Source organism: Solanum dulcamara, chromosome 7, assembly GCF_947179165.1.
Source record: "Solanum dulcamara chromosome 7, daSolDulc1.2, whole genome shotgun sequence".
In the NCBI taxonomy this organism is placed as follows: Eukaryota; Viridiplantae; Streptophyta; class Magnoliopsida; order Solanales; family Solanaceae; genus Solanum; species Solanum dulcamara.
The window spans coordinates 77331969-77403194 of record NC_077243.1 but is presented as its reverse complement, the minus strand read 5'-3'; the positions used below and the strand labels follow the sequence as shown (position 1 = coordinate 77403194).

The following is a 71226-nucleotide window of genomic DNA, read 5'->3' as shown; positions in this document are numbered from 1 at the left end:
TTGCAGAACTAAGTCCCACACTTGAGTCTTGGGGTGTTTTGCTAGAGCCCCGCCCCAGGGCTAGCCCCGAGGCGTGTTCCAATAGAGTTTTTTAAAATACTAATTAGAATATAAATTTATGTGTAAAAATTGATTAGATGAATAGATAAAAATATATAATGTTAAATATTTTACGGGGTTAATGCTAAAAATTTTAAAAATTGAATTCATAAAGTTTAATTTTAAATTCACCTTCAGATTCAAATTAGAAATAATTCTAACTCAAATTCATAAATTTAAATATATAATGTGGTAAATGCTAAGGCACTTAAAAGGTTAAGATAAATAATATGTTATAACAAGTCAAATTATGTTAATAGTGTAAAAACTTCTTTTTTATCATCTTTTTTTAAAACGGGTCATATTTCATTATCTAGAAATAATTTGGGTTTAAATTCCTTGGTTTCAAGTGTATTTAGAATAAATGAAGGGTAGTTATGAAAATAACATTGTGCAGAGCTACAGGATAAAATTGCATACAATTGATTTTTTGTGTCCCGCTCTTTTTTAGACTCGTCGCATAATGGAAACTTAATGTGTCATCCGCTGCTGCCGAGTCGACTTCTATGCCTAGTTTGGTCCGACACGATGGAGGATTTGTAACATGTTATGAGCATCGGGCTAAGAAGCGGTTGAACAACTCAAGAGAATCATCTCACCTTATTCCATGAGAATCATCTCACCTTATTCCATTATAAGGACAAAAGGGAAGGTTGTGAAGGTGGCCTCATCATTCATATCTTCGATCGGGTGAATGAAATTCTGACCAATCTGAATTTTCACGAGTATTAGCGGGTTTCTACGAGATCTCGAAATCACCAGCCACCTCAAGCTAATTCGTGATAAATCCATCAATTTCTTTGCAAAATGTCCATGATTAAAAATTACTGAATATTTTTTTAAAGTGTATTTAGAATAATAGAAACTATTTACGGTATATATTTTGAGTCTTGACTTATCACATGGTGCCTATGTTGCTTCTACGCTTACTCATTCAAGTAAATACTTATATTCTGTTTGATCAAGCTGATAAAAAATTAAAAAAATTGATCTTACATCTGAAACATAATTTTTAATAAAAGAGATTCGGATGAAATCCAATCTATTCCTCCCTTAGCTCCGTTCCCGACTGAATATGAGCTATATTAGTTGTACGTAATTTATGTAGAGTAGGAGAAATATGACACAAGGAATTCAAAACTTTTACGAGAAGTGACAGAGTCATGATATTCATTAACAGATTTTAAATATATATATATATAAAATAATTTTAATTATATATATAAATAGTGTAATTTTTCGTGGAGCGTCACTGATGACCCTGTTCACGTGGGTATAAATAAGGAGCCTCACTGAGAAGCTCTGCTCTGCTCTGTTTTTCATACATTCAGAAACTTCAACTTTTTTTTTTTCTTCAGCAATTCATTCATGAAGTTCGATCTCAAGAATCCATTGACGGGATTCGATGGAGACGACGACAACGACGCCGTTTCAGCTCTCTTCGCCGCCGAGTCCGATCACACGCCATCCTTCAAATCTACCGACGTTCACTCTTCCATTCGCCATCACTCCTTCACTCTCATTTCTCAAGTAAATATACTGTTCAAAATCATTATCTAATTTGTGCTAATTCAATTTTGTTTGATTCACTTTGTTCTTAGTTTTTTTCTGTTTTTTTGGGCAGGCAAAGTTTTCTTACGATATCGATCGATTTACTGCATACCTAGCTGTCAATTACATCGATCGGTTCCTATCCAAGCAAGTTGTTCTGGTAATTTATCTCATCAACTCATCGCTTAACATAAGCAACTGAAGAATTTGAAACCAGTGGCTGCATATGTATTTGCAGTGAAGAGATTAAAATGTGATTTTCACGATACAATAGTTGAAGATCTTATAGAAATTGTATCTGAAACACTGTCTGCGTATCTTTTTGCAGTAAATAGAATTAAAATACGATTTTCGCGATGAAATTAGTTGAAGATCTTAGGGAAATTTTACTTATATGAAGAATCTGTAACAATGTCTGCATATGTATATGTTGTAAAGAGAAATTTAAGATCGGAATTTCGCGATGAAATTATTGAAGATCTAATGGCAATTGTTGCTTATCTGCAGGAGAATAAGCCATGGATTGTAAGGATTCTAGTAATTGCGAGCCTTTCACTTGCTGCGAAGATGAGAAACATCAACAACTTATCGATCTCTCATATCATAAATCCACTATCCAATAATTCATCGATGAATCAATCTGAACATAGAGACGACGAAGGCTTAATTTTCGATTTGCAGTCTGTTCATCGAATGGAAAATTTGATTCTCACAACGCTCAATTGGCGGTTACGTTCCATCACGCCTTTTGCATTTCTGCAATATTTCAACTCGTTGTTTGAACTCAGTAATGACGATTCACTGAGTCAATCTCTAGAAGATCGAGCTTCAGATATCATTTTCAGCTCTCGTTACGGTACCGTATTGTGAAATCTCTCCTTGATTTGTCATTTGTCAAACTATCATCGATTATTTATCAAAATATCTCGAAGTTAATTAAACACTAAATATAATCGCCAAAAGGCACCTGATGTTTATAAAATTTCATCCACGTAACAACTGACTCATTAATTTGTAAAATTCATTTTCCAGTCAAATTTATTTTCATCCACATGGTAATTAACTTATGTTTTAATAAATAATTAGTGATAATTCAGGTAAAAAGCGAAAACATATAATAGATCATGTAGAAAATTTACAAAAAAAAACACTTTTAAATATGTTTTTGACCGTTTATCTTTTCTTTAACGATAATTAATTCTTTTAATTATGCACGTGGAGTGCCATTTGACACTATTTTTAAATAAAAAAGAGTGTACACCATGGACCATTAGATACTAGTCGAGGTATATTTTAATAAATATTTTCTCCATCTTATTTTAATTATCATGATAAAGTTTTGCACTATTTTAAAAAATATATTAATTAGGAGCGTTATTTGATTAATATACCCCTTATTAATTACTCCTTCCATTCCATATTAAATGAATTTTTGAGGAATTTTTCATTGTTCAAAATAATTGAGTTGTTCAAAGTTTAAGATAAATGTTTGAAACTTTTTTCATATTTACTCTTTCATTTATTGAAGTTTTATATTTTCTAGGAGATAAATCGCACTACTTGCACAATTATATTTCTAATTTTATAAAAGACAATAATGGAAAGTATGGTTCAAATTATGTCTTTGAATGTTTTTCTTAATATGTGTGTATTGCCGCATAAATTCACTCAAACATGGAATGGAGGGAGTATTTAATTTTTATCTATTGATATGTCTCTTAATTCTCGAATAATTAATGCTAAGGGCAAAGCTGGAAAAAGATAATTAATTTTTTTTTGATTATTTAAATTGACAAGTATTTTTAATATACATGGCAACTAATATGGAACGAAAGAAGTAATTGACGATAATTCAGATGAAAAATGCAAACACATAATAATTTAGATATAAAAAATTATAAAACCATAATATTGTGTGTTTTTAACCATTATCTCATCTTTATTTAATAGCACTAATTTCGTTCTTGATTACGATATTGTGAATGCTTGATTTTTGAATTATAGCGGTAATTAATTATCTCTATCTTTAAACTTTTTTTTGTTTAATAAACGTTAATCTTGTACTTAATTGCAGAAATTAAGCTTCTTGAGTACAAACCATCAATATTAGCGGCATCGGCGTTTCTGTGTGCAGCTCATGAGTTGATTCCCCTACAAGTTTCATTTTTCTTAGACGCAATTAACTCTAAATGTGGACATATATATAAAGTAAGATTCTCGTCGGAATTTCACAATTAAAGATTTTGAGATTTTTATTTTTTTAAAAAAAGTTTAAAATATTTTTGTGATTATATATAATTCATAAAAAAGTTACATATTTGACCGTTCGATCAAGATATTTATATTCACTAGCGAGTAAATTATTCATGTATTATTTATTTGATTGCTATTTTTTTTGATGGACGACTATTTATGCAGGAAGAACTTTTGAATTGTTGGAGTGTAATGGGAGAAATTTTTGTCGATGAAGTTTCTTTTAGCTCGTTGATGACACCGAACAGTGTGCCTGACCAAGAACGTACAAGTGAGAATGCTGATAGGAACAATAACAAAAAGCGAAGATTGAACGATTTTTGTAATAATCAAACGTTCCATATCTCTGAGGTTCAACACTGCTAAAAGAATTAGGGATGACAATTGTGTTGTGCGGATTGTTTAACCCTTAGCCCGCGAAGATTTCAACTCGCGCTATGTACATTGTGCGGTTAGTAAAAATTTCTGTGTCCGACCCCAACTTCACTTTGTTGGTGCTTACTCAAAAATGTGATGGGAACGTCTGATGGAAAAATAGAATGAAACAATTGCGGAGAACAAAATTAGAGGAAAATTGTACTCCCTTTGTTCCAACATTATTGCTCATTTTGATATATTTAACATATTTTTTGATTTTTGATTAATTGTTTTTTTTAAAAATTTCTGCATTTAATTAAAACAAAATAAAAATTGAAATGGAGGGAATGACTTTGTCCTCATGAATGGTTACAGATATTCTCTTTGCTGTGTCAAGAAACATGGAACACAGAGATAGTATTTTATTTCCCATTGTTTCTTTATCATACTACTTTGTGAAGTAATGCGATTACCAACTATTGCACTATTTAAAGATGTGGCGAAATAGATGAGATTGTGTATATTTTTAGTCAAGAAATTTCTGATGAAAATATATATATTTTCTCTTAAGAAATCATATGCTACATAAATTTAAATTAGTAGATGAGTGTTTAAATGTGAGAGAAGGTGGGGCTAAAAGAGATGAAACATTGAAGATATCCTATTTCTCTTCTAGCCGTCGGACTCTCTCTTATATCGATTTCTCAACTCATAATACGATACGCCGCTTTCACGGAGATTTTGGTCAATTTTAAATCCAATAGATATGTAATTAAAGCAATAATACTTCCTCCGTCATTTAAAAAATAATGAATAATGTGACTATATTGTCATAATACCCATATTAATTGATTTAAAATTATAGGTGTTTAAAAATAATTTCGAATTCAATCCCATACAATAAAAAAAATGTCACTAGTTTGAATCCAATCACGTATAAAGTATCCAAATAGGATTAGGCAGAGGTCAAAATTCTAACCTTCTAACACGACAGTCAGCCTCAAATTTCACTTTTCCTTCCACACATTTCGTCGAACACTTTCCGGGCATGGCATCACCGAAGAAGCCACCAACAGAATCCGACCGACCACCGACAGCCATCATGCACCAACCGGCATCTCCTCGCTTCCCGCCGGGAACACCTACATCCGGCGCTAATCGGAAGATCGCCATCGCCGTCGATCTCAGTGACGAAAGCGCTTACGCCGTAAAATGGGCTGTAGAAAATTATCTCCGTCCAGGTGACGCCGTCATCCTCCTCCACGTCCGTCCGACATCCGTCCTCTACGGAGCTGATTGGGGCGCTATAGACGTTTCTATTGACACAACGGATGAGAAATCGAAGCAGAAACTTGAAGAAGATTTCGACAACTTTACAAGTACAAAATCTAATGACTTAGCACAGCCGCTTGTTGATGCCAACATTCCGTTCAAGATTCGTATTGTGAAGGATCATGATATGAAGGAGAGATTGTGTTTGGAAATTGAGAGGTTGGGGTTGAGTGCTGTGGTTATGGGGAGTAGAGGGTTTGGGGCATCGAGGCGAAACACGGAAGGAAGGCTTGGGAGTGTTAGTGATTATTGTGTACGTCATTGTGTTTGCCCTGTTATTGTGGTGAGATACCCTGATGATAAAGATGGTGTTCCTGATGATGATGATGATAGTTTGGGTAATGATGGCTCAGCTAAAAAAGCGGCCGAGGTGCTTCATCCGGTGCCTGAGGAGGATTCGCTTTATCATAATGCATCGGATAAAGCCACAGGTATAACTTGATACTTACAAACTACAATGTGTATTTCGTTTGCTCAGCTTAATAAAAGTAGAATTAGCTTGTGAGATGAGACTGTGAACTGTATTCAATTAATCAAAGGAGTGGTATGGGGCATTTAATTAATATAATGCTGGTTGCAACAAAGGTTGTGACTTTATCATTTTTTAAGGACTAGGCGGTGTGTAGATTGTTTTGATCACCTAAGTTAGTTGTAAGTAATGCTATATGGAAGTATTTTGATTGATTGCTGTAGGAAACTGGGATTCTATTTGCTCTGGGTTGTGAATTCTGTTTTTCAAAATAATGTGATCAAAGTGGAAGTGGGACTGCTTTGGACTATTTTTTCCTTGAATAGAGGTTTTATCGGAAACATCCTCCCGACCTCTAAGGTAGGGGTAAGGTGTGCGTACACTCTTGTCTCTACACTCCCCAAACCCCACTTTGTGGGACTAGACTGGGTATGTTGTTGTTGTTGCTGCTGTAGGAAACTGGGATGGACAGATGTTTCTTGATTAGTTGAGCCTATGTTTCATTTTATGGAGATTCTGTGAATTGTACGTTCTGAGAGGGGTTGAAGGTTTCTCTGTTCTAGGATCGTCAATCTAGTTGCTTGGCTTTGTTGGAGTGAATGAAATGATTGAGATTGGGATTACCAGCAATAGTTACTGCACCTCTATCTCAAACATGTTGGGGTAACAGTGTAAAAACTTGGTAGATGTTACATGAAACTTAGCTTTGGCCAAGTATTTGTGCTTTTGGCTACACCTGTTTCTTATTTGATGATTTCTTCTCTTTCATTCGACCTTTTCTCTTTTTCATTTATGTTCGCTGATCTGTGTGTCAGTTGAACATAGTTGTTCTCCCTCCCATTTCTCTTTCTGGTTTACTTATCAGTAAAAGGAAAGTGCATCAGCTTCTATTTTTCTATGTGTTCCTTTTCCTGAAGGGGTATGCTGGTTATGTAAGCTACTACATTAAACAGATAGATGATACACCATTGGGCGAACTTTGGATTTCTGGGGCAAATTCGGAGATTGAATTTCTATTAGGATACAAAATAGGCTCATTTGTCTATTTTCTAGATTCGTAGATGACAGATATAATTAAAATGCTGTAAGTTGGTTGTAGTTGAAACACACACATCAAATATAAAGGAACCAACAGCAAAACAAGGGATTCTGATTCTGAATGTGAATAATTTGAAATAATGGGCTGAAGTTCCTGTTGGTCAGTGATATATAAGTTTTCATCTGCATCCTTTACCCTCCTTTTTCTTTCCAGCAGTTCCACTTTTGATGACTAATATATTTTGATGTGTAAACAATGTTCATTTTGGTAAATTTCTTGCTTCTTCCTCTGTAAGAGTCAACTAGTTACTCATTCAAGCTCCCTCGTCTGACGTCTCCTTTCCCTGCATATTTCCCATGCCTTCTGATTGGTAGAACCAAATTATTCTTTTCTTTGGCTTAAGTCATCGACAACCCCTTAAAGTTGTCTGCATGTTTCAGTTAGACAACCCAACTAAGACTAGTACCTATTGAGCACCTAAATTATTCAAAATGTGCCTATTAAACACAAAATGCCGATTTGAAAAAAAAACGTGTTTTGCACTTCCCTTGAGCGCGTGAAGAGATCTGAAATAGTATTTTTTTTATAAAAAAAGTTACACTTGTTCTTCTTTTATTAACACTTGGCACTATGGTTAACTTAAAAGAATTTTTTCTTCTTTCATCGACACTTTTTCCAAAAAAGAAAAGCAACCCCCCCCCCCCCCCCCGTCGTCTACTTCATCTTAATTTAATTTTCAAAGGTTCCTCCATTTTAGTTCCAACACTGTTTTTTTGTTGAAATTTTTTTTTTGTTGAAAAAAAATTATTTGTTTCAAATCTGAATCAACTAATTGAATATGTATGAAGAAAAAAGATAAAAGATTTTTACTCATCAGAGGGAAAAAAGTTAGCCAATGTCAGTCTATCGCCATTTTCGTGTCACTTCCTAACAAGCATTACCATTCAAATTAAAATGTAAACCCACTAAATTTATCAAAAATGATATCCGAAAACTTGATAGAATTAGAGTCCGTTTGGATTGACTTATAAATTACTTATGAGTTGTTTTCAGCTTTTTTGAGTGTTTGACTGGCCAACTTTAAGTCATTTTGTGCTTAAAATAAACCCCAATAAATAATTGAGTTTTGTTTGGATGAACTTATTTTAAGTAGCTTATAAGTCAAAAAAATAAATTGGGCTGCACCTATTTTTTTTAAAACTTATAAGTAGTTTTCAACTTATAAGTTACTTAAAATAAGTCCATCCAAACAGTCTCTTAATTTGTGAGCTATCAATTTCTTTTTGACATCGATCTACAAATGAGTAAACCGTTGGCAAACTCCCTTTCTTCTACCAATCTTTCTCTATATCTTTCTCTGTGACATATCAAGTATTGGAAAATATTTTTTATAAAAGAAATTGAATTTTAAGTTTTTTGAAAAGAAATTGGATTTTGTAGATTGGGAAAGAATGTATTTTGGGAAGAAGATGAAGAAGAAAGGGGGTTGGGCAGGGGTGGGGCCGGGTAGAATAATGTTGACGTTTTCATTTTTTTTTTTTAAAAAATAGATAGAAAATGTATTTGAAATAATTTTAAACATAAATTTATTTTTCCTATAATTTTGGGGGCCTAGTGCCACGTGTTATTTTTTTAATTCGTCATTTTTGCCATGTCACCACGAGTGCATCACACACTCTTCGTATTTTTTGCTGATTATCAAAAAATGGCAAATAGGAACAACTTTTGTATAGTTAAAAGTGTTCAATAGGTACTAGTCTTAGTTTTGGTGTTTAAGTGAATTATGCGGACAACTTTAAAGGGCCATTGATAACTTTAAACCTTCTTTTTTTGTTTTAGTGTCGTACTCTACTCAAATGACTGAAAGCGGTAACCAGAAAAGATATATTACATCACCCACTTCGAACTATTGATTCTAAATAAGACATGGGTAAGGGGGGACCTTTGGATATCTTTAATTTGGGTTGAAAAGCTTTCAAGAATACACTTTGCAAAGCGCATGACCTTGTGACAACACAAGGGCTGATGAATGATTTCAAGCAGTCCTTACAATCATCAACAAGATTTATGGAGTCTTTACAACACATTTATGAGATGTTATGACCATGTTATCAACATAAACAACAATAGAGGATTGCTTGAGGCCGAGAAATATATTTCCATGAGAAGAATACTTGTAAAATACTAAATGATCTGCTTCACTCAAAAACGTGCCAAATCGTTTCACAACAACACTAAATCAATCACATTATGCTTTTGGAGATTACCTGAGACCATGAATGGATAGGGACAAGTCAGTCACTGATCCAGCTACTCCTTGTGGTTGTTTTATATAAATTTCCTCATAAGTTTCTTCATACAAGGCATTATCGAGGGATTTTAACTCTACTGTTGTTTATCAAAAAAGCATTACTCTACTATTCGTACTGTTGTTCGAGATGGGACAATTGAGGGCCAAGGGAGTCAAATCTGTGTTGGTGCCTTGATGGGAGCCCATAATCAGAATTCGACGACTTGCAGACAGTTTAAACAATCGTCTAACACCTCAATTTTGGGAACCTTCAATTGGTAGAAGCAAGTGGGGGGGAGGGGGGGGGGTCTCCTATGGAAGGAGGTGCAGATTGGGGAACCAAGTGTTGTGGTAGTGGAAAATGCTCAACCTTTATCCATCGTCGACGGAAGGAAGAAAATGCCTGAATGGTTCTTGGATAGATTTCTAAAGTTTCAGAAACCTTTAGGTGTCTCATTTGTGGGGAGGAAGACATGGCCCATGGGTATAGAACTGATCATTAACTTAAAACAAGAGTCAAGAATAGCAAATGATTGAGGGTAAGGAGGAACAGGAGATTGATAGAAACACTAGAAGGAAAGGTAACATTGTGGTGTACCATGTACATGAGGAGGTATGCGAAAAAACAAATGGTTAGGATGGAGAGGAAGGGGGGGATGGAGGGGAAGGATATAGGATAATGAGGTAGCCTATAGGAATCTGTTCACCTAGGTCCCCAATGTTTTCAGATGGGAAAGGGTTGGAGGGAGAAAGGCGAACAAGATAGAACAAATTTTCAAGGACTTGGTAAGTCCCAAGTGTGGGTGTGTGTGTCTAGGGAAATGGATGAGGAGAGTTCATTTCAAATGCAAGTCCAGGGGATTAGAGTTTGACTTTGTAGTGACAGTCTGAAGAAGACAAACAAGACACATGAGTGTATGCTTATCATGAACCCTCCTGGGGATAGTTGGTGATTGAAAAGAGGCAACGAAGAGAGAGCAAGAGAGAAGAGGTGGGTGGCTGGTGGATACAGTTGTAAAGAGGAATCACTGGGGAGGGTACTCTAAGCTGGCAAAACAGGCTGGAGACTTTGTAGAGGGTGGTGAATAAAGAGATTTTTTTTTCCCCTTCTTTATCCTAACCTTGTATTTGTTTGTATTTCATTTAGTTTTCACTTTCGCCCTTCTGAAAGGTTGACTGTTTCTCACTATCTGGAGATGACAACATTTTGGAAGGACTAGGTTTGAGCCTGTGTGTTTGCAATGTGCCTGTGTGTTTGTTATTTAACTAGAAAGCGTTATGGTTGAGCAGTGAATTTTTCATACCTGTGGGTTGCTCTACCAAGGTTTTGAAATTTTAATCTAGTGCTGAACTTTTCATCTTGTTTATCTCCATTGATGATGTAGACTTCCAGGTGCTTAATTTGTTATTTCTCTTCTTGCATCCTTTACCTATACTGCTCGCTGGTCTGACATTCATTTAAGTTTAGTGTGATAATAGGATTCAAGGATTCACCACTAAAACTGGGTGTGATTTTTCAGCATACCACCATTATATGGTATGGCATATTGTTGCATAAGTGTAGCTTTTCATTGGTGAGTTAGATGCTGTGCTGTTAAGCTACACTAAAATGACTCAATATTTTTAATTAATTGTCGATTTGTGTAGAAAAGTCTTGTGCAAGTTATTTATATGAGAGGCATGCGTAAACACTTCGCTCGTCTACTGCAATTTTTTGTGCTTAGTATGCATATACAATTATTTGTAGTTCTGACTAGAGGCCCAGGGCCCTCTTTGAAAGTCGTCTTTTTTTTCATTTACACACTACAAGACGGGCATGAAAGAAAACATAAGTGTGAGTATATCTGATTTCAAACTGACTGTCTTGAGTCCAATCTTTCATACTTATGCTGAAAAGTTGTTTGACAACATGAGGCATGTCTAAAATCCATGGAAACAATTCTTTACAGTAAAAGATGGAAAATTGTCAAGTGGGCACATATGGTTCAAAAAGAAAATGACATATCTTGTTTTCTCCTTTCTTGTGGACAGATTTTTGTTTCCTATGTTCTTTTAAAAACAATTAGCAGAACTGGACACATCCATATACATCAAGTGCCTATTGCAAGAAATAATATGTAAACCTACACTACAGGAAAAAGTATACGTACCAGGAGACTCAATATATATGCAGGCTAAGAGTTTCTTTCATTTTAGAACAATATCCTCTCCTTCCATTTGTGTCATGAACGGGAGATATAAAATATATATTGTGCATTGTTCTGGATGACATAACTGATCACCTAGCTGACTTTGCATGATGCAGATACGGAGAAGGCTTCTTGAATAATGAAGATGGGTGTGCATGTTTCAATACTGACAGAATGGCCTTCAATGGTGTTGAGTACGCCAGTGAGAAATGAATTTGGTGGTTCTCTGTGCCTTCTTTCCGCTAGTTGTCCTCTGCTGTGCTTCAAGTTCGTTAAGTCTGGAACAATTGATATTGTTCATGAGCTACTCCTTTATTCTCTCTTTCTTTTTCATTTTCCTTTTCTCTTTTGGAGGCGTGGGACCGTTGTTTTAGTTTTTTGAATTGGCTGCCTGTTTTCTATGTGCAATAACCAACTTTCTGGAGCTGCTATATAAGTTAACGGTTCTTGGTTGTTTGCTGTTCTCTTTTCCCTTTTGTTTGCTTCATTCTCCTTGCTAATAGGAGGCTGCTGTTCTACATTGCGTATGAGTTTGCTATTTACTTTGAATTCTATCTATGTTGCTCCGTCCCTCCAAGATTGCTGCTGCACCCATGTTGGATCCTAAAACAAGCATGGTTTTGGAGGATTCGGCACAACCCTAACAATACTTTTGAATAGTCCCAAGTAACATAGATTTCTAGTATAAGTCTCAGAAATTTGAACAAGAGGCTTCATAGAATAGTTCTATAGTTCTAATGTACATATATGATTCTAAGCTGGATGAAATAGAATGATTCGCACTTTTTAAATTTGAGAGTATTAACTTAATTAGGAAGGTAAACAAAGGTAAATGCTCCATATAATCTTGTTATTCTCAAACAAAAAAAATAACATCAAGAAGAAGAAGGTGCAACGAGGAAACGATAAGTTGCCATTCATGGTCTTGCAAAAATATTTTGTGTTTTATTTATCGATCTCCAGAAAATGAACATTTGTAATGTCCCATGAAATCGATCTCCCCATTGCGTGAAGAAATTCGAAATTCGAAATTCATTTACCTTCCTCTTAAGTTGACACACTAAAAGGTGGAATACTTTGTTCAAACCTGAAAAAATTACCAGGATCCACTTTGCTTTTCACCTTTGCTAACCTCACAAAATTACCACCAAAATATTTTTCACCCCAAACTCTAGAATTTGAATATCTATATTCACCATCATTTTCCCCAAAATCAAGATCCCTATAATTGAGATAACCCCTTCTTGGAGAATGTGACACAAATGGCTTCATTTTCTCATAAAGTTCCCTTAGCCATTGAATCTTCTTGCTAGATATATTTTCACTATTATCATCCCAATTCACCATATATTGAATGTTGAACAAATTTCCCTTCCTATGAGGAAATGGAATTTGGAATTTCGAAATTTCATCCATTCTTCCACCTAATGGATCAAATATCATCATAGGCCTTTCTTCATCGCGAAACATTGTTCTAATCATCCCCCATACCTCTTTTGGCAATGGACTCTTCACAAAATCAGACGTTGCCTTATAGTAATTCTTTATTTTTGGCATGGTCGTGTTCACCAAAAATTCAATCGAATCGTTTGTCCTCTTGGATGCAAAATACAACGTTGTGTGAATCCAAGGGACTTCAAAGCATTCTTTTTTTATACAGGACAATTCTATCAAGCAATTCACTATTGGATCTTGAAAGCAATCTTTTGACACTAGCTCGAATTCAGGGAAAGTTTCATTCAACAATGGGATTAATTCACTCACTCTACCAACAAACAATCCTTGAAATGAAACTTGTACTATTTTTTTGCTTCCAATTCCCATATTTTGAATCAAGACTCTCATGAACAAATCACAAGGCAATTTATGTGACACGTTTTGCCATCTCTGGAGTAAATTTATAGTCTCTCCATGTAATTTTCGACGTATTGTGAAAGTAGTAAGCTTTGATGGTATGCGTACTAATTTAACTTTCCAAGCTAAAATAACACAAAAACTCGATCCTCCACCTCCTCTTATAGCCCAAAACAAGTCTTCTCCCATCGATTCTCTATCAAGAATTTCTCCATTTACGTTCATTACACGTGCATCAAGGACATTATCTGCTGCTAGACCAAATTTCCTCATCAAAGTACCAATTCCACCACCACTAATTATCCCACCACTCCCAACACTTGGGTACAATCCCCCTGGAAATGCAAGATTTTCGCCTTTTTTCGCGATTTCATAATAAAGTTGCCCCATTGTCACCCCTGTTTGAATCCAGGCCGTTTCGTCGTTTTTGTCAATAAAAATGTCATCTAGGTTGAATAAATCCACGATAACGAATCGCTCCCCTATTTCAGAGCGAAAAGATAGGCCTTCATAGTCATGGCCACCACTTTTCACTCTAATTTGTATGCCAAATTTTTGGCTACAAAATATAATAGCCCCGATTTCCGATTCATTTTTCGGGGCTATTATGAAAATCGGATGTGAAGATGAAGAATTTAGCCACCTTGGGTTTTTCTGACCATATTCTAAAAGAGATGAATATGTTGGTGATTTTGGAAAATGTATATGTTTTTTTATATTTTTGTCTGAAGTATGGCTATAAATGCAATCAAGAAACTCTTGTTGAGCACTACTTTCAATAAAAATCAAGAATAAAACCAAACTTTTTTGAAGAAATTGAAAATATCTTCCCATTTTTCGAAACGAGTTAAAGCTACTAAGCTATTAGTTTGTTGTTGGAGAACTCAATATAAACAAAGAAGAAGAAGAAATTCGAATTTCTCTTGCTCGTTTTATTTAGGTAAAGCAATCTGAATTCTCGATAGAAAATGAAAGAAGCTATAGGCAAATGGCTTTTTCTATGGTGTCCAAAATCTAGTTGAGATGAACGTTACAATCAAACTAAATTATTTAGGTTACTTTAAAAATTGAATTAAAAAAGATGAGTTAATGATAAAAAAACACATTTGAAACTATTATGTTTTCGTGAGTTTCATGCGTCAAATATCAATTTGTTTTCTTTTATTACCTGAATTATTTTCATTTATGTATAAGAACACATTTCGAAGTTGATTAGGCCAACTATTGGTTATTTTCTTTTCGTATCTGAACTATCACCATCTACTCAACTAAGTGTATTTTAATATATAGATGGTGAAAAAGCTAACAATTCAAGAAAAAAAATGAAATGATTGGAAATAATTAATAGTTAAAATAAAAAACTCACGAAAAAATGATACTTCAGATATTTTATTTTATTTTAATATTATTTCTAAAAAGAATCTAGCAAACGTTACAGTCAGACTTTAAAATCTGGTCATCAGCATGGAATTTTTGAATTTGAAAGTCCAAAACTATGTTTGTCAGTATTATTGGAAAAATGAAAGAGCATTTAGTCATAAAATATATTTTTGAGCATAGGAATAATATTATTTATTGAATATTGAGCTGGCAAGGACCATTTGGATTTTGGCTGTAAGCTAAAAAAATGACTTATTTATCGTAGGGAAAATTATGTGCATTGATAAACATTATTAGTAAATTATTTAATATAACTATAGTTTTAAAAAATTATGTGAATTGGTTTAATGAAATTTTCTATTATATAAATCTGGGACTCATATAAAATCTCTAAAGTAAATCTGGAAGCGAATATATAAATCTATAAGTAAATATATAAATTTGGAAGCGAATATATACAAATATGGAAGCAAATATATATAATCTCTTTTGAAAGTCCAATTTGTATAATGCAGCGAGATATACAAACGAAAATTGGCATAGCAACTGAAATATAGTTATGAAACTTAATTAAATAAACTGTAGCTAGGGAGCCTATTATTAAATCTTTGCTATTTTTGAAAGTTCCCCAAATGTATTAGACTATTAGCGCACGCGCTCTCTCTCTCTATATATAGAATACATAATATCTTTTTGGTGTTACTTCTTTGGCCATGTTAGCTTTAATTTAAGCGGTTCCTAATAAATTGCGAAGTCAAATTTTTTATTAAAATATTTAAAATTTAATTTATATGTATACAAATATATAATATTAAACTTATATACATAGTATAACTAGTAATAATTATTTTTTTTCAAATTATTATATCTCGAGACTTTCTATGAGTAGTTGCTTATTGTAGGTCGATTTAATTGACGAGGTAAAAATAAAAAAAACTTCGTAACGGCAAGTGTAGAAGTTAACCTCCTTTTTTATATGAGATATAATTATTTATATGTATTGAATAGATTTTTTAAAAATATAATATAGGATCTAAATCAAAGTTAATGATTATGTCGAATAGTAAATAGAACTGTAACTTCGTCCGACCAACATGTGGTCAATAATGCATGAAGTCTTTTTTTAATCTCACATTAAACCACTTGTACATGACAAAGAGCACAAGAAAATGAAGAACTACATATGTATATCCATGTCCCAACTATAAATAACATTTTTGCATATTTACGGGACGATAAACAAAATAAGAAAAGCGTTATAACTGCTTAGATAGAATAAATAGATGTGGCCCAATAACTAAAGACGAACTATAGTTAAATTAAGTTGAGATAATTTGCAGTCACAGGTTCGAACACGTGGGATGCAGAAGTCTCAATAAGTTCCATTTGCCATTTCAAGAGATGCATATAGACAATCCAATCTCCATTTCCTTTAGGGCTCGGCATTGGCATCACATATCCCGCTTTTCCGTCCCACGGAAAATGATACGACCAGAAGGCTGCCTTACCCCATCCGAAATTAATCTTGTTCGCTGGAAAATGTTGCCCCGATGACACTACCACCGCCGGTCCATCACTATCCATGGCATATATTTTTGCCATGGATGGGTCAGGACGATGTGCCTCAACCCAATCTATCAATCCAAGAAAATGTTCTTGTGTTTTCGCGATATCAACAAATTCATGGACTACATTTGCCACCCAATTCAACGACTTCTCTTTTAGCTCCTCAACTTTTCTCTCTCCAAATGGGATAGAGAGTACATTACCAAAATACCTTTTTAGTGACTTGTCTTGATTATCATCTACATTATTACTTATCAATCTAGTTCGACCATCTACCACAATACCAAACCTAAAATTGTTGAAACTAGATGTTTCTTTATTAATTCCACATGCAATAGCTTTCCAAAGGAAAGCGCTGAATGATTCAAATTTAGACCTCTGGGACTTTGTGCCTTTTTGGTCACGACAATTGGCTAGTGATTGAAGGTGCTCGATTTTGTCACCCGTGACATAGTAAATTCGACTAATCATGACTTGATCATTAGGGTTAAGGATTTCGGGTTTCGTGGGAATTAGGGTTGGTATTGGTATGTATAAGTCATTGATTGAGTCATCGTAGTAACCAGGATGTCGCGGAAAAAGGGACGATCGTCGGAAAGACGGGAGCTGAGAGAGTGGCTTGGATTGAGCTAACTCAGACCATGACACAAGAAACAAGTTGGCTGAGTATGCATCAGCAACTCTATGATCAAATGTGCAACCCACAATTATTCCTCCACATTTGAGTTGTGTAACCTGTACTAAAAAATTGGGTAAAATTTCATGGAATTAAATAGACAAAACAAAAGGAAAATGTTAGGGTTGTCTACTTTTATTTAAAATAGTCGTAATTCATTCATCTTAATTTACGTGTCATACTTTTTTTAAAAAATTTGTTTACAAAAAATCATCTTCTTATGTACTTCATTTGTTTCTATTTACTTGTCAAATATTTTCTAATTTAATTTTCTTTTTTACTTGTCAATTTTGACAAATCAAGAAAAGACAAATTTTTTCTTCCTATTATACCCTCAATTTATTAATATTGAGTTAATGTCTTTAAAAAATGTAGTGAGTAAATATGTTTAAAATTCTATCAATTAATATGGGTAAAATGATAAACTCAGTATACCAATCATTGTTTTCTTAATAGGTGTGTCAAGTCAAAATTTGACAAGTAAAAAGAAACGGAGGGAGTATTTAATATTACAAATTTCAAAACTTCACTTATTTTTAAACATTGTGATAATTTTCTCAACAATCAAGATTGAATATTTTTGCTCATGAAGAGTACATTATTAGTTAAGTAAATAAAAGTATGTTTAATCTACTCACTCCGATCATTTTTTATTTCTAACTATTTAAAAAAAATAGATTTTCACTTTTATTTGTTACTTTTAACATATCAAGAAAAGATAATTATTTTATTTATGTTTTACCCTCAACATTAATAACTTATTCCCCAAATTATTTTTCAAACATCAGCTATTATGGATATTGTGATAAAAAATAATATCAATTATTGCTTCTTAGGGCGTGCAAAGTCCAAACTGGATAAGTAAAAGTAAACAAAGGGAGTAACAACTTAGCTTATCTTATTCGAGATAGTCATACACTTAAGATGGTATTAAAGTAGACAAAGGTACTATATGAAGTTGAATCTCATCGTTACTCATTATTGAAAAACAGAATATTTTTTGTGTGTTTGGCTCTTGAAAAAAATAGGCCCTTATATGAAGAAGTAGGTTCATGTTTTGAAGTTTATAGATGGAAGATTTTAGTACTTTAAATTTAAAGTTACTAGATAACCAGAATTGTACATCTTCCCTTAAATTTGTCATGAGAGCTTTTAAATCAGATTGTTCACACACTTCAACAAGTAATAATATTTTCAAATCATGTTTTGAAATATCGATCTTAAAAACAATCTTTCTATTTCACACAAATAGCAGAATTAATGCGTATTACTGAATATGTTATTATCTTTGTTGTTGTCGTGGACTTTGTTATGTTGGGACATTTGCAAAGTCACATGCATGAAAACAAAGGAGAAATTGTTAATTTGCACATAATTAAGACATATTTTACCTGAATAGCAAGAACACCATGCTTCTTTTTAGGAACAAATTTCCCCTCAATGCTTTCATCTGGATTATAAAAATTAATCTCTTTGAGCTCAACATTAGCAAAAGCTTCAATAAAAGAAACACCACCATTATTGCAAAGAAGCTCCGGTTCTCCGGCTGAATTTCGAACAATTTGTCCAGAAAATGCATAGTAAGAAACTAATGTTTCAGCCAAAGAAGTTCTGAGTATTTTTACGATTGATCCAAATTCTAAATTTATATTATTTTTCTCCGATATAATAATGGGATTTAGATAGCAGAATATAACTCCGACCTCTAATGGAGGCAAGAGTAAATCAAGATTGGATAATGGTAACCAATGTTCTTGCATTGGCAAAACTGCTGCCACTACTTCAGTCTTGATCACTTTCACATTGAACATCTCTTCTTCTTTTTTTGTTTGGGGTAAAAGGTTCTTGATATATAGTTTGTGTAGTGGTGGTTTGCTTTAGAGGGATGGATGGATGGATGAATGAGAGAGTGTTATATTTATAATGTAAAAGGATTTTTATACTATCAGATATATGATTATTTAACATTTTGGATGATTACAAGTAACCAGACATAAAAGGTTTGATTCGTAATTTAAAAAATATATATCGTAAGTCCAAAGATAAAGTCAGATTCTGAAGTTTATGGATTTTATATATTTTAAGGTTCTTGACTCAGATCTCATTTATTTGTACTTAATAAATATTTGAATTTGAATCATTCAGATCGTAATTCATTAAGTGCGTTTATTTTTTAAAAAAATATTTACCGCTTAATGACTCTTAAGAGATCTGATTCGGTCAGATCCTTAAGGAATTTTGAAGACCATTAGCGTTTTTTTAAATCAAAACTTTGTGATGTGCAGGCTTTCACAAACTTCTTTCAAAACTTATTAATGTAGCATCTTCTTCTTTTTTGGGTTAACCATTAATATAGCATCTTACACATCATTTTTATTTTATTAGTTTAGTAATCTTATTATGTTATATTAATATTTTTTTCAAATATATTATTGATATAATATTTAATTATTTAATTGTTGTTGTTATTATATTTATTTAATATTTAATAATTTTCAATTCAATATATTCAGATATTAAAAAAAACAAATAGCTTTAATCATTCAATGTTCAAATCATCATTGATGTCAATTATTATTGTTCGTCGCTACCACACGATCTATCACCTCCATAATTATAATTACATCAATTACCACCATCACCATCATCACCTCCACAACCACTACCACCATTACAGTCAATCTCTACCACTAATTAGTGAATATAAATTTTTATTTTTTTCTTCAAATAATAATTTTATTTTATTAAATTATATATTTCTAATATTTAATTATTATTTTATTCTAATTGTATATTTATTATGCTTATAAATAAAGAAATTATGAACCTTCAGATATTGAAAAACAAACAGTCTTAATTATTCAGTATTCAGATCTAAAGACAACATCTTAATCATTCATATGTTCATTCAGATTCAGAGATCTGAATCTTAATGAAAACAAATGAGGCCTCAATGTTGAGAGGGATAACCATTCATAAAAAAGATGGACAACATGAAAAATAAAGTAGATAATTGTATTATAGTAACAAGTTTAAGTATGCTAATAATATAAATGAATAACAAACAATAACATATCCGGCTTAAATATTTCTTATATATTCTATGCATATTAGTTAAATTAATCCATATCTATAAGATTCAGTGTTGGGTGGGTATAATATAATTAGGATTGGTGAGAACAAGGTATTATTATGAATTGGTCCAAGAGGTGGTTAGGACTTTGGGAGTTTTTCTTGAACAAGAATGAAAAATGCCAAAAATATTTCTCAACTAATCGATATAGGTCAATTTTTCATCCGTTATGTTTCTTTAATTAAAAATTATCTTTTTTTGTTATGGTTTTAGCCTAAAAATTCCATGTCATTAACAGTTGCTCTAACAGAAAGAAAAATGGACTAATATTACCCTTGAATATTTCAAAATGGATCAATTTTGTTCTCCATTAAGAACTTGAGTATATTCTTTCATTGAAAAAGGCAGATAAAAGAGCTTTAGAGATTAAATGTGTCTACGTTGTTAATTATCTCGACGCAAATATCATAAAATTGGTCATTTTAATAAGGATTTAAGTTATATATATTGCTAGAACTATATACATTTTTTACATTATTAATGTATTTTGACTTGTTATAAAAAATATTTATATTTTCAAATATAGTCAAAGACAATAAATCTAATATTATTTGACTAATTCTTTTATATATTGTCATAGTATCATATTTTTGACATTAATTATATTTGTATATGTACAATGACATATAGTAAAATCAAAATTTAGCACCTCAAGACGTGAATTCAAATTTTCAAAAGGATATTCATTTTAGACACCTAAAAGTTGGCACCAATTTTCACTTAGACACCTAAATCAAAAGATATTCATTTAAGACACCTAATGTAAGGGTCTGATGTGTCATTTTGACACTTTTTAAATAATCTGAAGTTGGAGTGTAGAGCGTGTATTACACTTTCCTCCACATAGATTTGTTGACCAATTAAATTCCGCCAATACTACCATCTTTACACGTCATAACTTTAAGATCAAATGCCCAAAACTTGATCTTCTGTCCTTTGTCTCTTTAGTTCAAAGAAAACCCTCTTCCTTCTTCACCGATCAAACCTAGCTAAGTGTATGAAAGTTCAATCTTCCTCGACTTTCATTCAGTGCCCAAAACTTGATCTTCAACACATTGTGCCCATTGGCTCTTCAATTCAAACGAAACTCTCTTCCTTCTTCACCGATCAAAATCTAGGTAAGTGTATGAAAGTTCAATGTGTCTTGATTTTCATTCAACTCTTAGTTAGTACTAACTATTATGTTTGTTTATGTTGCCAATTTTCAGGTTTAAAGGTTGAAATCAAGTATTGAAGATTGCAATTTTGTTGGGCGTTTTGACATTTCTATCATCTGCTTCTTGAAGTGACATTAGTTTGTGTTTGCATGTTTCATCCTTGAAGAAGAAGGTGTATGTTCTGATTGCATCACTGTCTATTAGCATTTTGTATCTAGTTTTTTTTTTGAAAATTGCACTGATAAAGTAAGAGGCTTTTTGGGTATTTCCTTTTTGAGATATGGACGACTAAATATTGACATGTTTTCATCATGGGGGTCATATTATCGCAGACCCTAATCCTACTTACAGAGGAGAAGTAGATGTATTTGCCGTTGCCATTGATAAAGATCATTTTAGCCTTGTCGAGTTTCTTTCATACACTGAAGATCTTGGGTACACAAATGTGAAGGGTTTTTACTGTCAAAATAAAATTAACAATGAATTTGTCCAAGTTACTTCTGATATTCAGTCGTTAGACTATGTGAAAGACTTAATAGATGGTGATGACTTTCATGTTTATATGGTCCATGAAATTGATGAGTTAGAGAAATTTCTAACTCCAGCTGGTCTTTTCCTATTGCCAGACTCTGTTGATGTTGGAAATATGGAGAATGAGGCTGTTTCAGATGTGAATGAGACTGAGGATGTTTCAGATGTGAATGAGTCAGATCTGCCTAGTAGTGACTCAGATATAAATGTCATTCCTGATGAAGATGGTTCAGATGTTGATGAAGAATTGAGATCCTTTAGATCTGAAAGGAGGAACAAAAGAAATCCTAATCCTGGGAGAAAAAAGAAAGTACCTAAAGAAATACCAGTAGGTGAAGCTGGTATTGATAAAGGCTTTGAAGATATTGGAAGAAATAAGAAAGATAGATATGTTGGCAGATTAGGAGGAGATGAATAGTATATTGATAGCTCAGACTATGATAGTGATAATAGCACAGATGTGGTGGATGTAGAAGCTGTTAGGGGTGTTGATCAACCAGGAAGAAGGAAGAGTAAAAATGTCAGGTATGATGCTGAATGTGAAGTCTCTATTTTTGAACTTGAAATGATTTTTGAAAATGCTAAATAATTTAGAAAGGCTTTGACAAATTATGCAGTAGAAAATAATTATCAGATTAAGTTAAGGCCTAATGAAATTCATAGAGTGAGGGCTAAATGTAAATTCAAAGAAAAATGCAAATGGTTGTGTTATGGTGCAACTGATAGAGATTCTGATAACTTTTTGATCAAAAGCTACCATCCTATACATAAGTATTCTCCATCAAATAAGAACAAAATGTGTAAAAGTAAATTTCTAGCAAACAAATTCAGGGATAAAATAACTAAACAATCATCCATAAAGATTTGGGAAATACAAGAATTGTGCAGGGAGAACTTAGAATTGTATGTGGGTAGGACCATCTATTACAAGGCAAAGCTAATGATTCTTAGAGAATCCATGGGTGACTGGAATATGGAATTTGCAAGATTATGTGATTATGCTGAGGTTATAAAACAGACCAATCCTGATAGTTCTGTTTTTTAAGAATGCATGGAGAAACTGCACCAGGAAAGAATTTATTTGTATACTTCTATGTGTGCTTGGATGCATTGAAAAAGGGGTGGAAGGAAGAATGTAGAAGAATAATAGGATTTGATGGATGTTTCTTAAAGAGTGCTTGCAAGGGTGAACTTTTAGTAGCAGTTGGCAAGAATGAAAACAATCAGATGTTTCCTATAGCCTGGGCAGTTGTAGATAAGAAAACTAAGCATAGTTAGAGTTTCTTTATCAATTACTTAAAAAAGGACCTGCAGTTGGGTACTGGACAGGGCCTTACTGTGATGGCAGATATGCAAAAGGTAATTATATATTACATTTGCTAAAGCTATTAGATTATCTATTAAGTATTGAATTGCATTTTGTTTTCTTTGCAGGGTTTTCATGCAGCAGTTGCTGAACTGCTACCAAATGCTGAAGTTAGAATGTGTGCTAGACACATTTGGTCTAATTGGAATCAAACCTGGAAAGGAGAGGAAAGGAGAAAATAATTCTGGAGATGTTCAAAGTCAAGTTTTGAAGTGAAGTTCAAGGATGAACTTCATAAAATGAGCAAACTTGATAAGGATATTTGTGCTGACCTATTGCATTATCCAAATGTGTCATGGGTTAGGGCATTCTTTCAAGAGCATTCCAAATGTGATGTAGTTGAAAATAACATGTGTGAGACCTTTAACTCATGGATCATATCATGTAGGCACAAATCTATAATAACCATATTGGAGGAAATTAGGAGAAAGATAATGACAAAAACTGTGGACATGATTAAGTTTGCCAACACCTGGATATCTGATATTGCACCTATGGCTAAACTTATCTTAGAGGAGAATAAGGACAAGTCTAGGACATGTAAGGTGCTTTGAAATGCTGATGTTGGATTTGAGATTGGAGAAGGGGAGTACAAGCATACAGTTAACTTGGATGATAGAGTTTGTAGTTGTAGAACTTGGCAACTGAGAGGCATTCCATGCCAACATGCTATTGCTTCTTTGCGCCACATAGAACAGGAGCCTGAACCTCCTGTGAAGCATTGGTATAAAAAGGATACCTTCTTAAAGGCTTATAGTCATTTCATCCAACCAATTCCAAATATGAAGATGTGGCCTGAAACTAACAATCCAAGGATTGAACCTCTTGAACCTAAATCAATGCCTGGCAGACCTACAAGAAGTAGAAGAAAGGGCAAAGATGAACCAAGAAAGAAGTATGGAAAAATATCCAAACAAGGGGTGAAACAGACTTGTTCCATGTGTAAACAACAATGTCATAACAAGAGATATTGTAAGGTAACATAATTTATACTTGCTTGCGTCTTTTTTAATCACTTATTGAATTTTTAATGAACATATATTTTGTGGTTAAATATTCAGGTTGTTGATCAAAGTTCAGAAGCAGCTACTCATAATTCATAATTTATTGGTCAAAGCTCACAAGGAAGTTGCCAACCTGAACCAAAAAACTTCAGTCAACCTGAACAAAAAAAGACTCGCAAGCTGAACCAACAACATTCAGCCAACCTGCATCTACTACATCAAGCAAGCATGCTTCTTCAACAACAGTTTGTGCTGATACAAGTAGAGTTAAGAGGGTGAATGATACAAGCTCAAGCCAACCGCCATCATATGTGGATACAAGTATTCCTTTTACAAGAGGAATAACAAGTCAACTATCTCGGAGGAGAAAAAAGATTGTTGGACAAAAGAGAGGAGTTGCGGCAACTGGAGAAGAATTTACAAGAGGGGGGACAAAGAAGTCATCATATGGTGGATCAAGTAATGTTGGATTTGGCATATTCACAAGTGCAAGTGGAACTCAAATACTCAATGTATGTTGTTTTCTCCTTTGGTTACATATTAAGTTGTTGTAATCTTCAGTAATGCTGGTTTCTCTTTTTTTGTAAAAACAGCCAGGAACTTTAAGTCAAAGAATTCTGCCAACAGGTTCAAATTTTAAGGATGCAAGTTCAACAGGCATAGACCTTGGTTTTAAGCCTGGAGGCTTGAGATGGAAAAATAGAGATGCTGTCACTACCAACCAGTTGCAGCAAATGGCAAACAAAAAGAAGAAGTAAGAACAGCTTGAAGTTTTGAATACTAATTGTGGATTGCTTAACAGCTTAACATAAAGTGTAACGTCTTTTGAGGATTGTAACCTTGTTAAACCAGTCCACTGATCGTGGTATTTAGCATAATGCTAACTTTGAGTTCATTGTGGATTATGTTTTTATAGTTACATTGTGATATTGTTAAATATTTTTGATATTAAATTTATGAAGTCTCTATTTTTGTTGTTGGTATTAACCAGTGCACTGTTTTTGAGTTACATTGTGCAGGAATTTTGAACTTTTAACAAGTAAAATATGTATTCACTTCAACAAGATGTGAATTGTGAATTGTATACAACAATAACATCAAAATACATACAAATGTGGCTTAACTAGAAATTTACATCAACAACAACAATATGAAGATTATTTCTTCACAGCAACAACAACATCAGACCCTTACATTAACTTTACATCAACTTTACAGCAACAACAACATCAAAATAATACTGCACCACCACCTATCCAAAACATAAACAACTTTACAGCAAAAACATAGCACATTTTAATAATTAGGCTTCAATCTCCATATTTCAATCGCTACCAACCCAGTAGCGATCACACCAATAATAAATATATTTCTTGCTCGATTTATTTTTTCATCAAAAGCCTTGACTTTCTTCAATAAACCCCAAATCACCTTATTTGCTTGAGGAGGGTGTCGATCTTCATACCAATAAAAAAAATCACAGCCACCCATTTTCTATAAAATCAATCAGAAAAAAAATTAGAAGCCCATAATTAACAGAAAATACTTATTCCTCTTTTGTTGTACTTACAGGAAATAAATGGAGCTTTAAGATTCACATTGAATAAAAGTTGCAATATATGAGTAAAAATATTAACATATGAATCTTTGACCTCTTTACTTTTGTGTTTACGCCTAGTTTTTCGTTTCTCCTTTCTTGTCTAGTTTATGAAAAAATGATCATGTAATATATGTTGTTATGATGAATCTTATAATTGTTGACTGTTGTATTTTGCATGCTCTATTATTTTGTAAGTATTCCACTAAAGTGTGTGGAACACATGATATGTGAATTTTTGACGTATTGATGTTGTGTTGATCAATGTTCGATAGTCTTTCTAAGAGGCCAATATTGTCCATCTTTCGATTGAAGGGTCAACCCGTCCCAACACGTTGCTCGCTTAGGGCTGGATTAGACTGCTATTTTATGTGCCCTTTAATTAAAAGGGTCAAACCGTCCTTACCCATTTAACTCGCTAGCCATTTAGGGTTTGATTGGGTCAACCCATTTTGACAGCTCTCCCTAATATATATATATATATATATATATATATATATATATTCCCAAAATATCAGGGTCAGTTGATCCGATTGAGTACAAGCTACATCATCCATGAAGGTGGGAAATTGAAAATATAGTACTTTTATAGTTTAAATTTAAAATAATAGGGAGCTTTAGAAGGAAAGAAAGTCTTTTTAAACTTGTGGAGGATAAATTACCTTATTATACATATATTCATACAATATATATTAATTATATCTATACTTTTAAATAAATATGTATCTTATCACTAATTAAAAGTTTTTTATCATATATTGAGGAAGATACACCTAGATACATGTATTTTTGTTATCCGATACACTAAAAATAAGGAGAGAGGCGGGCTAGATGGGGAGGAAGGTGAGCGATATAGTCATGTATCTTAGATACATGCGAATCACACTAGATGCACTCTAGATACATGTATATGTATTTATCTTGTGTGATTCGCATATATATGGGACATCAGATACATAGGAGAGTGGGAGAGAGATGGGACCCCATGTATCCTGAGATACATGTATCTGGACGCACTAAAATATTGTAAGATTCGTAATATTACAAACTAGATTGTATCTATGTAATTAACGCTCAAACTAGTGGAATTTATGTAAATTTCCCTTATAAATATGTCGTATCATTATAAGACTTTTAAAATTTGTGTTCTTAAACATATAATTACATCAATAACATTTATGCATTTATAAAAAACTTCTTATTAAGAATAAAATAAAAAAAGTGTAAGATCAATTATTTTTAAATATAAAAATGCTTTTTTTAACCTGACTGATAAGAAGCCATGGTTGATTGTCGCAATAACATAAATTATTGGTGATATATATAGTTTTGTAAAAAGGTTTCTTCTCTATTTGTGGTTGATTAGGTAGAGTTGTACAACTGAAGGCTTCTGTATATATGTTGTTTTTAGTATTGTCGATATAATTATAAAAAGGGTGGAGAAAATAATTAAGTACTCACTTTGTTTCATATTAGTTGTCATGTAATAAATTTTAAAATATATATTTTTATCAAATAATGCGAATAATTGTAGCTTTCAGTACTTTATCGTATAATATTGAAATATCTAAATTCTAAATATAAAAAGTTGAGTTAATTATATTTAATTTAGATTCAAAAATAGGTCAGATTAATTTTTTTAAAAAAAACATGACAATTTATTTGAGACGGAAGATAGGCTGTTTGATAGCAGCCTATCAGCTGAATTAATTTGAAGTCTTTATAATTAATTCAAGTGGAAAGTTGTTACGTTATATAATTAATGATTTAGAAGTCTCAACAACTAACAATTAGCAATATGTTTCTTATATGACATGTCATCTTAATATCAATCCAATATTGTGAAGAAAAAGTCTCATCCTTTTCCACCTTCAGGTTGTCTCCAGAAATGGATTCATGATTTGAATTTTATAAATTTGATTTAAATTTTTTATCATAATTAATTTATTATGTTCAAAAAGTTATTATTTATATATATTTAATAATGTTTTTTGATATATATATATATACTAAGACTCGTTCAATCGAAGTAATTAATTACTTCAGATTGAAATAATAAAATTATTGAATCATCAAAATTACTTCATTTTTATTTTTACTTTTTAACCATAGAGTTGCATTATTTGTTAGAAATAAATTTTTTAACATTTAACTACGTACCATTAATTGATCTAGTCGTACAATTGAAAGATAACCCATAAAGTCATAAAGTCGCTGAAATGGTTGGATAGTTGGTTTATATAAATGGACCCTTCATGTGTGAAAGTAAGTGTACTTTTATCAATCTAATTTTGAAAAATGACACTGTTAAAAATTGACAAGGTAATTTTTTTATTTATTAATCAAAAGAAACGTTTTTTTAAAAGTGAAAATTGATTTATTCCTTCATATCTAACATAATGCATGAAAGAATCCTTGAATAACCATAGGATAAAAACTTATATAAGACATTCTATGTTTTCATAAAAATATATTCGTTCAAAAAGAAAACATTAATGCGGTGGGATGAACATATAACAAATGATATACATCCCTCCCTTGATCTTTGATTTTTGTCCTAATAACATATAATAGTTTTACGGGTTAAGTTTATATATTTTTTTATCATAATATCTTATAAATGTTATCCATACATGATTTCACTTTCTAAAGAATTTATGCATCACTAAACATAAATTCGATTGTTAAAGGACAAAAATTAAAATTTAGCTTATTTGAAGGATAAAAACTAAAGATCAATCTATTTAAAGGAAAAAACTAGCAATTTTATGAATTCGATATTGGGAAAGGTACGCAATAAGCTACAATTGACATTGTCATGGATTAGGCAAACATATAACAACAACACAGTTTATTTATTGAGTTTCTATTGAAGCCAATTCAAGTCAATAAAATGATTGTGTTTCGAAGCAACTCTTGCCCTCCCGAATGGTCTTTTTACTCCCTATAGCTATAACATAAGCTCAATCTATTTAAAACGAATACTTTGTGAGGTTAAACAAATCCTCATTTTGATTGAATTGAGATGTTTGAATGAAATCTCATTAAATAAAGAAAGCATAATGTCAAATGAACAAGTATGTTTTGGGATGATTTTGTGTGTATTTTTTGGCTCCTATAAGTAAGAAAATTGTGCTTGATTATAGAAATTTAATAATACATAATTACAACTCTAATTAACCTTAAATTATTTTTATTATAAAATTGGAAATACAATCTTTGGTGATTAATAAAAAGTTGAATAGTTATAAAAAAAAACACTTTTTATTTACTAAATCAAGACATAATATTATACAGTAATATCATAAGAATATTTGTTTCACTAATTAAATTTGGCAGTAAAAACTCCTTAATGAGCTTTTTTTAATTTTATATATTTGTTAGGTCTATATTTACATGGCATAAAAAAATAATTTACTTTGCCATGTCAATATTAATTTAAGGATAATTTTAGTTAAGTTATGGAGTGTAGTGCTGGCCAGTAAAGAACTCTCATGTTCAGAAGATGCCTGTTGTAGAGATGAAGATACTGAGATGGATGTGTGGACACACTAGGAATGATAAGATCAGGAATGGAGTTATTTGGGAGAAGGTGGGAGTGGTATCTGTGGTCGACAAGATGAGAGAAGCGAGATTGAGATGGTTTGGGCATGTGCAGAGGAGGGGTGTCGACGCCCCAGTTAGGAAGTGCGAGCGATTGGATTTGGGGCTATGCGGAGGGGTAGGGGTAGATCGAAAAAGTATTGGAGAGATATAATTAGACAAGATATGACGCTACTCATATCACCGAGGACATGACCTAAGATAGAAAATAGTGAAGGTCGCGGATTAAGATAGAAGGATAGTAGGAATAGAATGGTGTATTGTCGTGTGTCGGTTTAAGGTGGTCGTAGGTCTAGGCGTGCCTTTGATTATCGCAGTACTTTGCTATAGTTATTGTTCTTATTTTGTAAATTTTGCATTGCATTTTATTTTTATTTTTTTATTTATATTTTTTCATTATGCTATATATATATTGTTTTTCTCTCGTACTTGTAACTGTGACTTTTGAGCTGAGACTCGTTCGGAAATAGCCTCTCTACCTCCATGAGGTAGTAGTAAGGTCTGCGTATATCCTATCCTTTCCAAACTCCACTTATGAAATTTCACTGGATATTATGTTGTTGTTGTTGATTATATGATACAAAGATTTAAGTTGGGTGATTTTATCGATATAAAATAAAATTTAATAATTTTGCGAGATAAATTTCTAAAATTAAATGAGTTTTTGAGATATTAACTCCAATTATTTGCAAATAGAAATGAGTTAAATTCCACCGTTGCTTCGTAATCTGGACATTCCCATAAAATAAATTTGTGTAGATATGGTAGAACCTTGTTTAAGTCTAGTGGCCATAGAATGTTGTCGCCTTTATCGGTAGTGCTTTGTCGTCTTTATTAGGGAATATTTTATCAGGTGAAATTTTTTTAATATGAAATTAATTTTATTTCAATGCAGACATCGAATATCGAGCGGAATTTCCTCCCAAAAAAAAATTTCTCCTCCATCAGCCAGCTGCTTACATAACTTTCAACTTTCCTCAGACTTCGAAGTAAGCTGGGCGTTGGGTTAGGTAGATGGGCTGGCATCTGCCGTTGCCAACTGGATGAAAGGGAAAAAGAAAAAGAAATTAGAGACAATTTCGTCTTATTGAAAATATTTGAATCCTTTATGATTTATAAATACAAGATAAAATGATTTGATATACTCTTTAACTTTATAATTTAGAGTTAATATATTCTTCGTCACAAAAAATGACTCACATATACAATATGATATTTTATTATTTACAAATGCAGAATTGCAGACTAATAATTGGAGAACATGTATTGGTGTTGCAGCTTTGGATAGCTCCAAAAACTGCTTTATGCCCATGGATCCCTAATTCAGTATGCTACCAGATGCTACAGATATTGTTGATATGGTTAAAGAATGAGTGACTGTTTCATGAGAGATAGAAGTGATGTGCGAAAATTGTTAGAAAACTGTATTGAAAATATTAAACAGTAACAAAAAACTTCTGAAAGTAATAAAGACAGAATCTGAAATAAAAGATAGAACCAGAACAGAAAATAAGAACAATGTTTGGTAAAATTATATATGAACAAAAAACCGAGCCCACTGAATGCACAGTGTGTCCTTAAGGAAATTATTCCCCTCAATGTACCAAAGGTTTTTGGAATCTTTTCCCAGGATAAAACGATTTACTCACCAAAATAGCGGTACAACAAATTATGGTGACTGCGATTGATGGTTGTATATCATACGAGTTTTAGAAAGTGCAGAAAGATGAAAAAGAAGATGTTGTTTCAGGAAAAAAAATTCGTATTTACATTCTGAGGATTAAGAGACATATATAGACTGTTTGCACCTTTTAAAAAAAGACATCTATTGGGAAAAGATTTGTCTGTTGAGAAAATGTTTGCAACTTTTCGGACAAGGTTGCAACCTTTCAAAAATCTGTTGGAAAAACGGAGGGAAATATTTTAAATTAATCCGGGAAAGAAACTTGGTCCAAAAAGAAACTTGGTCCAAAAAGAAACTTGGTCCAAAAATATTTTTTCACTTAATTAATTAATTAAATAAATAATATTAATTAATTAAAATTTAAAGGAAATTTGGTCCAAAAAGATTATCAATCAATCATATCAATTGACCAAATCCAAATCCAAATCCAAATCCAAATCCAAAGCCAAAGCCGAAGCCGAAGCCGAAGCCGTAGCCGAAGCCGAAGCCGAGCCGAGCCGAGCGACGACGACGACGACGGCGCGAGGGGAGACCCTCTTCTTGACCCTTTAGCAACATGAAAGAGTGCTTCTTCTTTTAAGAAGGAGACTTTTCATTTCCACCACCTATGTCGGACCAAAGCTTATTTAATAAAGCAAGAGAGAACAAATCATTTTTTTCTCTCCATTTCTTTTTCCCTCAATTTCCCATTCAAACTATCAATTAAACCCAACAATCCCCCACATGAATGGGGAATGTCTACAAGATAAAGGAATGCACGAATAAGTGTGTGATATACAAGCGAAGATTAATTGCATCTAGATAAGTAAGTTTCCTTTTGAACTTTCCATAGTGAACTTATATAGAAAATACTCGATCAATCGGTAGATGCGATATCTTTGAACCGTCGAACTTTGTTGTATAACTAGACAACATAAGTCACACAATTAATCATCAACCATTTATGGTTCTCACGGTTGTGTTCGTTTCAGCCATGAACACCGCCTGGTTTCGTGAATGCATAGAGAATGGGCCTTTACCGTCATTTCCCTTGAAGCGGCTTATACTTCACATTCACATAGGTAATTTCTAAACGTGTAGTCCTATAGACACACTATCTAGTCATTGTCCGTCAGATTTAGATAATCATTAAAAAACCTTTAAAGCTTTATTAACTCATTAAAAAGCCTTAAGGTTTTATCCTTTGTTTCTGAACATTGTCATCATCACGAGAATGGGTTGAGTTATTTGACAATGTTGAACCGTCAATCATAACTTTGTTTGATCTCTTTGAACCTAGTTCTTGGGATTTCCAGTCTACTAGGTAGAGTTATCGCCATGTTGACTTGTCCTAGGCCTTAACCCCATTCCCCTCGATGATCTTTCAACAACCTCTCTAGATAGGCCTTTTGTTAGTGGATCCGATACGTTATCTCTTGACTTTACGTAGTCAATAGTGATAACACCACTAGAGAGTAGTTGTCTAACAGTATTGTGTCGTGGTCGAATATGACGCGATTTTCTGTTATACATAACATTTCCTGCCCTCCATATTGTCGCTTGGCTATCACAATGTATACATATGGGTGCCAAAGGTTTGGGCCAAAATGGAATATCTTTCAAAAAATTTCAAAAAGTCATTTAGCTTCTTCACCAGCCTTGTCTAAAGCTATAAATTCAGACTCCATTGTAGAGCGGGCGATGCATGTCTGTTTTGATGATTTCCAAGACACTGCTCCTCCACCAACGGTGAAAACATATCCACTTGTGGATTTAACTTTATATGATCCGGTGATCCAGTTTGCATCACTATATCCCTCAATTACTGCGGGATATTTATTATAATGCAAAGCATAGTTTTGGGTGTGTTTCAAATACCCCAAGACTCGTTTCAGTGCCATCCAATGAGTTTGATTAGGATTATTCGTGAATCGACTCAACTTGCTAATAGCACATGCTATATCTGGTCGTGTACAATTCATAATATACATCAAACTTCCCAGAACTCGTGCATAGTCCAATTGTGAGTCACTTTTACCTTCATTCTTTTGAAGTGCAAAACTTACATCAATTGGAGTTTTTGCAACATTGAAATTTAAATATTTGAACTTATCAAGTATATTTTCAATATAATGTGACTGTGATAATGCTAGACCTTGTGGAGTTTTGTGGATCCTAATTCCTAAGATCAAGTCAGCAACCCCTAAGTCTTTCATGTCAAATTTGCTAGCAAGCATACGCTTCATAGCATTTACATCGGCAATGTCTTTACTCATTATCAATAGGTCATCAACATATAAACAAACAATGACTTCATAATTTGGAGTATTTTTAATGTAAACACATTTGTCACACTCATTAATCTTAAATCCATTTGCCAACATTGTTGTTACATTCCGTATTTTTGCATTTTGGATTATTCGTAAGCTAACGATTATAAATTCAAGGGCTTTTAATTTTGAATTTTTAAAAGGACATGATTTGTTGTAGATGCCAAGTTATATGAATAAATTATGTGTAGTAAAATACATCTCAAGAAGGACCCTTAAGCCGAATCAAAATAGAAGCCATCAAATATGTTTTTCTTAAAGTTACGTTTCGGGTAAGCTGACTTCGGGAGGCCATAACCTCTTTATAATTTGAGAATTTGGGAAAACTCTCAACATGAAAGTTGTAGATAATTGAAATATCTTTCCAACCATAGGTCGTGGGACGAAATGTGATATCGGAGTAATAAGATATAGACGTTTTAAATCTGACAGGCCAAACTAAATAGTGAATTCGGCCCAACCCAATTCTAATTCGGGTCAGGCCCAATACCCACAAAATTAAATCTGATTTTTTGTAACTATTCCTTCATACAAAGATCAACATAATTCTGGAAATTTCCAAAGAGAGAGAGAAAGGGAGTTCTTGAGAAAAATCCCAAATCCGACCAAAATTAAGTCCCGAAATCCGAAGCTCATGAAGAGAAAATTGTTGTACGTCGTGTTGGCTTCAATTTGAGCTAGAAATCAACCAATAAGGAGAAGATTTTATGTGGTGCTGCAAATTCAAGGTAATATTAAAGTCTCCTTTTCATTGTTAACAAGTTTAGTTAGAGTTTTAACGGATTAGAACGGAGAAAATAGTGTTATAAACTAGTTTGGTGATTTGTTGAGATTTATGGGTTAAAGGGTTGTTTTAGGTAGATTAAATGGATGAAATTAGGTTAGTGATGATGTATAATAATGGTTGATATTGTTTTGATGTTGTTGATGAGTTGTTGTTCTTGAATTTGGAGGAAAAAGGTGTATGAAGATTTTGAATGTTCAAACCCGTTTTTGGAATTGAGTAGCTGGTAGTAATTCTGGAATATCTCATTGTGTAGACCTTCGAATTTAGATATTAAACATGTTTTGGAAAGCTAATACACGTACCTACAACTCTTATGTTTATGTCTTAGTCTATATCTGCTGTTATGATGTCGAAAACTGAGCATGAATCTTAAGACAAATTCTGTCCAGATTCTGGATTGAAAATTCCTTCATGTATAGCTGTTCGTATTTTGATGATATCTCTTTGTAGAAAATGAATTTTGAGTTGATTTCTTTTGCATTGGAAACTTAAGACATAGATCTAAATGTTTCATGAAGGTTATAAAGTCCAGTTTTGCCGTTTTCATTTTCAAATTTTAGATACAACGTGAGGTACTTGACTTTCCGAATTTACTGCTTTGGTAACATGAATAATAAATCTTATTTTGTGTCAATATTTTGGATTGTTGATGTTGGTTGATGATTATATGGCTGGTTTAAAAGTGGGAAAAGTGAGTGGTATAGGGGAGGTGCTGTCCAATTTTTTTTAGAAATAACCTACTAACGATAGACTACGTTTTATTCTTGTCCATAGCTTAATCATAGTGCTTAACGTTTTAATATAGGTTGAGACAATATTGGACAACGTATACGTATAAACGCTAAAGGTATGTAAAGTTAACATTTTCTTCTTTTGGCATGATCCATATGAAACGAACGAATGACGTATGCTTAAATTCCAAAGAAACTCTTATTCGTAGATATACTCGGATGGCTACCGTTCTTGATTTTCAAAATTTATATTGTTATGTCTTGACTCATGTGTATAATTCCAGCCATCCTAGTTGGTATAACTCATGTTGTGGTATAATTCATATTTTAGTATAATCCATAATTAGTGTGATTTATAATGACTATTGTCTTGGTTTTCAAATGATGGTCTGTTTTGCTTATTCTATTAAGTCTCCGATAATGATTAAATTTCACAAGGTTGCTAATGATATCTTATTCGTGCATGCTGTTATGGTATTATTCACCGAGTCCTACGATAGGCCGGGTATGTTATCATGTATGAATTCCACTACATTATTCACCGAGTCCCTTACTAGAGGGCCGGGTACGTGATATGATAATATGATATTATAATGATATGACGATATGATTATGGCACCGAGTCCCATAATGGGCCGGGTACGGTATCAGTGTACACTACTCTATTCACCGAGTTCCTTGCTAGAGGGCCGGGTATGGTATATATATACATATGACGATATATTGATATAATTATGATACCGAGTCCCATAACGGGCCAGGTACGATATATGATGATGATATGCATGTCTTTATTTTATAACACAGGTACAGTGATTTATTGATTATGACACTTGACTCCTGAATCTTTATTTCAGATGTGATCTCCTTTACGATATTTTATGCTTTATATACTCGGTACATATTTCGTACTGACCCCCTTCTTCGGGGGGCTGCGTTTCGTGCCCGCAGGTACAGATACTTATTTTGGAGAGCCGCCACCTTAGGATTCTACTCAACGGGTTGAAGTGCTCCATTGTCTCGGAGCCTAAACTTTTGGTACTAATCCTTATAATGTATATATTTGTGTATTTTGGGGGTACGGCGGGGCCCTGTCTCGTCATATGCTATTGTTAATCCTCTTAGAGGTCTGTAGACACATGAGTGGGTTGTATGTAGATATTGTCTGATGTACTAGTATGGCATATGTTTTTGGACATTTACATTCGGAGTGAAAGCCTTGTCGGCTTACGTATTATGTTATCTTATTTTTGACAATTAAGACTCCCCAAGAAATAGCTAATTTTGGTATATATATAAGTGACAGTTTGAGACAACGTGCTACCCATATAAATTCTATATCGTGTTTAATTGTCGATTGACAAAAGATAATATGTGTGTATACGAGTGTCCAATTCGGACACTAGTCACGGCCTACGGGGCTAGGTCGTGACAAAAGTGGTATCAGAGCAGTTCATCCTCGGAATGTCTACAGACCGTGTCTAGTAGAGTCTTGTTTATCGGTGTGTTGTGCACCACATCTATAAACAGGAGGCTACAGGATATTTAGGATGTTATCATTTCTTTTACTTTAAATCGTGCGATAGAGCTATATTATCAGGATAATTTCTCCCTAACATACTATTATATTTACAGCGATGCCTCCAAGAAAAGCGACAGCTGCCCAAAAGGGAAAGTCAGTAGTAGGAGAGACTAGTCGGACCCCGAGGATTACTAGGGCCCGTGCCCAGTCTATGCCTGAGGTTGTGCTCCAGTCGGCGAGCTCTACTACACCGCCATATGAGGAGAGAGAAGCAGCAACTGACACTATGGATCGGGGGGTTGCTTCACCGCCAGCTCCAGAGGCTCCAGTACCTGAGCCTCCAGCTCTTCAGCCAGGGGCAGAGGACAGGGCTATGAGAGATGCAGTTCAGTTGCTGACCAGAATAGCGACAGGGCAGGCTCGCAGGCATGGGTTAGGGGTTGACTATGCTGATAGACATGATAGTTTAAGGGCTCGTGATTTCTTGACTTGTAATCCTCCAGAGTTCTATGGGTCAAGGCCCGGGGATGACCCGCAGGAGTTTATCCGACAGGTGCAGCGTACGTTGAGAATAATTAAGGCTTCTGAGACAGAGTCTGTTGAGTTAGCTTCCTATCGGCTGCGTGATGTAGCTGTTAATTGGTATGAGTCATGGGAGTTATCTAGGGGCGAGGGTGCTCCTCCAGCGGTGTGGGGTGAATTTGTGGAGGCCTTCCTTGGCCACTTTCTACCTCCAGAGATGAGACGAGCCAGAGTAGACAGGTTTTTACAATTGAGGCAGAATGGCAGGAGCATCAGAGATTATAGCCTTGAGTTTGACTCGTTGGCGAGACATGCACCAGCTATTGTAGCTGACATGGCTGATAGAGTGCATCGGTATGTGATGGGGCTGGATCGTTATTTGATTGATAGCTGTATGGCAATGGCTTCTCAGCCAGGTATGGACATTGCCCGGGTACAGGCATATGCACAAGGGGTAGAAGATCGGCACAGAGGGCGTCAGCCCGATAGAGATCATGATAGAGGCCAGCGTAAAAGAGCTAGATCGGCTAGTTATTCTGGGGAATTTCAAGGCGGGCAGCCTCAGCAGTACAGTAGATATCCTTCTCAGCCAGCCCGGAGTGCACCCCCACAATTCAAAGGTAGTAGATTCGATAGCACAGGGTATTCAGGATCCGGTCAAAGCTCCAGGGTTTCAAGTTCACAGATAAACAGGGGTTCGCGTCAATCGAGACCACCTTTGCCTCGGTGTCCTCGTTGTGGTAGGTCACATTTTGGAGAATGTCGTTTTTCTACAGGTGCATGCTTTACTTGCGGCCGTCAAGGCCATATTATGAGGGAGTGTCCATTTAGGGGTAATTTAAGTGGTGCAGCTCAGCCTACTGGGTCAGTTGTTGGCTCATCTTCTTCTGTAGCTATGCGCCCTGTGGGGCAGGGTATTCAGTTAACAGCAGGCCGTGGTAGAGGCCGTGGTGGATCTTTCAGTTCTAGCGGTCCTTCGAACCGCATATATGCCTTGGCTAGTAGACAGGACCAGGAGGCGTCGCCAAATGTAGTTACAGGTATATTATCGATTTTCTCGCAGGATGTATATGCATTGATAGATCCAGGTTCCACCTTATCATATATATCTCCCTTTGTTGCTAGTAGAATCGGAATAAAATCTGAATCAATAGAACCATTTGAGGTAGCTACACCGGTAGGAGATTCTGTTATAGCCAACAAAGTATATAGAGATTGTTCGGTGATTATATATAGTCGACACACCAAGGCAGATTTGGTAGAGTTAGCTATGACAGAATTTGATGTTATTATGGGCATGGATTGGCTAGCTTCTTGTTATGCTAATGTTGATTGTAGAGAAAAAGTAGTTCAATTCCAATTCCCAGGAGAACCAGTCATAGAATGGATGGGCAATACAGCATCACCGAGGGGTAAGTTTATTTCATACCTCAAGGCAAGGAAAATGGTTAGAAAGGGTTATATTTATCATCTGGTTCGTATCCATAACTTGGAAGCAGAGGAATCGACTCTTCAGTCAGTTCCGGTAGTTAACGAATTTACAGATGTATTCCCAGATGAACTTCCAGGTCTTCCTCCTGAGCGGGAGATAGATTTCAATATAGATATATTGCCAGATACCCAGCCTATATCTATTCCTCCCTACAGAATGGCACCCGCAGAACTGAAGGAGTTGAAGGAGCAACTGCGAGACCTATTAGAAAAAGGCTTCATTAGGCCCAGTATATCACCTTGGGGAGCACCGGTATTATTCGTGAGAAAGAAAGATGGGTCACTACGAATGTGTATTGATTATAGGCAGTTGAACAAGGTGACAATAAAGAATAGATATCCTCTCCCCAGGATTGATGATTTATTTGACCAATTGCAAGGTGCTAAGTGTTTTTCAAAAATAGACTTGCGGTCAGGCTATCACCAGGTACGGGTAAAGGAGGCAGATATTCCAAAGACTGCGTTTAGGACCCGATACGGGCATTATGAGTTTCGGGTGATGTCTTTTGGGCTGACCAATGCCCCAGCAGTGTTTATGGATCTTATGAACCGAGTGTTCAAGCCATTCCTAGACCTGTTCGTGATTGTATTTATTGATGATATTCTGGTCTACTCACGATCGGAAGGGGAGCACGTAGATCATTTGAGGAAGGTACTTGGGGTGCTCCAGCACCAGAAGTTGTATGCTAAATTTTCTAAATGTGAATTCTGGTTGACTTCAGTAGCATTCTTGGGGCACATTATTGGAGCTGATGGTATTCGAGTAGATACACAGAAAATCGAGGCCGTAAAGACTTGGCCTAGACCTACGACACCTACTGAGGTACGTAGTTTTCTTGGGCTAGCAGGATATTACAGGAGATTCGTTGAGAAATTTGCTTCAATTTCAGCACCTTTAACAAGGCTAACTCAAAAGGCCGTTAAGTTCCAGTGGACCGATGCCTGTGAACAAAGCTTTCAGTTGCTGAAAGACAAGTTGACTACGGCCCCAGTTCTAACCCTTCCTGAAGGACCAGATGGCTATGTTATTTATTGTGATGCTTCTGGTGTTGGGTTAGGATGTGTATTGATGCAACATGGTAGAGTCATAGCTTATGCCTCCCGACAGTTAAGGAAGCACGAAAGAAATTATCCAACTCATGATCTGGAATTAGCAGCAGTAATTCATGCTTTGAAACTATGGAGGCATTATTTATATGGTGTACATATTGATATCTATACGGACCACAAAAGTCTCCAATATATCTTTAAGCAGAAGGACCTGAATTTGCGACAGAGAAGGTGGCTAGAGTTGCTGAAAGATTATGATGTTAATATTCTATACCACCCAGGGAAAGCAAATGTTGTAGCAGATGCACTTAGCCGTAAATCCATGGGTAGCCTGGCAGATGTACAACCAGAACGAGAAAAGATAATCCGTGATATTTGCCAGTTAGCTAACCTTGGAGTCCGTTTGGCTGATTCTAGTGATGGTAGAGTTTTTATTCGAGGAGTTGCTGAATCCTCTATCATAGAAGCGGTAAAGCAACGCCAGTATGAAGACCCTATTCTGGCACAGTACCGAGATGAAACCCTTCAAAAGGAAAGGACCCCATTCGAGGTCACACCTGATGGAGTGCTAAGATATAGAGGCAGATTATGCGTACCTGAGATTATAGGGCTACGACAACAGGTTTTGGGAGAGGCACACTATGCCCGGTATTCTGTGCATCCAGGGTCGACAAAGATGTATCATGATCTTAGATGTTTATACTGGTGGAATGGAATGAAGAAGGATATAGCAAAGTTTGTAGCCCAGTGCCCAAACTGCCAACAAGTTAAAATTGAGCATCAGAAGCCTGGCGGACTATTACAAGAGATAGAAATCCCGACTTGGAAGTGGGAAGCAATTAATATGGATTTTATTACAGGCTTACCTCGCACTCCACGGAAGTATGATTCCATATGGGTGATTGTAGATAGGCTGACAAAATCAGCCCACTTTCTTCCGGTTAGAACTACATATTCAGCGGAGGACTATGCAAGGTTATATATCAAAGAGATAGTAAGACTTCATGGGATTCCCATATCTATTATCTCAGACAGAGGGGCTCAGTTTACAGCTAGCTTCTGGAGATCATTTCAGAAGGGATTGAGAACACAAATAAATCTTAGTACAGCATTTCACCCTCAGACTGATGGGCAGGCTGAACGCACTATTCAGACGCTAGAAGATATGTTACGGGCCTGTATTATTGACTTTAGAGGTAGTTGGGATGACCATCTGCCACTTATTGAGTTTGCCTATAATAACAGCTACCATTCTAGCATTCAGATGGCACCGTATGAGGCTTTATATGGCAGGAAGTGTAGGTCACCTATTGGCTGGTTTGATGTTGGTGAGGCTAAGTTAATCGGACCCGATATGATTCAACAAGCTGTTGATAAAGTGAAGCTTATTCGGGAAAGGTTATTAGCAGCCCAGAGTCGACAGAAATCATATGCAGACAATCGACGTCGACCCTTAGAGTTTCAGGTTAGTGATTGGGTGTTTTTGAAGGTGTCACCCATGAAGGGGGTAATGAGATTCGGTAAGAAAGGAAAGCTTAGCCCGCGCTACATTGGCCCTTATCAGGTTACTCGTAGAATAGGCAAGGTTGCATATGAGTTGGACCTACCATCTGATTTGGAAGCAGTGCACCCTGTTTTTCACGTGTCGATGCTTCGCAAATGCATTGGTGATCCTTCTAAAGTATTCCCCATGGATGATATCCAGGTGACGGAGGAGCTTTCTTACGAGGAAAACCCTATAGCTATACTTGATCGCCAAGTCAGAAGGTTACGTACTAAGGATGTGGCTTCCGTCAAAGTATTGTGGCGAAATAACAATAGAGAAGAGATGACCTGGGAAGCCGAGGAAGAGATGAAGGATAAGTATCCTCACTTGTTTTCTACGCCTACAGGTAATCTAAACCTCTCGATTAATTATATTGATTGACATATGAAACTATTTGTTGTTGCAAAAAAAAAAAGACTATTCCCCCAAATTTCTTATAAGACTTTATGAGGCGGGTTTAACATTCGAGGACGAATGTTCTAAAGGGGGGAAGAATGTTACATTCCGTATTTTTGCATTTTGGATTATTCGTAAGCTAACGATTATAAATTCAAGGGCTTTTAATTTTGAATTTTTAAAAGGACATGATTTGTTGTAGATGCCAAGTTATATGAATAAATTATGTGTAGTAAAATACATCTCAAGAAGGACCCTTAAGCCGAATCAAAATAGAAGCCATCAAATATGTTTTTCTTAAAGTTACGTTTCGGGTAAGCTGACTTCGGGAGGCCATAACCTCTTTATAATTTGAGAATTTGGGAAAACTCTCAACATGAAAGTTGTAGATAATTGAAATATCTTTCCAACCATAGGTCGTGGGACGAAATGTGATATCGGAGTAATAAGATATAGACGTTTTAAATCTGACAGGCCAAACTAAATAGTGAATTCGGCCCAACCCAATTCTAATTCGGGTCAGGCCCAATACCCACAAAATTAAATCTGATTTTTTGTAACTATTCCTTCATACAAAGATCAACATAATTCTGGAAATTTCCAAAGAGAGAGAGAAAGGGAGTTCTTGAGAAAAATCCCAAATCCGACCAAAATTAAGTCCCGAAATCCGAAGCTCATGAAGAGAAAATTGTTGTACGTCGTGTTGGCTTCAATTTGAGCTAGAAATCAACCAATAAGGAGAAGATTTTATGTGGTGCTGCAAATTCAAGGTAATATTAAAGTCTCCTTTTCATTGTTAACAAGTTTAGTTAGAGTTTTAACGGATTAGAACGGAGAAAATAGTGTTATAAACTAGTTTGGTGATTTGTTGAGATTTATGGGTTAAAGGGTTGTTTTAGGTAGATTAAATGGATGAAATTAGGTTAGTGATGATGTATAATAATGGTTGATATTGTTTTGATGTTGTTGATGAGTTGTTGTTCTTGAATTTGGAGGAAAAAGGTGTATGAAGATTTTGAATGTTCAAACCCGTTTTTGGAATTGAGTAGCTGGTAGTAATTCTGGAATATCTCATTGTGTAGACCTTCGAATTTAGATATTAAACATGTTTTGGAAAGCTAATACACGTACCTACAACTCTTATGTTTATGTCTTAGTCTATATCTGCTGTTATGATGTCGAAAACTGAGCATGAATCTTAAGACAAATTCTGTCCAGATTCTGGATTGAAAATTCCTTCATGTATAGCTGTTCGTATTTTGATGATATCTCTTTGTAGAAAATGAATTTTGAGTTGATTTCTTTTGCATTGGAAACTTAAGACATAGATCTAAATGTTTCATGAAGGTTATAAAGTCCAGTTTTGCCGTTTTCATTTTCAAATTTTAGATACAACGTGAGGTACTTGACTTTCCGAATTTACTGCTTTGGTAACATGAATAATAAATCTTATTTTGTGTCAATATTTTGGATTGTTGATGTTGGTTGATGATTATATGGCTGGTTTAAAAGTGGGAAAAGTGAGTGGTATAGGGGAGGTGCTGTCCAATTTTTTTTAGAAATAACCTACTAACGATAGACTACGTTTTATTCTTGTCCATAGCTTAATCATAGTGCTTAACGTTTTAATATAGGTTGAGACAATATTGGACAACGTATACGTATAAACGCTAAAGGTATGTAAAGTTAACATTTTCTTCTTTTGGCATGATCCATATGAAACGAACGAATGACGTATGCTTAAATTCCAAAGAAACTCTTATTCGTAGATATACTCGGATGGCTACCGTTCTTGATTTTCAAAATTTATATTGTTATGTCTTGACTCATGTGTATAATTCCAGCCATCCTAGTTGGTATAACTCATGTTGTGGTATAATTCATATTTTAGTATAATCCATAATTAGTGTGATTTATAATGACTATTGTCTTGGTTTTCAAATGATGGTCTGTTTTGCTTATTCTATTAAGTCTCCGATAATGATTAAATTTCACAAGGTTGCTAATGATATCTTATTCGTGCATGCTGTTATGGTATTATTCACCGAGTCCTACGATAGGCCGGGTATGTTATCATGTATGAATTCCACTACATTATTCACCGAGTCCCTTACTAGAGGGCCGGGTACGTGATATGATAATATGATATTATAATGATATGACGATATGATTATGGCACCGAGTCCCATAATGGGCCGGGTACGGTATCAGTGTACACTACTCTATTCACCGAGTTCCTTGCTAGAGGGCCGGGTATGGTATATATATACATATGACGATATATTGATATAATTATGATACCGAGTCCCATAACGGGCCAGGTACGATATATGATGATGATATGCATGTCTTTATTTTATAACACAGGTACAGTGATTTATTGATTATGACACTTGACTCCTGAATCTTTATTTCAGATGTGATCTCCTTTACGATATTTTATGCTTTATATACTCGGTACATATTTCGTACTGACCCCCTTCTTCGGGGGGCTGCGTTTCGTGCCCGCAGGTACAGATACTTATTTTGGAGAGCCGCCACCTTAGGATTCTACTCAACGGGTTGAAGTGCTCCATTGTCTCGGAGCCTAAACTTTTGGTACTAATCCTTATAATGTATATATTTGTGTATTTTGGGGGTACGGCGGGGCCCTGTCTCGTCATATGCTATTGTTAATCCTCTTAGAGGTCTGTAGACACATGAGTGGGTTGTATGTAGATATTGTCTGATGTACTAGTATGGCATATGTTTTTGGACATTTACATTCGGAGTGAAAGCCTTGTCGGCTTACGTATTATGTTATCTTATTTTTGACAATTAAGACTCCCCAAGAAATAGCTAATTTTGGTATATATATAAGTGACAGTTTGAGACAACGTGCTACCCATATAAATTCTATATCGTGTTTAATTGTCGATTGACAAAAGATAATATGTGTGTATACGAGTGTCCAATTCGGACACTAGTCACGGCCTACGGGGCTAGGTCGTGACAATTGTTTGGTCAAATTTCGCATGCCATTGTTTAGGTGCTTGTTTAAGTCCATAAAGTGACTTAACAAGTTTGCACACTTTACTTTCTTTACCTGGAACTACGAAACCCTCAGGTTGTTCCATGTAACTTTCTTCCTCCAATTCTCCATTTAAGAAAGCCGTCTTAGCATCCATTTGATGGATTTCAAGATCATATACAGCTGCAAGTGCCACTAATACCCGAATAGAAGTTATCCTTGTTATCGGCGAGTATGTGTCAAAGTAATCAAGACCTTCTTTTTGTCTATAACCTTTGACCACAAGTCTTGCCTTATATTTATCAATAGTGCCATCAGCTTTCATTTTCCTTTTAAATATCTATTTTGATCCTAAAAGTTTATTTCCAAGAGGAAGATCAACCAATTCCCATGTATGGTTATTCAAAATTGATTGAATCTCACTATTGATTGCCTCTTTTCAAAATGCTGAATCAGAAGAAGACATTGCAACTTTAAATGTTTGAGGCTCATTTTCAAGCAAGAATGTCAGAAAATCTGGTCCAAAGGAAGTAGATATCCTTTGACGTTTTCTACGCCTTGGATCCTCTTCGGTTGGTTTACTTTCCTTTTGAACTTCTCGTGGTCGTTTAGATCTTTCACTTGAGGATTCACATTTAGTTTTATACGGATAAATATTTTCAAAAAATTCAGCATTATCTGATTCAATTACCGTATTAACATTAATTTCAGGATTGTCCGATTTATGAACCAAAAATCGACAAGCTTTGCTGTTTGTAGCATAGCCAATAAAAACACAATCCACGGTCTTTGGTCTGATTTTTACCCTTTTGGGCAAAGGAACTTGGACCTTTGCTAAACACCCCCACACTTTGAAATATTTCAAATTGGGTTTTCTTCCTTTCCATAGTTCATATGGAATAGTTTGTGTTTTGCTGTGGGGCACTCTGTTGAGTATTCGATTAGCTGTAAGGATTGCTTCCCCCCACAAGTTCTGCAGTAAACCGGAACTTATTAATAAAGCATTCATCATTTCTTTTAATGTTCGATTCTTCCTTTCCGCAATTCCATTTGATTGTGGTGTGTAGGGGGCAGTAGTTTGATGAATAATTCCATATTCTAAACATATCTTTTCAAAATGAGATTCGTATTCTCCACCCCTATCACTTCTAATCATTTTATCTTTTTATTCAATTGATTTTCCACTTCGTTCTTGTATTGTTTAAATGCATCAATTGCTTCATCCTTACTATTAAGCAAATACACATAACAATATCGAGTGCAATCGTCAATAAAAGTTATAAAATACTTCTTCCCACCACGAGTTGGTGTAGACTTCATATCACAAATGTCTGTGTGAATCAATTCTAAGGGACTAGAATTCCTTTCAATAGATTTATAAGGATGCTTAGCATACTTAGATTCAACACATACTTGACATTTTGATTTATTGCAATCAAAGTTAGGCAATATATTTAAGTTAATCAGTTTTCGCAAGGTTTTATGATTGACATGTCCTAAACGTGAATGCCATAAATTATTTGACTCAAGTAAGTAAGAAGAAGCTTGAACTTTATTATCATCAACAACCATTACATTTAGTTTGAAAAGACCCTCAGTGAGGTAGCCTTTTCCTAGATACATTTCATTCTTACTGACAATTACTTTGTCTGAAACTAGAACACACTTGAATCCATTTTTTATAAGAAGGCCGGCAGACAACAAATTCTTTCGCATTTCTGGAACATGATACACTTTGTTCAATGTCACCACCTTGCCGGATGTCATTTTCAGAAATACTCTCCCATATCCTTCAATCTTAGCAGTTGCAGAATTTACCATATAGATCATTGCATCAGGTGTTGCAGAGGAATAAGTAGAGAAGGCTTCTCGGACTGCACACACATGCGAAGTAGCTCCCGAATCAAGCCACCATTCTTTGGGATTACCTACTAGGTTGCATTCTGATAGCATTGCACACAAATCATCGATACCTTCTTTATTTTCCACCATATTGGCTTGTCCCTTTCTCTTGTCCCTTTTCGAAAGACGACAATCTGGAGCTTTGTGGCCAACTTTCCCACAATTATAACAATTGCCCTTGAACTTTTTCTTGTTCTGCTCCTGATTCTTTCCAAAAGGTTGCTTCCTTTTCTTATTCTTTGGAGCAGCATCTTCAACGATGTTCGCTCCCATAATTGTTGAATTTTCACGCGACTTCTTTTCTGCTGTTTTGTTATCTTCCTCAATTTTGAGACGAATCACAAGATCTTCCAACTTCATTTCCTTACGCTTGTGCTTTAGATAATTTTTGAAATCTCTCCACGAAGGAGGCAACTTTTCTATCATCGCAGCCACTTGAAATGCTTCATTAACTATCATACCTTCAGCAATAAGGTCATGAAAAATAAGTTGTAGTTCTTGAACTTGGGTTCCAACAGTTCTGCTATCTATCATTTTATAGTCTAAGAACTTAGCAACCACAAATTTTTTCAAGCATGCGTCTTCAGTCTTGTACTTCTTCTCAAGTGCATCCCACAATTCTTTAGAAGTTTTCACAGCACTGTAGACATTGTACAAATCATCATCCAAAGCACTTAGGATGTAGCCCTTGCATAGAAAATCTGCCTGTGTCCATGCCTCAGTAATCATAAATTTTTCATTGGCCGGCATATCAGCAGCGGGCACAAGAGGATCTTCGTTGGTGAACTTCTGCATACCAAGAGTGGTAAGCCAAAAGAACACCCTTTGCTGTAATCCTTTGAAGTTGGCTCCAGAAAATTTTCCTGGTTTTTCTGCCGGTGGCACAGAAGCACGGCTTGTTGCAGCAACAGTCGCAGAAGTAGTAGCAGTATCACTTGTCATTTCTTTTCATTGTCAAAATAGAAAACTGTCTTAATATTTCAGAATATCAGACCTTTTACAAAAAAAAAACGATGAAGTTTTTATACTCTTCAAATCGTTGTACAAGTATGAACTTTAATATTCCAACGAAGTTTTTATACTCTTCAAGTTAGAATATTTATTTTATACGGAGTAGAAAACCACACAGGTTTTAGTCTCCAAAAACAGAATACAGTTTAATCAGAAAAATAAAAATAACAATAATTTCCTTAAGATTGTTAGAAAACTGTATTGAAAATATTAAACAGTAACAAAAAACTTCTGAAAGTAATAAAGACAGAATCTGAAATAAAAGATAGAACCAGAACAGAAAATAAGAACAGTGTTTGGTAAAATTATATATGAACAAGAAACCGAGCCCACTGAATGCACAGTGTGTCCTTAAGGAAATTATTCCCCTCAATATACCAAAGGTTTTTGGAATCTTTCCTCCCAGGATAGAACGATTTACTCACCAGAATAGCGGTACAACAAATTATGGTGACTGCGATTGATGGTTGTATATCATACGAGTTTTAGAAAGTGCAGAAAGATGAAAAAGAAGATGTTGTTTCAGGAAAAAAAAATCGTATTTACATTCTGAGGATTAAGAGACATATATAGACTGTTTGCACCTTTTAAGAAAAGACATCTGTTGGGAAAAGATTTGTCTGTTGAGAAAAGGTTTGCAACTTTTCGGACAAGGTTGCAACCTTTCAAAAATCTGTTGGAAAAACGGAGGGAAATCCAAATCCAAATCCGAAGCCGAAGCCGAAATCCAAATCCAAATCCGAAGCCGTAGCCGTAGCCATAGCCATAGCCGAGGCCGTAGCCGAAGCCGAAACCGAAGCCGAAGCCGAGCGAGCGACGACGACGACGGCGCGAGGGGAGACCCTCTTCTTGACCCTTTAGCAACATGAAGGAGTGCTTCTTCTTTTAAGAAGGAGACTTTTCATTTCCATCACCTATGTGGGACCAAAACTTATTTAATAAAGCAAGAGAGAACAAATCATTTTTCTCTCCATTTCTTTTTCCCTCAATTTCTCATTCAAACTATCAATTAAACCCAACAAAAATAATTATATTGAACGCTCTCAAGCATCATGTTTATATATATTTCTAAGTGTTTGAATAAAATAGCTCATAATTAGCTAGATTTTTAAAATATTTTCTTTTACTAAAGGAGATCCCGTGAAAGAAGCTTTTCACGGTAACAGTTTGTTTGGATGTATGTTACATTTTATTGTGTTGTTAGTTCAAATACAATATTTTTACTGATTGATATTTAAATTTTAATATATCGTATCAATAAATTCATCATTAAGTAACAATAAGAAAAGTTCCATTTTATATCACGCCCAATTTCGTATGATTGCATCATAACCTTTATTTATTTCTCATTTTATTTTTACTTACTTTTAAATAATTTTACTTCTATCTCATATTTTATTTTTTCTAAATTTATACTCAGATATATGATATTACGTAACGACGGAAAAAACTAGTTACACCTTGTTTGGATGGTTGTTACCCGTTGTATTATACTGCATTATTTGTTTAAATACAGTATTTATTTTGATTGTTACTTAAATTATATTGTATCGTATCGTTTAAATCGATCTTTAGGTAACGACGAAAAGACCAATTTTATGTAATGATCGATTTGCTGTGATCGAATCGTTACCTTAATATTTTCTTCTCATTTTATCGTTATTTTTTTATTTAATAATTATATTTAATCTTTTATCTTATCTTTTCATAGAAGCTCTACCCCGCACCCTATTTTTTTTGTTTTAAATTTATCATTCAAATCATAAATTTATAATATTATGTAAAAATAAAGAATGATATAATGTATCTAAATATTATATTTATTAAAATAATATAAATTAGGAAACACCAACACCCATTCAAACAAAGTGTTAGGGCTTAGAAGTTAGAAGGGTGAGTGACGGACGTCTCAAAGCTCGGGAGTGGTCAGTGCGAAGATGATGATTAGACGAATTCGCTCTCAGATTTTGGTCACTGCTCACCGACTCTCAGGACTCAGAAGCTCACAATTTCATTCTCAGAACTCCGCTCAGCCGCTCACAAGTAAGTCTCAATTTCTGAATTTCAAGTTGAAATTTTCAATCTAGTTACTTGGTTTGGGGATTAGGGTTTAGTGAATAGTTTCAGTTTCCTAGAAGTTAGAAGGCTCAGTGATGATACAGTTTTGAAGGGAAACTGAAATTGAAAATGTAATGTAATGTAGCGCCTTCTGGGTCGAGCGCGTGGCACAGGACTTAGCTAGTGCGCGTTTGCGAGTTATTGCATAGGAGCCGGGACTCATGCAAACAAAAAAGCGCCCTTTGCGCACCCAAAGGTAGAGGCTGCGGATTTTCTTGTAATAAAAAATAAAATAAAATGTAATGTAGCTAAGGAAGAAGAGGGGTAAGAGAAAGCTAACATATTGTTCATTGATAGCCTCTGCGAAATGGCAATTCCATTAATAACTTAGTCCAAATGTTGTTTCACTCTTGAGCAGCAGCTAAAGGTGAGATAATATTTACCTATTTTAAAGTAGTTAAAAGAGCATATTGTTGATCATATGCTATTTCCTTCAATCGAATAGTCTCAGTTGCATCCAGATAATAAGACTCCATTTCACAAGCAGTGCATGTTAGTACAGTCTTTGGTTTGCAATCCATGATCATTAGCGCAAGAAATTCAGTATACATTCCTAGGCTTCGAAGGAAAAAATCATCACCCTTTGAAAAATTATGAAAAGATTTTCCAACTAACCGATTTTGAGCTTAGAGCCTGTTTGGATTAGCTTAATGGTTTTTTAAAGTTGGAAATCCCTGCTTTTTAAAGCTGTTTTGCCTTAAAATGAGTGTTCAAAAGCACTTTTTTCATTTACCCAAACACCGTAAAAAAAGCTTAAAAGCTATTTTAACTTAAAAAGTAGTTAAAATAAGCCTATCCAAACAGGCTATTAGGCAAGTCTACACTTGAATGCTAGTAAAGTTGCTGTTTTTTCCAGCTAAATGACAGATTTTACTTACCGGTATCCTAAGAGCAGTACTCTGAATAAACAGGGGCGATTTATGGAAATTATATGCAAGCAGAATGCAATCTTCAGAGAAATGTATGCCAGTGTCGAAAATGCTCTATGATGCTCAGGGCATCATTTTCTACGGAAGCAGGGACAATTGAAAGTAGTGCGACAGGTGATAGCTGTTTTCTGTTTGGTTTCGAGTGGTTTGATTTTTTCGTCTGAATCATAGTTTTATAGCAGAATCTGTGAAGGAGTTGTATGACAAAATGCTGAAGTCTGTCATGGATCAAAGAAGTGCTCCGCCCAATGCCTGGTTGTGGTCCCTAATAGAAAGTTGTGCAAACCATGAAGATGCTAAACTTTTATTCGACATATTGCAGAGACTTCGAATATTTGTTAGTCTTTTTATATTGTTGACTTATGAATATGAGATCCTTGTTGATTTGCACATCTAATGGTAAGTAGCACGTGGTGTATGTTTGAGTGCAGAGACTTTCTAATCTCCGTATCCATGAAAACTTCAATTGTGCTCTCTGCCAGGAAATTACTAAGGCATGTGTACGTGTTGGCGCCATTGATTTGGGTATGATATCATATGTCTTTATTACTCAAATCTTTTGTTACGTACACAATTATTGCAAACCTATTAGAGAGTTCTCTGTTACGATTTCTTCAGTATTTTAGCTTAGTTACTAGTTGCTATCTTTCGTAGTGCAAACTTTTTAATATCTATAAAGAAGGTAATCTTTTGGACTGAAACCAGAAGTGCATCTCATCTTGTTGCTTTGGCTCTGCTAAACTTGCTCATTCCAGCTAAATAAGATATAAGTTTGTCAACTTTTGGTCAAAATCCCCATATTTTCGTGTTTGAGAAATTTTTGGTAGAAATACACATAAAAATGTTCAGTTTTTAAGTTCATTTCTGGTTACGAAACTTTTAAAGGGAAAGATTGACCATCTTAGGATTGTAATTCCTTCTTAGGATGACATGTAAGATATCCTAGTGGTCATCTTTATGGATTTGCTTATGCGTAAGTTAGAGCTTTCAAAAGACGAAGAATTTTGTAGGTCCATAAATAAGATAAAAGAGTATTGGGATTATTACATGTAATTGATTTTTTTATTGGTATCTGAATGGACTGATGGATTGTTAAACTGAATTTTCAAGTATTTGTGCTAACAAAAAACTTGTTGAGAATGTTAAAGCTTTACCTTGTATACAGGTAAGAAGGTGTTGTGGAAGCATAGTGTATATGGACTGACTCCAAACATTGGATCTGCGCACCATTTACTGGTAATTTGGGTTCAACTTTGGCTTCAAGATGTATGATACGTGTATAATAATTATGCCAGTTGAAATTTTGGTGTTGTACGACTGCAGTTATTTGCTAAACAGCATAATGATGTTAAACTCTTGGTAGAAATTATGAGTCTGGTGAAGAAAAATGACTTGATCCTGCAATCTGGAACTGCAGATATAGTCTTCAGGTACAAATCCAATATAATGATTTCCGAATATCTCTTCCTCTTTGTATTTTTCAATTTAATTTGGTGGCACTCCAATTTTTTTGTTTGAAAAGGTAAATTTTGTGGCACTCCTATTGTTCTTTACCAACATGGTTTTTCTATATTTGTGTAATCCGAGGACCATAAAAAGTAACAGCAGTTTTATTATTGCTATGTCATGTCTGAACTCCAATCTGCTGCTTCAGTTTTCCTTATTCACTTCATTCTTTCTAAACATATCTCTTTACTTGTTGGATTGACTTACTGCAGCATTTGCTCCCAAACTGATAACTGGGACTTGATATGTAAGTATGGTAAAAGGTTTGTCAAGGCAGGAGTGAAGCTACGAAAGACTTCCTTGGACACTTGGATGGAATTTGCCTCAAAAATAGGTACTTGTTCTTCCTTTTCCCCTATTTAAAACTTATCAAAAGATGACCAATCAAAAAAAAAAAGAACTTTTCAAAAGATATAGAACTCTATATCGTAATCTTCTTTTTTGGTTGCATGATTGCGGTAGTGGTTGATGGTAAGTTTCATAATAGAACCTACAAATAGGGTGAATATCTTAGTGGCTTCAGTTGTTATGGATAATAGTTTGCAAATGAACACTAAAGCTTACTGCTCTGGCTTTGGCACACTGTTGTTCACTGCATCTTTGCTTCTCTGTAGGAGATGTTGATGCTCTGTGGAAAATTGAGAAGATACGATCAGAAACCATGAAGGAACATACTCTTGGAAGTGGACTTTCATGTGCTAAGGTAATTTGTTTTCTTAGTACTGATTTATTTTACATTTTCTTTACCTGCTCCCGTTCTTGTTTCAGCACAAGACTGAATTACCTTGAAGGAGATAAAAAATTGTAGCATATAGCCTACTGTAGAGGCGGTTATAAAAATATTTGAGGTCTTGATAGTAGACTTGTGCTTTCTTGCATTTAACATCATTCTCACTTACCTGCCCAAAGAACGTGTATATGGATCACTCTGATCTGAATAGTAGCACCTTCTCTTTTCCATCTTCTTAAATTCAAGTGAAGTAGGCAGCTATAGTTATGCAACAAACCTTACTGATATAAGGGCTGGCTATCAAGTTCAATACATGGTTGATCTATAGTGCTAGAGAAGTATTTCCCCACAGAGCCCTTATAGTTTTTGACATCTTCAGAGCAGGTTGGATAATGGTAAAATGCAGCATCAATGTAAAAGATGATTGGGGAGCTCCTTTAACATTGATTAGAAAATTGACTAGTTGATTGGTTTCTATTTCTTGATGATGATTATGGACTCCTGTCTGCTCATCTTTCTAATCGCATACAAGTTGTAAGTGCAACATGAAAAACCTGCACCTACTGTTTAACAGCTTTTGCTTTCGGCAAATTTAATTTAAGCATTGGAGAGGGACAGAGATGTGGTCTTCAGCTCGACATTAACAAATTTTGTTTTGTTTGTAGGGTTTCCTAATTGACCACAAACCTGCAGATGCTGCTGCTGTCATTCAATTACTCAATCAGGTTGCTCCCAGTTTTTGCTTGTTATAACTTTTTGGAGTCTCATATTTTATTGTTTTACCGAGAGGTGTTATCAAGCATGGGCATAGCTTGTGCAATAGTAAGGATATTATAATTTGAATTGGAGCTTTTTAAATAGTCAGCTCTTAGACAACTAGAATGGACTAATGCTTAAGTGCTCAGAAAGTTGTCCATTGTATTGACCAATGATAATGTGAGCTGTCGACTTCAGCAATTTGATAAATAACTGAAAATTCATGGTAACCCCCCATAATCATGTATCTCTCTCTCTCTCTCCCCCTCCAGCCCCCTCCCCCCTCTTTTGGATAATTGAGCATGTATCTCCCCTTTGAATAGGCTTCTTAATATCGGTGGCATCTCAATTATCAGCAGCATTCAAATGTTGATTCTTGAATGTTCATAAATTGACCGACTGATACCCGCATGCACCTGATGGTCAGAGGGAGCAAATATATCAATTCTATATGATTTGCCAGATTAATTTCTTCAAAGTTCATGCAATCTTCCTTGTTATTCTGATACTCCGAACATTGGGGTATCCTTATGATATGTGATTAAAGACTGTTGCTTTGAAATGGTTGGCTCAATGAAAGAGGGGTAAGACCCCCCCCCCCCCCCCCCCGGTTTAGCTTAATTGGCTAAGGTTGTGGGACTCGTGTCTTAGTCACAAGTTCTTGCCCAACGCCAAGCAAACTAAGTCTAGTATTTAAGTTGAGAAGGGTGGAGAGGCGGACCAATCATTTCTGAGTTTCAAAGGTTGTGGTTGGCCCAAAGGGTTGGTTCTAGAAGGATTTCTCGGTCATTAAAAAAAATTGGGGGAGGCAAAGGAAAGAAAAAAGAGGGTTTTGTATGCTTTTAGTTCTCCTTGTTGAAGATTTATAGGTACCTGATTTTGGTGCATTCCATCCAATTACATGGTCTTAAAAAACTAATGAAGAAGGTAGACATGCATTTCCATATTTGCGTATTCTCTTTTGCTTAACTGAACAGGATAAATGAACTTACTCCATCCGTTCAGCTGGTCTTTGCAATTATACCTTTGTGCAAGAGTAATCAATGAATGACATGGATTATTATTTAATTTCACCTGTTATTCTCATGTTCTCGTACTTATCATATGCTCCACTGTTTGGTCCTCGTTGCATTTCATCTATATGTATCCTTTGAGCCATACACTCAAAGTGCTGATGTTCATTGCAGACAGTACCTGATTCGAGAAGGCAAAAATTCATGGTTGAACTTCAAAAGCTAGTTGCGGACTGGCCATTGGAGGTGATAAAGCTACAAAAGGATGAGAGGAGAAAGGTAAGCTGTTTATTCTTTTTAGTTTGAGCATGCTAGTATATTATTTTGAGAACTATTACCTTTTTTTTGGAGTTGCTCTTTAATGATTTAGTGCTGACGTAGGACCTTAGGAATTTTATTTGGTTTGTTTTTGTTTGTTCGTATTTATGGGTTACCCTTTGGATCTTAGTTTCTATAGAGTTTCCTTTTTTATTCTGATCCCTGTTAACTGATTCTGATTTCTTTAAAACATGGTATGGGTTTCATCTTGTGCTGTTAAGTGCGTATTCATTTGTTTGTATTTTTTATGTCCTCTCCTCAAACCCATGTTCTTTACACTACACCAGACACTAGATTACAAGAGAAGTCCTTGTATCTTTTTAGGTCTTTTCTTAATAGAGCAATATATATAGGGAAAGTTACTGGTTGGAATATTTGGTAAAGGGTTAAAAATGTCCTTAAACTACACAAAATCGAACAAAAATGCCTCTTTTGTTACTTTTGGATAAAAAAAAATGCCCCTTTTGAATTGTTTTTGGCTTATTATTTTTCCATACAAATTGATGAACCATTGTCCAAAATAAATTAGGATATTACTTTTCCTTTTTTTTTTTTACAATTATCCTGACTAAACTTAAAATTTAAGGGCATAAAAGTCTATCAATATTTGAGTGATATTTTGGTCAATTATTATTTAGCGAAAATTATTTGTGCTTTTTATAATATGTTAATATATATACAATATAGATAGATATAGGGTCACACTGTATAATTGTGCTTATGAATGTCTTTTGATGGTTACATTCCAGGAGTTGGCTGCAACACTACAACATGATATTCCTATCATGCTCAGTGCCTTGTCAAATATGGGCTTGAGGTTGAATGTAAATGTGGAAGATCTGACAAGAAAAGGCGGCGTTTTATCTTAAATTTTTGGTGAATAAACATCAAACATAACGTTATCCCTTTACCGAGAGGCATTGATCTCGGTTTAGTGCCTTCAGGAGCATCTGCACATGTTACAGTCTTCGCACAACCTTTAGTGGCTTGAAGGTAGCCTCACCATTACTAGTTAAAACTTGAGTGAGGATTCTTCTGAATCCGAAACATTGAATTATCTGTCTCATTACTAATTAGCTTTCCCTATTGTTTTTTGTGGAAATTGGATTAGCAAAACTAAACACCTAACAAGTATCGAACGTGTTTTAGCAGGAACGTAACGTAGCATATTTGAAATTTACTGGTTAACATCCTTGAACTATATTGCCTTAATGTTCCTGAAGAGTTCAACTTATGTTCTTCTTCAAGTGTATTTGCCTAAGTAGCTTCCATCTCCACGCATTAAAACAGCTCACTTTTGTTTCTTTGTATGTCCATTTTTTGTATCATAAATCGTGTCAAACTAAAACAGTCATGTACGTCTCGGATCACGGGGATGGGTCTTTTACTTGTGCAGATATTATTTCTTTCGCCACATTTATTTTTCTTCAGGTAAGGTTGGGGTTCCTGAGAACCAAGAAATTTTTATGTAAACACTGTATTTATATTGAGAAATTTATTATATTGAAGAAATATTTGTTGGCAACTGACTAACGAAGTAAATGTTTGGTCCAGTGATAATAATTAAAAATTGCTAAAAATCCATATAAACTTCAAAATTAGCCTCTTACATATATATACCACTACTCATAGTAGGGATGTTCATGTTTTGATTTGGATTGGTTATTAGTTAATCAAAAATCAAACAAATTTAGTTGGTTTTTAAATTTCTAAAAGCAAATCAAATCAAATAAAAAAAATAACCGTCGGTTTGGTTATTGTTGGATCGGTTCGGTTTGGTTCTTTTTATTTTTTGATTTTTTCGATTTGAAAGTAATAAGTTTGTTGATGGTATACACATCTCGATAGACATAGATACCTAGTACAAAAGCTATTGTGGAAAGTAATGAAGCAATACGAGATTTATTATTACACGAACAAAGTAATTTAGTTAAAGAAAAAGGAAAAATTATGCGAATAGACAAACATTTACTAGTTAATTAGCTAACATAGCTATGGTTTGAATTAATTACGTCTCGCGACAAACATCTAGTTGTAATTACAGTTTGAGTTTTGTGTAATTCACGCGATTATATAAATGTTGTGCCCGATTATACAGATGTTGTGCATGAATACAGAGTGAGTTTTGTATAATTCACGCGATTTATACAAACGTTGTGCGTGATTATACAAACGTTGTGCGTGAATTGAATTGTATAGTGAAATATATAAACACTATAAATTGTATAGTGAATTATACAAACGTTGTGTATGAATTGTATAGTAAAGTATACAAATACTATACAAAAACTGTAAATTGTATAACGAATTATGCAAATGTATACAAACGCTGCTATAATTATAACCACAAATTGTAATTAACAAACTATAGCTATGGAGCATAATTAAGGTATTTTTGAGTGGCTACATGCGAAAATTCCTCTAAAAAAAATAGTAAAGTCATTATACACCAAAGTTCAAAAGATCAAATCTTTATTGCAAAATAATAACATCAAACTCAAGTTAATTATTTAAGTGTTGGAATTGAGAAAATGGTAAAGTTAAAGACTTATGTTGACTAAGGTTTAACAAAATATATATAATTAAAAGTGTTTCAATAGAAAGGCAGTTTTAGGTAAATAAGAAGTAAAATAAGTAGTTTTTGTCCAAATATATTGTAAATCCTACTCAGTACTTCCTCTGTCGCTTTAGTTTCATCATGTGTGTTTGAGAAGTAAACCCCGAATTTCCCCATTTTAACTCTTTGTTTTTTTAACTTACCCCGTTCATCTCTCCTTCTCAACATATGTTCTTAACAACTTCTTCTTTAACCACACTCCGAATGTATTTCTGGCAACAACTATGTCCTTTGTTCACAATGGACTTTCAAGGTCAGGATTCCTAGGAATTTACAGGTTAATCCATCGTTGTTGTTAAGAAGTTAAGAAGTTAACCACATACTAAGGAAACATATTGCAACTATTCAACAATTTACATAATAAAAAAGTAAATCAAAGTAATAACATATTTTTTAGGGGATCTTGGGAGTAAAACATCGTAAAAATTACATGATTAAAACATAGAGAGGTTTTCCTTTCGAAAATCCCTGAAGAACTTGAAGTAACTTGAGATTATACAAACTCACTTAGTATTAAACAAAGCTTTATTATACAACAGAAGTACTTGGGTGTGGGATAGGAGTGGTATACATAAAAGATTGGAGATTTTGCTTAAGTTGTTCTCTCTTTTCTCTCTCAACTTCTACGCTCTCTAATTCACACAACTATCTCTTATATAGGCCTAAGAGATGTTAAACGAAAGGTTTAAATTAAGCTACGTGGCCTTATTATTGATGGCCGACAAACTGATAAGATTCTTGTAATAATGCAAGTCGGGTGCTCAGTAGGCCCGCTCGTCACATGCATTATTAATTTCATCTTTTTGACCGACTGACAGATGCGTGCTTGTCAACAGTTTTTCCCTTGTTTGGAGACGAGTGCTTGTCAACAGTTTTCCCCTTGTTTGGAGGATAGTGATAAAGTGTCAGCACTCACTATTACAGGACAGTTGTGGACATACCCACATGACACACTACTATTATGTACATAAGATGTGATAATACTCTTGCCACGTCTCTGATCTCATCTTCTTATCTTCCTATCTCATCATCTTGATGTTTTCACCGTCTTCTTGTCTCCTGAATTACTTCTGAATTAAGTGTCTAAGTTGTGTAAGGCGATTGAAACAAAACTCATTCCTGAGTCATAATCCTCACATAGATCCTGAGCATCTTGATAATTGTTGCTTCTATATTCACCTTCATCTAAATCTGGAGTTCTTACTGAACTGTTAACATCTTTGTCTGAGTTAAGGACTAGTCTATTATTACTGAGACTTAGACTATCTTTGCTAATAATATGTTTGTCTTGTCCTTGATGCTTGAAGAATTGTTCTAGAATCTACTTAATTATGGTTTCTATTCTCTCATTTTTTTTTCTTTTTAGAAATTATATTTTTTCTGGAATTGTCTTGAAAAGATTTAGGTAGTCTCTCATCTTCACTTTTTGAAAAAGTGACAATCATTAACGGGTACTTAGACTATCTTTGCTAATAATATGTTTGTCTTGTCCTTGATGCTTGAAGAATTGTTCTAGAATCTACTTAATTATGGTTTCTATTCTCTCATTTTTTTTTCTTTTTAGAAATTATATTTTTTCTGGAATTGTCTTGAAAAAATTTAGGTAGTCTCTCATCTTCACTTTTTTGAAAAAGTGACAATCATTAACGGGTAGTCTCTCATCTTCACTTTTTGAAAAAGTGACAATCATTAACGGGTTTGATGCGTCTTTACTGACCGTCATTTGAATCGGATTAATTGTATCTTTATCTAAAATGTTCGATTGTTTCAATTATATCCATTTTACCCTTTTTACATATATATAGGTTTAGTTTGGTTATTTTTGCGGTTTTTTTTAGTAAAATCAAAATCAAACCAAATAGTATCGATTTTCCAAATTTAAAACCAAAACTAATTCAACTAAACCAAATCAAATATCGAATTTTTTAATCGATTTAGTTCGGATTGTAGTTCAATTTGATTATCCATAACCATGAACAATCCTAACTAGAAGATAGTGCGACTATGGAAATAGACAAAGGGTACATATATAGAAAGCCAGGCAACTTACATTAAACAACAAACTAGATTGTCAATAAGCCATACATTCGTTTATTTAGGGACATGAAATTGGAAATTTTACAGATTTTGTCTTCTTATTTCACATGTCCGCGATGGAATTACCGTTCACCTTGCTACAAACATCGCGAATTTCCAACTGAACGCCACGAGATGGGGGCAAGTCCCCCATCTTGATCATGGCATCGTTGAATTCGCGCAAGAACAGAGCAGGGTTATTATTATAGGTTCGAACAACGTCAGCAGTCGCGCTAGATCCCATCAACACTTGGTCCGAGAAAAGAAGTCCTTGATTTCGGATTAAATCCTCGTAATAAAACTTGTCGAAAAAATCAGGAGTCATCAAATCCAACGGTACTAAGTTCGTGTTGTTGCTACTAACAGGGCAACCACACCTTAATGTTGATTTCATGGCCGGATTAATGTTTCTGTCGTCACATAATGTTACACATCGCGCGAATCCTACTGTGTGGGACCCAACTAACGCGACCATTTCTCGTGCGGACAGTCCCTTCGCGCTAAATTTCCTTAATTGAACGTTGAGATCGTCGAATGGGGCTGGAAGTTGGGTCAACGCGCCGGTGAAATTCGCGGTCCTTGCGTCTCTTCGGCCTAGTCTTACTGGGTATGGTATTCCTCCTAACTGTTGATAAAATATACTCCAATATGATTAGACATAGTTTTGATTGAAATAAGCTTAAATAGAGCGATATAAATAAGAAAAAAATTATATAGCATGAGGTTCACACAATGTTTAGGCCTACGATGGATCAGACTGAAATGAACCTAGCTAAATGAAGCGATATAAATAGTAAGAATTTATACAAATGGAGGCATATGCATTATGACAACAAATACACGAAATTTCGACAACAATTATCATTGATAGTCGCTTTAATTTCTAAGACAACTGTCTAATAAATGACTTTTTTTATTTCTTTGTAATTTATGGACCTTTTAGACCATATTCCAACGATTCCTTTTGAATAAATTGTCTATGGTACACTAATATTTTGTTAGTCCCAGAGACCAGAGTTATATTTGCACAGCTTTTAAAGATAGGAACAATAATGTCAGTGGTGACATAAAAATAGGATATTTGCGTACATCAGCCAAGTTTAAAACCATAATTGCAAAAGTGCGATGAATACAATGGTCAAAATATGAAGAAGTATCGAAAATACCTCTGAACTTAGCTTGGTGCAAATTATTAGTTTTGTTCCGGACTATTGACATGCTCACCTTTTTACTTGACTAACTAAACTTAGATAGACCCCTATCTACCACATGACATAGCAAATAGTCTCAAACTCTCGTAGGAGTATGGGATTCTTAATAAAAAGTCGAGAAAAGTATTGAAAATACCCCTAAACTTGGAGAGAATTTAGGGGTGTATTTCACTCATATTGCAAGATCGGAGATATATTCAAGTTCAGTTTGCCAAGTAAATGGGTGTTTTTAAGGCTGTCAATAGTTTGATGATGAAACTAATAATTCACCCTGAAATTAGGAAGTTTTTAATACTTCTGTTATGAATATTAAACACATCAAACTTTTACATCATGGATCTGTCTCTACAATCAATCTTAATATATTTGGGATTGAGTGGCAGTTGTAGTTGTTGATAAGATATAGTTCCGATTGAAGAAACAGCCTTCTTGCAGTAGTTGAACTAATTAATCTCATGAAAACGATAGTTGTAATTAAATTTTATGAATTAATTATATCTCTAAAAAACAAAGCCTTTAAAGATAGCACTACAAATCAACATCAAGAAATTTTGTGTCCACTTTTAAAATGAAAAAAATATGCAAGATTTTGACATTTGATTAAAAGACAGTGGGCTGCTTGTGACTTGCACAAGTTTAATTTGTTCTTTTATGTCTTCTTGGAGTAGGTAAATGTGCATTATTTATTTATTTATTACATAATAGTGTGTTACAATTGGCTTCACCACACCGACCAACACCTACTTTAATTCAATGCATGTGTGCCAATTAGAGACAAGTATCGTTGAATATTTGCTTCCTTTAGTTGTATAGCATTGTTGAATATTTGCTTCCTTTAGTTGTATAGCAATGAGTATAAAGTTACATTTGCTCATACATAAATAGAGAGAAGTATTTTGAAAACTGTACCCCAAACTGTGCGAATTATTAATTTCATTCTTAAATTTTTGATAGCCTAAAAAGTACCTCTTTACTTAACTGAACTTAAACACACCCCTGATCTTGCAATGAGTGAAATACACCCCTAAATTCTCATCAAATTTAGGGGTGTTTTCAACGCTTTTTTCGATTTTTTATTAAGAGTCTCATGCTCATACAAGAGTTTGAGACCACTTGCTATGTCATGTTGTACTTTGGGGGTATATTCTAAGTTTAATTAGTCAAATAGAAGGGTGTATTTATGCCCGTCAATAGTTCGGGGACGAAACTAATAATTTGCCTCAAGTTCAAGACAAAATGAACTACCAAGAATTAATAGTTGAATAAAAAATGGATAAATAATTCCTCCAACTTAATTAGAAGTCTCTAATTCTAGCTATGGCTATGAAAAAACACAAGTGTCTTTCCCCTTAAATGGGTCTAATAATGCTAGACAAATCAGAATTAGTCAAAATTTCAATACAAATAACAAATATCAGGTGAAAAAAAAAAGAAGGTAAAATGAGAATGTGGAACAAAAACAACTTACCAAGTATAAAAAAAAAGTAACATTCTTTAAGAACGTACGATATAAAAATTAAAATCAATAATTCTTTTAATAAATTAGTTAGTCAATGCATACGACTTAAACTCGATAATGATAAACTTACCATAGCAACAGAGTCACGGGCAGCAAGAGCAAGGATATCAGCACAAGAAACAGCTGCCCCAGGGCACATAGTTTTGATCCTTTGTTTAGCTTGATCAATTACTTGAAAACCTCTTACTGAATTATTATTGGGTGGTGATGTTTTTTCTCCTTGGAACCTTCCAGGAATATCATCTAGAAGAATACCAGCATCACATCCCTAATTAAATAATATCACACCACAAATTAATATAATGTTAGGCCAATAAACATTAATATGTACTACAAGATAGGCAATTAATTAAACAAATAGAAATGTACTTATGAAGTACTTTATCTATTTTCATCACAAAAAAATTCAAAATTTAAAAGTGACAGGAAATTACTGTCTTTAATATAAACATGTCAATTATCAAGGGTTGTTCTTGATGGATGCGAATATAAGCAAGATGCATGATATGTTTAAATGAGAGCAGTTTACTATATATGAAAAAGAAAGATGAAAGATCTATCGTTTTGCTAAAAAGAAGATGTCTTTGGTCCTAATTTATGTGATGCAGGTACATGTTGGATTGAGAAATGAGAATAATAATTTCTTTTGTTTTAATTTATGTGATGTTATTTTCTAATTAGTTCGTATCAAAAAGAATGTCGCACTTATATTGAATTCTCATTTTCATCTTTAATGAGAAGCTATTAAGGGCACTAAACGGCATGCATATTTAAGGTCACACAATTACACAATTATATTGGCATTTAAAATTTTAAAACTATAAGTTTGCAAAAAAAAAAAACAATTAAATTTCATGTTTAGTCAGAAAAACAGGTCATATAAATTGAAACAGAATGAGTAAATCCTTACAAGATGTCGAAGAACTTACATCGACAAAGCAGTCATGGAAGAAGAGGCGAATGAGAGACGCTCCCATTCGCCTCTCCCTTATAATAGCTTCCGTGACAACTGACCCAACCGCCGCGAAAATACAAAATTCTTGAGTTAACATTTCTGAATTTTGCTCCAAAATATTGTTAATTGGCTCTATTTTTTCATCAAAATCTGCTTTTGCAAGAACAATTAGAGCCATAAGGCAAAGTGCTAAGCTCAAATGAGTTGCACCAAAAGCCATATTGATAATTGATACAAGTGAAATAACTAAAAGACTTTTTAGGAGAACTTGCTTTTTTTGGGATGATTTTGTTTTGTGTTTTGGGTTCCTTTAAATAGGAGATTTAGATTGCCTAAAGGTCAATTTTTGGCTAACATGATAATGAAAGAAAAAGACTTTAATGAGAGTGGTTAGGTTTGTAATTTACATTGGCGGTTTTAGAGTGTCGTTTACAGATTCAAGTGCATTCGGTAGCTTTGTTTATATTAATCTAATATATATATATATATATATATATATATATATATATATAAAGATATTTACCAAATATATATAAATAATTCACCGTAAATCCAGTTATTATTGTTTAATATAATTTGAGGTCGACATACGAATTCATAAACAACAAATTTTGAATCAGCCTCTGTATATAGGCCAGCTTTTGGCTATATTATTTTGCTAGTAAATATGATTATTTAAGAGTGGTCGGGTTTGAAATTTGAAATGCCCATAGAAGAGACAAATTTAAAATTTAAATTATATGAATTCAACTTTTAAAGATTTAATTGTATTGAACCCATTATATTCTTAAAATCCTGGTTTATGTTCATACCTATTATTTGTTGTAATTATTATAGATTTTTAAACATAAATTTATGATTTGCGTTGAAAGTATCGAGTTTGATCAGATGAACCTGATATCGTAACTATGCATCCGTCCCTGTAGGCAAGGGTCGATCTCAGGTATTGATCATTTATAGATTCATGTGCATTCAATAACTTTGTCTAAACCCTATATATATTAAAAAAATATATATTTAACTGTAAACTAAGTTATTCCTGTTTATTAATCTGAGATCGACATAAAAATTCATAAACTTTAAATTCCTGAATCACTTTCCGCTAATAGGTCAAATTTTTGCTACGCAATATTTTGCTACTAAATATGATTATATTAAGAGTGGTTGGGTTTGAAATGGACTTTTACTACATGGTCATATTTTTCCTCTCTGACCCTTTTTAAGCACGTTCCTTTTACTAAACTTTCAACATATGAATTATTTGTGTTTTTTTTAAAAAGTTAGACATATACAATGTACCTCGAGGAAATGATAATTCTAAAATTGTTTCAATTATAAATCTCAATATTTTAGCCTATAGTGAAATGTCTTCTACTTGTTGGTGGTAAAATATAATAAAACATGGAACAATTTTGACAAATAGCCACTTGTATTTTTGCTGATTGAAAATCAACTACTAGATTACACTACTAAAAAAATGGGTCAAAACCGATGAATATGGTCGATTTCTTAAAGGGAAATCCAAGCCAAATCAATAGATCATATATTATCAAATTTCACTTTTCACAAAATTGATAGACATGGTCGATTTTAAAGAAAATATACTTAAAAGTGTAGCTACTTAAAAATGAAACCTGATATTCTCTATGATTTGGACAATTCTACCACTCAACCACACATGTTCTTTGATGAGATATTTTCATTATTTTTATTTATATCCTTCAACTGCAATTTTACACTTCAAAAATCAAGAGAGTCCCATTTCTATTAGAAATAATAATAACAAACTGAGGGACTGCATTTTAAATTATAATTTTCTCATTGAAAAAACCAATTGATTTCCCTTGATCTTTTTTTTTTGATCGATCCCGTCCGTCGATTTTCTATCTCTATTTTTTGCATTATTTTTAGTAGTGTTAATCCACTCATGAATAAATTAAATAATATTTGAATGATAATACCCCTCCACAAACCAGCGTAGACGATTGTTTCTTCTTCACTATATAAGTTCTTTTAATATTAACGTAAATGATTCAATTTTCATCTAAAATTCTTAAAAAACAACAAATGCCATGACAAGACTTATATATAATATAAAATTAAATAAAAAATATTTGATTTGAAGGATAGAGGGGGTATAAATTTAGGGTCGTTCAAAATCGACCGCTATCGATAACTCAACCGCAAAATTGGCTTATTGGTATTGGGTTATCGGATTAGTGGGTGGGGAATGAATTTAAATTTTATAATTAACGGCTTATCGTGTGGGGGACGGATTACTCAATTTTCTTATTGGGTAAACCGTTAACCTGTTAAGAATTTATTATATTTTATTATATTTTTATCCCTTAACATATAAAATATGTATGGTAATTATAATTTGTAAATCTAAAGATAAGCTTCAACAGGCCAATGCCCATTTAGTTAATAAGACAACCCATTCCCTCCCATTTAGTAAATAAGACAGCAACTATACCCTACTTTTACCTAAACGTAAAGGGTAGGAACTGTCTCCCTCTTCTCTTTCCTCCCCTCCGTCTCTATCCTCTTGCTCTCATCTACTGTCTCCGGTGAGATTTCGCCGCGGAGACAAGGAAGACCATGACGCCGCCTCCACCTTTTCTCATTCCATCCTCCTCTACTCGCAACGTTTCGTTAAGCAAAACTCCGGTGAGCCAGACAACATTGATAGTAGCAAATACGACTCCGGTGGAGCCAACCATCACAGCGACCAGAAGGTGACAGCTAGTGAACGTCGACGAAGACTAAAGCCTGAGATTTCGACAGGTTAAAGACAGATCTGGAAAGATCCATCTAGGTTTGTTTTCTCAATTTTTAATTTCTCATTTCTATCTATTGATTTTCCAATATGTTCTTTTGATGCATGTTTACTCTTGTTGTGAGTTTTGGCTAAAACATGAATTTCTTTGAGGTTTCAGATCTTTAGTTCACCGATTCTTTATGTTAATGTGCTAAATCCTCACTTTATGTCTAAATTGGATTCGAATTTGCTTTGATTATTTCTGTTAATTTTGGTATGTGACTGATTTTGACGTTATTAAACTATTGGTATAAAATTGATTATTCATATTGTAGCTTATTTTTGGGTTGTTGATTGAAATACAGGGACTCAAAGTCTTAAACTTCTAGCATGGATGAACAAAGTGATAAGGTGATAGGTGAAAGTGAGGCTTCAAATGCAGCAAGTCATGCTATACTTAACTGATACACCGCCCGATAATTGCTAATTCGATACCGAACCAACCGATATCTTATAGGTTGGCTAGCGAATTAGTACTTTTAAAAGTCGATAACCGTTAAGCCGAACCATTAAGCATAATAATCCGTCTGATCCGCCCGATAAGCAACCCTAGGTATAATTGTATATTTTTTGAAATAGAAAAAATGAAAAATAAAATAAAATAGAGTCTTTTGTTATATTTTATCTCATGTTGTTTGGACTTTTTAAAAATATCGACAAATATATCTCAATTTTTTTAAAAAAAGTGCACCTTTAGATAATTCAACACAAATATAATATTTTAAAAAGATTTGAGCAATATAGGTTTTATCCCCTTAATTTCTTCTCAAAATCTTGAGCTATTAGATCTTGTCGCTTGACTTTTGAACTTCACTTCGTTTCTTCCAACATTTTCAAGTTCTCGTGGAACAAGTTAACTTTAAAGTATGATATAATGTCACATAAAATATTTAGCATTATAGTGTATCGTTTCATATTATATTATTTTAATAGCATGCCACAATAGGCTGTGATGAACAATAGCATGAGAAACAAAACACAAACAAAAAGAATCATATTCATTGTTTTTCTACGTTATTGATATAGTTTAATTAACTAGTTAAAGTAGGTCAATATCTTTTTTTTCAGGTTAAACAATTAATTGTATCAAAAAGATTTACTTATAATGACCCTATAAGTTTAGCATGATCATGTGTTGAATTGTTTGAATTCAAAGAATAATTTGAGTTGCATTTTTGAGTTCTGGCACATATGATTGAAATTTTATCTATTTTTCTCACATAACTGAAGTGCAAACATATATGAACAAAAGTAAAAGGTGGTAAATGAATTTGTTAGATTTGTTGCTATTTTGATAAATTGACGATATGAGGTTTGTTTATTATAATATGTGGAACTTATAATTCAAATTTGAGCATATTTAAAATAGATTTTGATATTGAATTATGTATTTTTGTGTGATTGAAATTCGAAGAACAAAAAAAAATTCAGACACCAATGACTGAAATTTTATCTAATTTTTACATGCACTTCAATTAAGATATCTGAAGTTAGCCTTGACTAATACTTTAGTTAAAAATGTGCAAATTTTGGCCTTGTCAAGTTGACAAATTCAGTAAAAAAAATGTTCAAAGTTGGTCGTGGCAAGCCTTCACAAGGCCAAACTTCAAACAAAAACGTCTGAAGTTAAACCCAATTTTTTTACTTGAATCACGTAAATCTAAAGTTGTTGCTAAAAAGGGTAAACTTGCAACTGTTTTTTTAAAAAATGAGCACAAATTACATGACGAATCCGATATTTATGAACTTAGCCCGTTTAGAACCTCACAATAAACCGAAAGCCCAATTGTGTGAAAGCCCACCTTCAAGACAAGTTTCTTATTTGTAGCCCAATTTGTATTTGCTGGTCTTTAGTCCATTTTTGGTCTTGGACTCTTGGGCAATCCTCCGATCATAAGTGCATTGGTTTTGAGATTGAGTTATACCAAAAAATTTATTTCTTTATCAAGAATCACATTAATGATGGCATAAGTTTGTGATGAGGTGGTAACTATCGATTTTTCATTTTAATTAGAGATTTCTGTAGGTTTGAGCCCTGAAAATAGAATCGACTTTAGTAAAGAGCATTTTACGAAAAAATTGAAACTTTTCTTTGCTAACAAAAATTAATCGAACCCAATAAATAGGTAACAAAAACCGAGTGAAAAAGAAAACAATAAAAAGGGGAGTAATTACCAAAGAACCATAGCGTTTTATATATCTCAAGTGAAATTTCTTGGTGTAAATTCCGATTAATTAAACTTCAAAAGAGGATATCAAACACTGGATGAGAAATAAAAAAATTAAAAAATTAAATCAGGACTCAAACGAACCATGAGTACACGAAACTCCATCTCATTCAAGCAACCATCTCCATCAAATTCCCCTTTTAATATTACTAGCAAAATGTTTATGAGCTTTTAGAGGAATATAATAATGATATTAGGATGGACATTTACTAAAGAACCGTTGAAGTTTATGATAGAGTGACAAGTATTATTTCCTTGAAGTTTGTGATAGAGTGAAAAATATTACCATCTTTTTTTCGAGTCCTGAGAATGAAGTCATTTTTACTGGGAAGCGCAACGCTAAGCTGGATTATTTAAACCCTAATAAACGAATACAAAACACCGATTAGGAAAAAAAACAATTACTAAATAACCAATAACTATATGGATAAGAAGCTAGATAGATTTGTAGATATATAACAAGAAACAAAATGGATTGAATAGAGAATAAAATTAATTACAATTTGGCATGAGTTTCCTCCAACCACATTCTTGAAATGTCCATTAAATCAGGACTCAAACGAACCATTAATACACAAAATTCCATCTCATTCAAACAACCATCACCATCCAAATCCCCTTCACTCAACATGCACATCACCTCATCATCACTCATATTGTCCTTTAATCCCAACAACTCTGAGTTCTTCTTCAAGCTCTCAAATGTGATGACTTCCCTCTCCTCATCCATTAAAACCCTAAATCCATTTTTTAGCTCCTTCAAAAATCCCTCACCTCCAAGTTTCTCCACCATTGATGGAAAAAAATCCTCAAATACCACGTCGTGCCCCAATGTAGCCATTGATATTAGACTAGTGGTGGAGTCAGAAATTTAACAAGAAATTTCAAAAAAAAAATATACGTAAAAATGAAATCTCTAGGATGTGAACAAGGGACCCTCTTTCACTAGTACAATTTTTCAATGAAAGATATTCAATTGAATCTCCTTCCTTCTCTTATTAACTTGGAAGGTGGCGAAATTAGGAATTTTAACAAGGGGTTTCGAAAAAAATGTAACAATGCCACCACTAGGATTTGAACTTGATATCTTCTATGCACAGTGTAATTTTTCAACGAAAGAGATTCAATTGAACCTCTTTTTTCCACTATTGAAGCAAAAGTATCATTGGATGGATATAGATAATCATAGAAAATATGATGATCAATTACGATGAGTTCAAAGGGATATTTATATATGGATAAGAGAAGAATATGATGTAGAGGAAATTTAGGTGGAAAGAGTCCAAGAAGATGCAAATTGCAAAGGAAGGAAGCTAAGCTAAGGGAGAATGAGGATAGAATTAGGTTGCTGGCAAATAACATTTCCTGGAAGTTGCATGGGAGGGTACCACCACACCTATGTCATGGAGAGCATTTTCCCTTAAAGAAATAAAAATAAGGTTTTAGAAATTGAAAGGGAGTTTCCTATATATGTGACTATTTGTAGGTTACTCATTTGGGGACCCCTCATTTGGTATGTTTTTTTTAAATAAAAAAATAAAAAAATTGGGAGTAGGGGAAGAGGATTAAAAGGTGGGGAATTGAACCATCACTAATAATGTAAAAGTTCAGGTATCCAACTAACTGAGCTACCAAGATGCCTCACTCATTTGGTATGATCACCACCAGTGGACAAATGTTTTTTTTGTTTATTTAAGCAGAATATTTCGAGGCGCTTCTAAACTTGACACGTTTATTCAATATATGTTTGAACTATTTTTTGTTTTGATTATCCCTTAGTTTGGTAGTTTAATAGTCTTGAGGACATAGTAAAGAGCGTGGGATTGGAAAAAAAAGAAGTGAACTTTTAAGTGGGTATTTTTCAATCGTTAATCTCCACACAATCATATGTAACAATTCATTTGTTCCAAATTTGTATGCTTTCTTGTTTCTTCTAAATATACAATTAAGATGATGTTCAACAACTATTTGTTTATAGTAATCCTAATTTGGTAACTTAAAATGCAGTAAATAACATTTTACATCTATATATATCTTTGAGCCAAATATTTGAGCTAATGTTTGAAATCCACATATAATTAAATAAGATTTGTGAGATTGTACGAAAACACTAGCCTTTTTCATATCTTTTTTTGGTCCTTTTCTTTCTTATATTTCATGAAAATCTACTAAAATATGAATCAACATGAAATGCCGCCTAATGAAAATCCTTCATTATAATTAAATAGCAAGCTAATGATTAGTCTTAATTAGTAGAGATAAGTGTCAAAAACACACCTAAACTATCACTTATTAGTTTGAGAAACACATCTCAGCTCACTGTGAAATGCACTCTTTCTACTTTTTCTATTTTTTGAAAAATTCTTGCCACATGGATAAAATATTCCACCTTGACAAAATTAGATAAACTATTAATATTAGTTAAAAGTTAAAGATTAAAGTTGTAACGACTTGTCTCTGTCTTTAGGAATAGGCCAATGGGGAAGGATTTTGGGCCAGAAAACTTCGGGTAGTAACTTTGAAAAAAACTTAGCTTAGGCCAGACTTGGACGAATTCTAAGTCAGGTGAAATCTAGGGTAATTATGTAAATGATGGGAGGTCAAATCTCTAATTTGATTGGATAGGCTGATAGCCAAGACGATACGGAGCATTTATGGCTTCGCGAAATCGCATTCGGGCGAGTAAAACTCTCAGAATTGAATTTGGCATGAAGGGTATATTTTAATATGTCTTGGGAAGGGTGTGTGTTGTGAAATGGGGTCTTGGAGCTCAAAATCTGAGCTCTCTATTTCCGTGCAACCCATCAGAGCACGACAGTCCCGCGACTTAAGTTGGGAAAACCCCCAGAACCGTCTATTTCTATAAAAATGGTTCCTAAGGCTTCAGGAGGCGACCAAGAGCGATTTCCATCGATTTTCCACGGATTTCCATGCTTAAGGTAAGAATTTTACTCTCTAAATTCATTCTTTGATTCCTAGAACCTAGAAGCTATGGTTGGTAATCATTGGGGGAGGGTTTCAA

The 71226-nt window shown here is 34.1% G+C and overlaps 8 protein-coding genes across 10 annotated transcripts; 4 read left to right on the top strand and 4 right to left on the bottom strand.

Moving 5' to 3' along the window:
- The first annotated feature begins 1378 nt into the window (after window positions 1-1378).
- On the top strand, window positions 1379-4539 carry LOC129895385 (putative cyclin-D6-1). The gene is made up of 5 exons (XM_055971097.1): window positions 1379-1629; window positions 1724-1810; window positions 2158-2506; window positions 3725-3858; window positions 4069-4539. The coding sequence occupies exons 1-5, from the start codon at window positions 1468-1470 to the stop codon at window positions 4267-4269; spliced, it is 933 nt and encodes a 310-aa protein (XP_055827072.1). The 5' UTR covers window positions 1379-1467; the 3' UTR covers window positions 4270-4539.
- Window positions 4540-5157: 618 nt separating this feature from the next.
- LOC129895776 (universal stress protein PHOS32-like) lies at window positions 5158-12033 on the top strand. Its single transcript, XM_055971539.1, has 2 exons — window positions 5158-6023; window positions 11696-12033. The coding sequence occupies exons 1-2, from the start codon at window positions 5309-5311 to the stop codon at window positions 11713-11715; spliced, it is 735 nt and encodes a 244-aa protein (XP_055827514.1). The 5' UTR covers window positions 5158-5308; the 3' UTR covers window positions 11716-12033.
- Window positions 12034-12422: 389 nt separating this feature from the next.
- LOC129896896 (berberine bridge enzyme-like 22) lies at window positions 12423-14213 on the bottom strand (the record flags this gene model as incomplete). The annotated part of the gene is made up of 1 exon (XM_055972882.1): window positions 12423-14213. A coding segment is annotated over one exon (1587 nt), but the record flags the coding sequence as incomplete, so codon positions are not given.
- Window positions 14214-15874: 1661 nt separating this feature from the next.
- On the bottom strand, window positions 15875-18953 carry LOC129896895 (coniferyl alcohol acyltransferase). Its single transcript, XM_055972881.1, has 2 exons — window positions 18447-18953; window positions 15875-17114 (listed from the first exon to the last, which is right to left on the bottom strand). The coding sequence occupies exons 1-2, from the start codon at window positions 18864-18866 to the stop codon at window positions 16128-16130; spliced, it is 1407 nt and encodes a 468-aa protein (XP_055828856.1). The 5' UTR covers window positions 18867-18953; the 3' UTR covers window positions 15875-16127.
- A 14576-nt stretch (window positions 18954-33529) lies between these two features.
- On the top strand, window positions 33530-44360 carry LOC129895867 (uncharacterized). 2 transcript variants are annotated; one of them, XM_055971638.1, is made up of 5 exons: window positions 33533-34167; window positions 35032-35073; window positions 35909-35995; window positions 36593-38041; window positions 43996-44360. In XM_055971638.1, the coding sequence occupies exons 4-5, from the start codon at window positions 36595-36597 to the stop codon at window positions 44028-44030; spliced, it is 1482 nt and encodes a 493-aa protein (XP_055827613.1). In that variant the 5' UTR covers window positions 33533-34167; window positions 35032-35073; window positions 35909-35995; window positions 36593-36594; the 3' UTR covers window positions 44031-44360. The 2 variants fall into 2 exon arrangements, with proteins under 2 accessions (XP_055827614.1, XP_055827613.1); XM_055971639.1 differs by lacking the exon at window positions 35032-35073 and having other exon boundaries at window positions 33530-34167.
- A 4894-nt stretch (window positions 44361-49254) lies between these two features.
- On the top strand, window positions 49255-56029 carry LOC129896123 (uncharacterized). Of its 2 annotated transcripts, none has more exons than XM_055971953.1 (11): window positions 49255-49450; window positions 50437-50568; window positions 50637-50791; window positions 50886-50979; window positions 51620-51690; window positions 51778-51884; window positions 52173-52294; window positions 52575-52663; window positions 53356-53415; window positions 54634-54738; window positions 55527-56029. In XM_055971953.1, the coding sequence occupies exons 1-11, from the start codon at window positions 49345-49347 to the stop codon at window positions 55644-55646; spliced, it is 1161 nt and encodes a 386-aa protein (XP_055827928.1). In that variant the 5' UTR covers window positions 49255-49344; the 3' UTR covers window positions 55647-56029. The 2 variants fall into 2 exon arrangements, with proteins under 2 accessions (XP_055827928.1, XP_055827927.1); XM_055971952.1 differs by having other exon boundaries at window positions 50634-50791.
- A 3376-nt stretch (window positions 56030-59405) lies between these two features.
- LOC129896045 (suberization-associated anionic peroxidase-like) lies at window positions 59406-63459 on the bottom strand. The gene is made up of 3 exons (XM_055971862.1): window positions 63130-63459; window positions 62271-62468; window positions 59406-60095 (listed from the first exon to the last, which is right to left on the bottom strand). The coding sequence occupies exons 1-3, from the start codon at window positions 63373-63375 to the stop codon at window positions 59535-59537; spliced, it is 1005 nt and encodes a 334-aa protein (XP_055827837.1). The 5' UTR covers window positions 63376-63459; the 3' UTR covers window positions 59406-59534.
- A 4861-nt stretch (window positions 63460-68320) lies between these two features.
- On the bottom strand, window positions 68321-69710 carry LOC129895766 (calcium-binding protein KRP1-like). Its single transcript, XM_055971529.1, has 2 exons — window positions 68705-69710; window positions 68321-68564 (listed from the first exon to the last, which is right to left on the bottom strand). The coding sequence occupies exons 1-2, from the start codon at window positions 69043-69045 to the stop codon at window positions 68558-68560; spliced, it is 348 nt and encodes a 115-aa protein (XP_055827504.1). The 5' UTR covers window positions 69046-69710; the 3' UTR covers window positions 68321-68557.
- Window positions 69711-71226: the final 1516 nt, after the last annotated feature.

Excerpts from the sequence above, each read along its gene's own strand:
- LOC129895867 (XM_055971639.1), top strand. The coding sequence starts at position 36,595 with ATGCCTCCAAGAAAAGCGACAGCTGCCCAAAAGGGAAAGTCAGTAGTA. Across the intron at positions 38,042-43,995 it reads GTCGCCAAATGTAGTTACAG|GTACAGATACTTATTTTGGA; the intron begins GTATATTATCGA and ends TCGTGCCCGCAG.
- LOC129896045 (XM_055971862.1), bottom strand. The coding sequence starts at position 63,375 with ATGGCTTTTGGTGCAACTCATTTGAGCTTAGCACTTTGCCTTATGGCT. Across the intron at positions 62,469-63,129 it reads TCCATGACTGCTTTGTCGAT|GGATGTGATGCTGGTATTCT; the intron begins GTAAGTTCTTCG and ends TTATTTAATTAG. Across the intron at positions 60,096-62,270 it reads CCCGTGACTCTGTTGCTATG|TTAGGAGGAATACCATACCC; the intron begins GTAAGTTTATCA and ends TTTTATCAACAG.
- LOC129896123 (XM_055971952.1), top strand. The coding sequence starts at position 49,345 with ATGATGATTAGACGAATTCGCTCTCAGATTTTGGTCACTGCTCACCGA. Across the intron at positions 50,569-50,633 it reads AATTGAAAGTAGTGCGACAG|CAGAATCTGTGAAGGAGTTG; the intron begins GTGATAGCTGTT and ends ATAGTTTTATAG. Across the intron at positions 52,664-53,355 it reads GTGGACTTTCATGTGCTAAG|GGTTTCCTAATTGACCACAA; the intron begins GTAATTTGTTTT and ends TTTTGTTTGTAG.
- LOC129895766 (XM_055971529.1), bottom strand. The coding sequence starts at position 69,045 with ATGGCTACATTGGGGCACGACGTGGTATTTGAGGATTTTTTTCCATCA.
- LOC129895385 (XM_055971097.1), top strand. The coding sequence starts at position 1,468 with ATGAAGTTCGATCTCAAGAATCCATTGACGGGATTCGATGGAGACGAC. Across the intron at positions 1,630-1,723 it reads CCTTCACTCTCATTTCTCAA|GCAAAGTTTTCTTACGATAT; the intron begins GTAAATATACTG and ends TTTTTTGGGCAG. Across the intron at positions 3,859-4,068 it reads AATGTGGACATATATATAAA|GAAGAACTTTTGAATTGTTG; the intron begins GTAAGATTCTCG and ends CTATTTATGCAG.
- LOC129895776 (XM_055971539.1), top strand. The coding sequence starts at position 5,309 with ATGGCATCACCGAAGAAGCCACCAACAGAATCCGACCGACCACCGACA. Across the intron at positions 6,024-11,695 it reads TGCATCGGATAAAGCCACAG|ATACGGAGAAGGCTTCTTGA; the intron begins GTATAACTTGAT and ends TGCATGATGCAG.
- LOC129896895 (XM_055972881.1), bottom strand. The coding sequence starts at position 18,866 with ATGTTCAATGTGAAAGTGATCAAGACTGAAGTAGTGGCAGCAGTTTTG. Across the intron at positions 17,115-18,446 it reads ATGGTGTTCTTGCTATTCAG|GTTACACAACTCAAATGTGG; the intron begins GTAAAATATGTC and ends TTTTTAGTACAG.